The 72,089-nt window shown below is 37.6% G+C and overlaps 3 protein-coding genes across 4 annotated transcripts in view; 1 reads left to right on the plus strand and 2 right to left on the minus strand.

Moving 5' to 3' along the window:
- The first annotated feature begins 29,509 nt into the window (after positions 1-29,509).
- On the plus strand, positions 29,510-36,171 carry LOC133819370 (acyl-CoA-binding domain-containing protein 6). Of its 2 annotated transcripts, XM_062252596.1 has the most exons (17): positions 29,510-29,712; positions 29,843-29,956; positions 30,110-30,194; positions 30,294-30,446; positions 30,533-30,610; positions 30,766-30,870; positions 31,853-31,919; positions 32,008-32,069; positions 32,313-32,452; positions 32,611-32,737; positions 32,857-32,971; positions 33,777-33,865; positions 34,081-34,164; positions 34,395-34,739; positions 35,065-35,574; positions 35,657-35,716; positions 35,812-36,171. In XM_062252596.1, exons 2-17 carry the CDS (start codon positions 29,892-29,894, stop codon positions 35,890-35,892), a joined length of 2,166 nt encoding a protein of 721 aa, XP_062108580.1. In that variant the 5' UTR covers positions 29,510-29,712; positions 29,843-29,891; the 3' UTR covers positions 35,893-36,171. The 2 variants fall into 2 exon arrangements, with proteins under 2 accessions (XP_062108580.1, XP_062108581.1); XM_062252597.1 differs by lacking the exons at positions 29,510-29,712; positions 29,843-29,956; positions 30,110-30,194 and having other exon boundaries at positions 30,376-30,446; positions 30,783-30,870.
- A 173-nt stretch (positions 36,172-36,344) lies between these two features.
- Positions 36,345-47,196, minus strand: LOC133819371 (anaphase-promoting complex subunit 7). Its single transcript, XM_062252598.1, has 18 exons — positions 46,989-47,196; positions 46,804-46,872; positions 46,579-46,629; positions 46,138-46,269; positions 45,954-46,016; positions 45,580-45,692; positions 40,290-40,374; positions 40,108-40,167; positions 39,785-39,830; positions 39,370-39,443; positions 39,015-39,065; positions 38,705-38,905; positions 38,584-38,628; positions 38,379-38,472; positions 38,126-38,271; positions 37,811-38,040; positions 37,045-37,105; positions 36,345-36,906 (listed from the first exon to the last, which is right to left on the minus strand). The coding sequence occupies exons 1-18, from the start codon at positions 47,055-47,057 to the stop codon at positions 36,820-36,822; spliced, it is 1,677 nt and encodes a 558-aa protein (XP_062108582.1). The 5' UTR covers positions 47,058-47,196; the 3' UTR covers positions 36,345-36,819.
- A 24,003-nt stretch (positions 47,197-71,199) lies between these two features.
- The window catches only part of LOC133819372 (probable serine/threonine-protein phosphatase 2A regulatory subunit B'' subunit TON2), a 5,187-nt gene continuing 4,297 nt past the window's right edge, over positions 71,200-72,089 (minus strand). The window contains exon 12 of the mRNA XM_062252599.1: positions 71,200-71,697. Coding sequence (XP_062108583.1) covers positions 71,460-71,697 — 238 coding nt within the window. The 3' untranslated portion in view covers positions 71,200-71,459. The remainder of the gene's footprint in view (positions 71,698-72,089) is intronic.

Below are 72,089 nucleotides of genomic sequence, written 5' to 3' on the forward strand. Positions count from 1 at the left end.
TCGTAAACACTTAACAAGTTTACTTGTGGCTATAAAGTGGGTAATTTCCAAGGATATCATAATAAGTCCACCTGATTTTGGGCCAAACATAAGCAACAGTGATGGTCCTACAGTCATAGATGTTATTGATATGATGTTTATTTCAAACCAACTTAGGAAACTTATATTTTGTGATAAGATTGATCATGGCTATGCTAACACCAAATAAGGTTAAATTTGTGTGTTTTTTGATGGAAGAGAAGGAGTAAGACAATACTAAGTTGATCCTATCATATGGTAATTTTGAGGATGCATCAACTTACGGTTCTCATTTTCGAGATCGTATCATATGTTAAGGATGCATCATCTCAGGCATGTATTATGAATGCATCACTATAAGAGATGGGGTGAGTGAATTGTCAAGTTAATTACCATTTGTTAGGTATTTGAGGCCTTTATAATTAATTTTTCTAAAAAAAGACAGATACATATACTAAGAAGATACGTAACAAGTTAAGAGCTGATAAACAATTTGAAGGTTGTGGTGCGTAACTCATAACTAGTAGCACGTAATAAAAACTGCTACTTTATGATTTTTCACTATGACTTTTCTATTTAATTTACCTACCAAGGTTTTATTTCTGTGATTTGGGATGATTGAATCACCAACTATATTAGGTACGGAATTGTAGTTTATAGATTGTGGTTTGATTATAAGTCGTTATTTGTTAGATTTCCCTGTGATTGATATCTGAAAGCGATTTAATTAATTTATGTATTTATTTGGCTAAGATTTACTACAGAGGATCGAAAGCTTTAGAAATGAATTTTTCGATGAAACAAAAAAAAAGTCCCAAAAGAGACAGTGAGATATACAACTAGTAAGAGGTTATGAAGAGATTTATAAACAACATGCTTTCAAATTTGAGGATTTTATAAGCAAATGATTTACGAGTAAAAAATGTAAGTTAAACCATGTCATCAAATTCATTAAAGCACAACATAGTAACTAACATTCATAAAAGCCGAATTGGCCACATTTTAACAAGTTGATTGTCTACATGCTTATAAAACAACTTCAAAATAGGCCATTCAAGAATAAGTACCAATCTAACTGTTTGGTTCCTTATCCAACAAAATTATAATAATAGAACACCACAGTAAAAAAAATACAACCTTCCAATCATTCATGCCTTTCTAGTTAAGACTGGAGGGATGGGTGGAGAAGAAGACTTGCCCTCGACTAGGTTAGGACTTTCCTATTGCTCCCCGAGACAACATTGGAAACACCTTCGGTTCTTAATTTCGTCAACGTCACTTCATAGATTGAACAACATGCTAAATGTCAGATTTTGGAAGGTGTTCCTGCTCATGTACATCTCTTGGTCGAACACTTCAAATTCTAAAGACGAAAGGACTAATGCTTTCCCATGTTGTTTGGACCTTGGAGCAGACGGTCCTTCAAGCACAACAACATGATTCTGTGAGGTCAGGCTTCATTACACTGAAAAACCAAAATTGATAGTTAGCATGTGTATATACAAATCTATATACTTCTTCAGGTAATGTAAAAAACATATTACATCTAGTAATGAAAATAATCATGAATTTGAGTGCACGAAGGTTGAAAAAAAAAACTTATATAACCTCGCCTCCAGTGCTGCTGAGTTTTCAAAGCATCTCATTCGATAAGGTCACCTTGTAAACTTTGTGGAGGAGGCATTTCTTAGTCTGGCCTCTGATTTTATTTGTTCTTTTTTTTGGGTGGACGGCCGACCCTTCTCGGCGGAGATGGCTCCCTAGATCCATCAGATGTGTCCTGCCTCGTTGATGGGGGGTGACCAGCCAAGCCTATGAACCTCATTTTTTTTCAAATGGAAGCAGTTATTTTTATGATGGGGGATATGGAAATTGGTAGGGTTTACATATTATTTACTCAACTAAAGAGATGGTGTTTGGATAGAGAAACTGAATAGTCACCTCACCAAACACACCATAGGCTAATCATGGCTACTATGTGGACCTGGTTGGATACTAAAAGAAGCAATATACCATGAATCTCAATTTCATTGAGTAAAATCTTTTTTTTTTTTGCACCAAATTTGAACCTCTAATGGCACCAGGTGTATTGTTTAGGTTAAATGGGCCTAGCTTACTTTGAATGTACCCATACAAGTGTTTTAGGTAATTTTCGTACCTAATACTCGTACGTACTTAATATAAATAAAACAATGCATTGGTGGCATACTTGTTGTAACGCCCTACTACCTTAGAGTCATTACCATGTGATTTATAAATGTATCATTAGCTTGCTAATCGAGGTTTTAGGTTGAAAAGTGTGATTAAGTTGGAATAAAGAATTATTTGACAACATTAATTATAAAATATTTGGACATACATTAAAATCATAAAGGTTATACATTGGGATCCCAAAATACTATTTCAAAAATGTTTTACAATTCAAAAGTGTAGATACAGTCGACCTAAGCAACAAAACCAACTATTACAGCATATCCCGCAAAATAACATTGGCCGTGGCAACCAGGTAGACTGAACATGTACACGCCGCTCCACGCTCTCCAACTCATGGTTGATCGACCTTTCCCTTGCCCTTATCTGCACCATAGAGAACCCATGAGCCAAGGCCCAGCAAGAAAACTCAACGCATAACATATCACAATTCAATCCAATAATATACAACTTAAACAAACAGCAGATTAAACACATAGCGGCCTATGTCGACCCAGGTGCTTTACCAAGCATTGGGTTCACGGTCTTCACCGAGAGGGTGAATATTGCACCCTTAGAGGGTCTCGCCCTAGCGGCTTGCATTTAGCATGCTTTCATCATTCCTGGCCTTTGTCGTTCTCGGCCTTCACTGTTCTTGGCCTTTGTCGTTCATTCATAATCATGCACAACATAGCATAGCATTTACAAGTATTCACACACATATTAAACACAAATAATAGAGCAATGCCTTGCTCTACAGGCAAAAATAATTTTCTTACATGTGTCCTAAGCTGATTGATTACTGTGATCCCGAGCACAATCCTCTAAACCCGAGCCTTGACGTAAAACCTAGTCACAATGCATTAATAAATAGACATCCATCATGTCCTAACCAATTAAAGACTTCAGATTAAAATACTAGCCTTTGGGACCTCAAATTCTACTAAATCGGGTAGTAAAGTCCTTCCCGAGTCCTAACATTTGGGTCCCGAGCTTAAAACCCAACATAGGCCATTTCCCCTAATTTGAGCCACGGCCCGCCCCCTAGGGTCGCGGCGCGAGCCCCAAAACCCATAAATCCATGCATTTTTACTACATTTTCCCTCAGCCAAACTTACCAATTCTCAACCAAATCAACCCATATACCCATAATTCAGTTTACAATTCATATCCAAGCAGCATAACTAACATAAATACCCCTAAACTTACCCCTCAAACTCATCAAAACCCAAAGATCACATCCTAAGGTTCAACCCCATAAAACCTCCAAACCACAACTAAAAACTTAGTAAAATCAGCAGAATTCCTTACCTCAGTTGTGTCCCAATCACTTCTAGCTTCAACCCTTTTTTAATTCAAAGCCTTCTCCCTTGAATCCAACAGAAAATTTCCTTTGTCCTTGAGAGAGTGTCGAGAGAGAGAGAGAAATGAGTTGAGGGTGTGTCTTTTGTTCTTCAGCTAGTTCTAGAGTTTTGTTTTGGCTTGAGTCTATCCTCAGCTACCTAAGTTCAAAAATGCCCCTAAGTATATCCTTAATCCTTTAATGCCACCAAGGGAAAAATTGTCATTTGCCACATCCCGATAATTCCTCGAGTGTTCCTATAGTTCCCCATTTAATCCTCGAGATACCCAAATAATCACTAAATCACTACCCATTACCCGGCAAATCCCAAACAAGTGCTATGTTCCCATAATACCCCTACGCTCACCTTGAGTCGGGCACTCAACCTCGTTGTGCCTATTTCGTTGTTCTGCTCCCTAAGACCGTCTCGGATCACACATCATAAATATATCACCACAATCTTGTGGTATCAAGCACAACACACATATTATTTGCATTTGTGCCCTCAATGGGCCAAAATTACAAGTATGCCCTACTAACCAAAATGGGCCCACGTGCATATTTAATTCACCTAAACATGCATTTCTAATCACATAATCATTTAATCCACGTATTAATATAATTAAATCTGTTATTGCCCTCCCGGCAGGCTAATCAAGGCACTAAGATTTCATCCTCAAAATTTACCTAAATAACTCGGGATATCGATCCCACGCCTCAGTCTCAAGCTCCCAAGTTGCCTCTTCCACTTTGTTGTTCCTCCACAGTACTTTTACTAAGGCAATGGTCTTGTTTCACATGACTTTATCTTTTCTGTTTAAAATCTGAACTGGCTTCTCTTCATAAGACAAATCTTGATCCAGCTCTAGGTTTTCATAACTCATCACATGCATAGAATCTGATACGTACTTCTAGAGCATGGATACGAGAAATACATTGTGAACCCCTGATAAGGCTGGAGGCATAGCCAATCTGTAAGCTACCTCCCCAACTCGTTCCAGAATCTCAAAGGGGCCAACAAACCTCGGGCTTAACTTGTTTTTCACTCCAAATTGCTTTACTCCTCTCAAAGGAGCAACTCTAAGGAACACATGGTCACCAATTTGAAACTCTACATTCATGTGTCTTAAGTTTGAGTAACTCTTTTGTCGAATCTGGGAGGTGAGCATCTAAGCTTTAATCTTTTCAATCACCTCATTGGTCCTCTGAATAGCCTCAGGACCTAAGTAATTTCTCTCACCTGTCTCATCCCAATGGATGGGTGATCTACAGTTTCTTCCATATAAAATTTCATATGGAGCCACTCTGATAGTCGCCTAATAGTTGTTACTAAACGAAAACTCAATCAAAGGGAGATACTTGCTCCAAGATCCCCCAAAATCCAACACATAGGCCTGCAACATATACTCCAGTATCTGAATTGTCCTCTCAGACTATCCATCCATCTTAGGATGATAAGCAGTACTAAACCGCAACTGTGTGCCCATAGCCTTCTGCAGGCTCTCCCAAAACTTAGAGGTGAAGGTGGGGTCCCTGTCAGATACTATCGATCTCGGAGCCTCATGAAGTCGTACAATTTCCTTCACATGAAACTCAGCATACTGTTCCACCGTATGAGTTGTTTTGATGGGCAAAAAGTGGGCTGATTTGGTGTACTTATCTACAATCATCCACACAAAATCATACTGTCCTACTATCTTCAGTAATCCAACCACGAAGTCCATGGTGATATTCTCCCATTTCCATTTTAGAATAACTAAAGGTTGCAGCAACCCTACTGGCCTTTGATGTTCAGCCTTCACCTGCTGACAGGTCAAACACTTAGCTACATAATCCACCACATCCCTCTTCATCCCTAGCCACCAATACAAAGTTCTCAAGTCTTAGTACATCTTCGTCGTACTCGGATGTAAAGTGTAGGGAGTGGTATGAGACTCATCTAAAATCTCTCGCCTGATACCAAAATCCATCAGAACGCAAATCTGACCCTTGTACCTCAATAGACCCATCTTTGAAATAGAATAGTCCTTAGCCACTCCAGCCAAGACATCTTCTTTGTGTTTCCTTATTTGGGGATCCTCCCTCTGCGCTTCCTTGATCCTCTCAAGGAGCATGGACTGAAGAGTGATATTGGCTAGCTGACCAACTACCAATTCAATTCATGCTCTGATCATCTCTTCAGCTAACCTCTCTGATATCTGCCTCGAACTAAATAATTTCCCTAGGCCCTTCCGACTCAATGCGTCAGCCACCACATTGGCCTTTAGCGCATATTCAGATCCTTCTGGGTAAAGAAATATTTTAAACTTTTATGGTCAGTGTATATTTCGCACTTCTCTCCATACAGATAATGCCTCCAAACCTTTAATACAAATACAACCACCGCCAATTCTAGATCATGTGTGGGATACCTCTGCTCATACTCCCTCAGCTATCTCAACATGTAGGCTATCACATTTCCAGCTTGCATCAATACACACCCCCAAACCCTGCCTCGAAGCATCACAGTTAACTACAAACTTCTCATTGTCTGATGGAAGACTCAATACCGAAGCGGTGATCAGTCGCCGCTTCAACTCCTTGAATCTATTTTTACATCTATCTATCCAGACATACTTGGTCTTCTTACGCGTCAACTCAGTCAACGGTGTAGTTATTCTAGAGAATCCCCCAACAAATCACTGATAGTACCTTGCTAATCCTAAGAAACTCCTAACCTCTGGTACACTGCTCGGCCTGGGCCAATCTCTCACTGCCTCAATCTTGCTTGGGTCCACCAGGATCCCCTCCTTATTCAAAATGTGGCCCATAAATGTTACTTGGGGTAACCAAAAATCACACTTGCTGAAGTTAGTATATAGCCTATGCTCTCTCAACCGCTGGAGTACCAAACGAAGATGTCGATCGTGCTTTGTCTCTGACTGGGAGTACACCAGTATATCATCGATGAATATGATCACAAACTTATACAAATAATCTCTGAAGACCCTATTCATCAAGTCCATAAAGGTTGTTGGGGAATTGGTTAATCCAAAGGACATGACTAGGAATTCATAATGCCCATACCTCATACAGAATGCGGTCTTTGGTTTGTCATCCTCTTTAAGCCTTAACTGATGGTAGTCAAACCGAAGGTCAATCTTAGACAACATCATCTTCCCTTGTAGCTGGTCAAACAACGCCCTACTACCTTAGAGCTGTTACTTTGTGATTGATAAATGTTCCATTAGCTCGCTACTCGAGGTTTTAGGTTGAAAAGTGTGATTAAATTGGAATAAAGACTTATTTGACAACATTAATTATAAAATATTTGGACATACATTAAAATCATAAAGGTTATACATTAAGATCCCAAAATACTATTTCAAAAATGTTTTACAATTCAAAAGTGTAGATACAGTCGACCTAAGCGACAAAAGCAACTATTACAATATATCCCACAAAATAACCCCAACCGTGGGAGCCAGGTAGGCCGAACATGTACACGTCGCTCCACCCTTTCCAACTCATGGTTGATCGACCTTTCCCTTGCCCTTACCTGCACCATAGAGCACCCGTGAGTCAAGGCCCAGCAAGAAAACTCAATGCATAACATATAACAATTCAATCCAATAATATACATCTTACACAAACAGCAGATTAAACATATAGCGGCCTATGCCGACCCAGGTGCTTTACCAAGCACTAGGTTCACGGTCTTCACTGAGTAGGTGAATATTGCACCCTTAGAGGGTCTCTCCCTAGCGGCCTGCATCAGCATGCTTTCGCCATTCTCGGCCTTCGCCATTCTCGACCTTTGCCCTTCATTCATAACCATGCACAACATAGCATAGTATTTACAAGTATTCACACATATATTAAACACAAATAATAGGGCCATGCCCTACTCTACGGGTGATTAGAGGTGAAAAGTGCACCTTTATTGATCTTAAATGTCAAAATAAATTAAGTTTTGATTATTATTTTTATTTAATTAATATGATACATTTTATGGATGAAAATATTTGATCATGATTTAATTTATTGTTATTTTGTAGGAATTAATTGATATTCTGGCATAAAGAATAAAGAAATAGTTAAATCTAAAAAACAAAAGGAAAAAATGGCATTTTGTTGAGGAGAAGCCCAGCCCGTCTCCTCCCCAAGCTCCCATCACCCCCTGCACGCCACCTGGCGCACTCCACACCTGCCACGTGTCCCAGGCAGCTGCTTCACCCCAGCTTCTTGCCCCGCATAGCTCCAGCAGTCACGCCCAAAGCCATCCTTCAACCTTTTTCCTTTAACACAGCTAAAGGAAACACATGACCAGCCGAAAGCCCAATAGAAGCTTCCTCCGCAAGCCCAGTTCTTCCAGCCCAACGGCCCAAGCAGTCTCCCAGCCAGCGCCACGTGGCGCGATCCCATTGGCTGGGAGTGGGTCAAAACCCTCATCAGCCACAGCCACCTTTCAGCCCATGTTTTGTGCACTTTGGGCCTTGCAAAATTGTCATTTTTAGCTTTAAAGCTCATCTTTTTTGGTGCTTTAGAAAAATGGTATTTTGACCATACACCAAAATAACTAGGTTAATATTTATAATAAGATTTGATTTTTCAAAATCATATTTTATTATTAATATTTCAAATTTATTTTGTAAACCTCATTTTGTTGTTTAATTTCTTTTTAGTCATTTTCTCCCTCTATAAATAGGGACTCTTTCTTCACATTTTCTATGTAATTTTTAGGTAGCAAAACTCTACCAAATTTTAGTCTCATCTCTCATATTTTCTCTCTAGAATTTCATGAGGATGTCTAGCATAATAGGCTAACATTCTTAGGAAGGTTGGGGTGATCCTATATGCCATATGACTTTGTTTGGTATTTTTTATTCACTATGTGCTTAAAGTTTATATATTTGAGTGATTTATTTTCTTTCATCTCTACTTCTTCATCTCTATTTCTTCATCTTATTATCTTTATTTATGTTTACTAATAGTATATAGATTTTGTCAAGCACTTTCTATGTATTATCAAATTTGTAAAAAAATAATATAGATAATATCTTTATCATTTTCTCCATCTCATTCATATATATTTACTTTTACTAAATCTATATAGAATTAGTCATGCTCTTTCTATGTATTTTATAAATGGTTAAAGTAATATTTGTGTTAGGTTTTATGTCCAATCTTTTATTGCATTATTGACAATGGTATAATGTCATTTTTAGATTTCTCATAAGATTTATCTCATCCTTCCATGGTAAAGAATAATAATCACTTGAATACATTTTTGTAAAATATATTTGTGCATCAATGTTAAATCTTCCAAATGAATAGTTGGGATGTAAACTATCCATTTGTGTAATTTTTGTGAATCAAAGATCCAAATAAATAAGTATGCATATTGGTGACTCTTGATCCTTCCTACTTGTTACCTATTGTTACATCACACTTTAATCTATCTTTATTTCTAATCTTTAAATCTCAAAAACTACAAAAATATCACTTGTTCTATTTTCCTCATATTATTTATCTCTTAAACTTTATTTATTAATTAACTTTATTTCTTTGCCTCCTTGTGGAATCGACCGTCCGATCTATACTACAACTACCGCTAAGTGGGAGTCATGTTTGGGCGTTAAACAAATTTTGGTGCCGTTGCCGGGGAGGTAATAGTGAAAAAAAAAGTTTTCAATAAATTTTGGGAAAAGGTAAGTAATTCTATCATTTTTTTTGTGTATATTTCTCTAGGATTTTTTTTTTAGATTTTTCTTATTTACTCAAAAAAAAAAAGAAAAAAAATCAATATCATTTTTTTTAATTGTTCCTTTTTAGTTAGTTTTTTCATTTTTTTTACATTGTTGTACTATAAGAAAAAAAAATTGTCATCATTTCTTTTCTAGGATTTGTTAGTTTTATTCTTATTTTATTTTGATGTTATTTTTCTTTTGTTACTTTTCTTTCTTTTTTTTTAATTTATTTTGGGTATCTTGTTTTATTCTATTTTTCTCCTTTTTTTATTGTAGTAGAAAAAAAAAACTTGAAAAAAAATGTATATAAATTGGTTGCTTAACTATTTGTTAGTTTAGTTTTAATTTATTTCTTTTTTTAGTTTAATTATTGGTTCCTTAGTTTATTGGTTGCTTATATTTGGTTAGTATATTTGGTTAGTTTAGTTTTGTTGGAAAACTATTTCTTTTGTTTAATTTTTTTTTTTTTTTGTGTTATTTTCTATTGTTAGATTTGTATCTTTATTTTTTTTTATTTTATTTTTTTATTTTCTATTTTTTTGTTGTTGTTATTAGTATTTTTTTCTTATTTTGTTAGTTTTCTTTTTCTCTCTTTTTATTTATTATTGTTGTAAGAAAAAAAATTATTAAAAATAAAAAGCTTATTGTTGGTGAGTATTTAGTTTTTTTTTTAATTTATTTTTGATAGCTTACTTTATTTTATTTCTTTTTTTTAATTATTAAAAAAAACTAAAAAAAATAATAAATTGGTTGTTTATCTTTTACTAGTTTAGTTTTCTTTTTTTTTTTAATTATTTGTGTTTAGGATTTGTTATATTTTTTTTTCTCTTACTTTTGTGCTTTTTTTATGTGGTTGTATGATTAATTTAGTTTTGTTGTTTACTTAGTTAGATTTTCTTCTATCTTTGAAAAAAAATATATTACTATCTTATTTCTTGTGTTTATATAATTTTTTTTATTATTTCTAGGTTTTTCTCTTTATTTATTTATTTTTGTTATTAGTTTTTTTTATTTTATTTTTAGGTTTTAAATCTTTTAAAAAAAACCATAAAATACAAAAAAAAGAAAAATAATAAAAATAATAAAAACAAAGCTTGTTTTGTCAACATAAGCAATTTTTGCTTAAAGGCCAATTTGAGTAAAGTTTCAGCCATGCTTACTTAGTAACCTCAGGGAGTTCTAGTAAGTGTTGGTTGTAAGAGGACCGTTTTTATGAATTATGACCCCTCCACAATTACCTAGCAACCTTGGGGAGTTCTAGATAAAGTGTGGGTTTTAAGTGGGACCGTTCTAAAAACCTCAAATCGACCTGGAAACAAGTAAAAAAATCAAAAAATAACAAAAATCTCAAAAGCAAAATAAAAAAAAATGAATGAAGAAGAAAAGAAACGTTTCGAGATGTATTTTCCAATGTATTATTCTTCATTCGGAAATAACCATAATTCTAGTGCTACTGAGGGTACTAGCCGTTTTAGGAGTGCATGCAAACTTAGTGTAAGAGATTACCGAGAACTTGAGGCCTTAGAAACTAAGTTTGAAAGAGAAAGTTATGAGGTTCCCGAGCTAGATTATGATGAACGTTATTGTAACTTTACAAGAGTCAACCATAGGAATCATAATTCTAGTTGGACCAACCTCGTAGATTTTAGTTGGAAGACTGAGTACAACTACCATGCACCGCCTCACATGAATTTTGAGCAAAATTTTCCTAACTTCCCACATGAACCTCCATATAATGTCTGCACTAATGCGAATTCCTTAGAGGACACTTTACACACATTTATAGAGGAGCAAAGAGAATTAATAAACAATTTGTGGAAGATTTTAGGGAAACTAGTACTCAAATTTCAGAATTGACCAACGCTATTATTTTACATAATTCAAGTCAATTCTCATCCCAACCTGAGGCCATAACACCATCCCCTACTCCTAGTTCTAAACACGATGAGGATGGTGTTGTTACCATTTGGAGTGAAACTCTTTCCCATACCGAAATTCTTCCAACCACTCCAAAGAAAAATGGACGCTATCATACTGATGTGATAGACTTAATCGTTGAGGAAGTCATAAACATATTTGCAATGTAACTTTCACCCAATTTCCTTCACGGATTTGCACCCAAACATTTTCTTTATCTTGAAAATGTTACTAACGCTTCTATTTTTTAGACGCAGGATAAAAGAAAATTCATTTTTGATACAGGATAGTATGAACACATGCAATTGGTAGACTTACCTGAGAGTGATGCTTTTGTCTACCAAAGACTGATAAGGTTTTATCTTTCTTTTTCGTGTGTTTTATTTTAATTTGTGTCTTCATTTTATGTTGCGAATTTTACCTTTTGGCGTTTTGTTTTTTGTTGGTGATCAGCGCTTAACGCTAGACATTGAGGACAATGTCTCATTTAAAGTTTGGGGTAGTAGGCATATTCATGCGTTGAAATATATTTTGATTACCATTTTGAAATTTTGAGTTAATTTTTTGCAAAATTCATGACAACAAAATCTTGGTGAGATAGTTTTTGCTATTTTTACTATTAGGAAGTAATTTTTTTTAGAGTAATTTCATGCACAACCAAACATTGAAAAAAAAATCACACATTCAATTGAGAAAAATCCTAAAGTTTAAAGCTTTTAATTTTTGTGAGAAGTGAGAATTAGGGGTGAGCATTGGGCGGGTTGGTCGGGTTACAAGGCATTTTTACCCGTCCAATGTCATAATCGGGTTAGCAAAAGTGACCCGTAACTTGCCCAATTAAGAAAAAAAAAAAAATTTAACCCGTCTAATAATTTGGGCGGGTTGGTCGGGTTAACTCGCCCAAACCGAAATTGTATTTTTTTTTTTGACGGGTTGGGCGGGTTGGTCGGGTCAACCCGCCCAATCAAAAGTGGTAATTTTTTTTTTAACATTTTTGTAATTTTTTTCTTTTAAATACTAGTACTAATAGTGTGAAGTTTATATTTTTAAGCTTAAAACAATATTTTAAATTTATAGTAAAAAAATTAAAATAAAATTTAATTAATTTATATATTTATTTGAATATATTAAAAATAATAAATTCTTAATTGGGCGGGTTGGGTTATATTGGGCGGGTTGATAATTATTTTCAACCCGCCCAATGTAACAATTGGGCAGTTTAAATTTTGGTCGGTTTATTCGGGTTGCGTTTTTTTGCGGTTTTTTCGGGTTGGTTTGGGCGGTTTATTCGGGTTGGGCGGGTTGTAAAAATTTTTGCACAGCCCTAGTGAGAATGATAGTGCAGCCAGAAAGGATTTCAGGAGGACAGGTCCTCCATTTGTGGGTTCAGGTAGGGGTGTTGGCCCCAGTGATCAGAAGAGGAAGGTTCCTGACACCTTCCCAGTTCCAGATCCTGATAGGCGGCCCCATGGTATTTCTATGGGTCGTCCAGGTGGTAGTGAAGCCTGGAAGTCTTATCCTGAGTGCCCAAGAAGTAAGAGGCATCACTTGGGAGAGTGTAGGGCAAAGGCATGCTTCTTATGTGGAGCAGTGGGTCATCTTAAAAAGGATTGTCCTAAGGCAAGAAAAGAAGAACCCAGAAAGGCGGACAGCTCGGCCCCAGCTCAAGTGTTCGCATTGACACAAGCAGAAGCTGAGGCTTCTCCCTCAGTTGTTACAGGTCAACTTCTTAGTGCTGGAACCCCTTATAATGTTTTGATTGATTCTAGTGCTACACACTCTTTTGTTGCTGGTAGTGTTATTGATAGACTGTGTAGACCCTGTGATTTTTATGTTGTGGGGTTTGGTACTTTGCTACCCACTGGAGAGTTAGTGGTATCCAGGAGATGGGTCAGATCTTTGCCAGTGATAGTGGAGGGTAGAGAGTTGTCAGTGGACTTGATAGAGTTGGTTATGACTGACTTCGATATGATATTGGGTATGGACTGGTTGGCAAAGTATGGGGCAACCATTGATTGCAGAAGGAAGATGGTCACCTTAGAGCCTGAAGGTGAGGATCCTTTTGTGTTTGTTGGTGTTGTGCATGGACCTCGTATTCCTATGATTTCTGCATTGAGGGCTAGGGATCTATTGCAAGAAGATTGTGTTGGATTCTTAGCCAGTGTGGTTGATACCACTCAAGTCATGCCAGTGAGACTAGAGGATACTAGACTTGTATGTGAGTTTCTGGATGTGTTTCCAGAAGATTTACCAGGGTTGCCACCACACAGAGATATTGAGTTCATGATAGAACTGGCACCAGGGACGGAGCCAGTGTCTAGAGCGCCTTACAGAATGGCCCCAGCTGAGTTGAAAGAATTAAAAGTGCAGTTGCAAGAACTGTTAGATTTGGGTTTTATCAGACCTAGTTTCTCACCTTGGGGTGCGCCAGTTCTGTTTGTGAAAAAGAATGATGGTTCTCTGAGAATGTGTATTGATTACAGAGAACTGAATAAGCTGACAATTAAGAACAAGTATCCTTTGCCAAGGATAAATGATCTGTTTGATCAGTTGCAAGGTAAGAAGGTATTCTCTAAGATCGACATTTGTTCTGGTTATCATCAGTTGAAGGTCAAGGAGGGAGACATACCGAAGACTGCTTTTCGTACCAAGTATGGGCATTATGAGTTTTTAGTCATGTCATTTGGATTGACTAATGCCCCTGCTGCTTTTATGGATCTGATGAACAGAGTGTTCAAGGATTATTTAGACCAGTTTGTGATCGTCTTCATCGATGATATTCTGGTATATTCTCAGACTGAGTCAGAGCATGAGCAGCATCTGAGGTTGGTTCTACAGAGACTGAGAGAACACAGATTGTTTGCTAAATTCAAGAAGTGTGAGTTCTGGTTGTCTCAGGTATCCTTTCTTTGGCATATTTTCAGTAAGGAGGGGATTAAGGTAGATCCAGTGAAGATTGAAGTGGTCAGAGATTGGCCAAGGCCAAAGAATGCTTCTGAGGTTAGAAGTTTCCTTGGATTGGCAGGTTATTATAGGTGTTTCATGGAAGGGTTCTCAAAGATAGCTAGTGCTTTGACTAAGCTGACACGCAAGAGCCAGAAATTTGTGTGGTCGGATAAATGTGAGAACAGCTTCCAGGAACTGAAGCAGAGATTGATTACAGCTCCGATTCTGAGTCTTCCGACAGATCAGGAGAAGTTTGTGATTTACTATGATGCTTCTCATTAGGGTTTGGGTTGTGTTTTGATGCAGTCAAAGAAGGTAATTGCTTATGCTTCTCGTCAGTTGAAGGAGTATGAAAAGAGATATCCTACTCATGATTTAGAATTGGCGGCTGTGGTTTTTGCTTTAAAGATATGGAGGCACTATCTTTATGGAGAGAAGTGTGAGATTTATACAAACCACAAGAGCCTGAAGTACTTCTTCACCCAGAAAGATCTTAATATGAGGCAAAGGCATTGGCTGGAGTTAGTAAAAGATTATGACTGTGAGATTCTGTATCATCCAGGAAAAGCCAACGTGGTAGCTGATGCTTTAAGCCGGAAGGGTCCGGGACAGATTCATGGTATGAGGCTGATAGCCAAAGAGTTAGCAGATGATATGACCAGAGCTGGTATAGAGTTGCCGGTGGGCCAGTTGGCTAACATTACACTACAGTCTACGCTGTTGGAGAGAATCAAGGAGGGTCAGCTGAGTGATCCACAGCTGATCAAGATCAGAGAGGATGTTCTGACTGGAGCATCCAGAGATTATACAGTGTCTGAGTTAGGCTTGCTGAGATACAAGGGGCGGATGTGTGTTCCGCTAGACACTGCTTTGAGACGAGAGATTTTGGATGAATCTCATACTACACCTTACTCTTTGCATCCAGGAACCACGAAGATATATCAGGATGTGAGATCACTGTATTGGTGGCCAGGGATGAAGAGAGATGTAGTGGAGTATGTGGCTAAGTGCTTGACATGCCAACAAGTCAAGGCTGAGCATCAGAGGCCGGCAGGGTTATTGCAGCCTCTGGATATCCCAGAGTGGAAATGGGAAGACATCACAATGGACTTTGTGGTGGGATTACCCAAGACCGTTGGTCAGCATGATTCTATTTGGGTGATAGTGGATCGCTACACCAAGTCAGCTCATTTTCTGCCAGTGAGGACTACTTATACAGTTGACCAGTATGCAGATCTCTATGTGAGAGAGATCGTACACCTCCATGGAGCGCCTAGGTCGATCGTATCAGATCGGGACCCTACTTTTACTTCCAATTTTTTGGGGAGTTTGCATAAAGCCATGGGGACACAGTTGAAGTTCAGTACTGCTTATCACTCTCAGACAGATGGGCAATTTGAGAGGAAGATCCAGATTTTGGAGGACATACTGCGAGCATGTGTGCTGGACTTTGGTGGATCTTGGAGTAAGTATCTGCCTTTGATAGAGTTCTCCTACAATAACAGTTATCAGTCTACCATTGGAGTTGCACCTTATGAGATGTTGTATGGTAGGAAGTGCAGATCTCCCATTCATTGGGATGAGACAGGTGAAAGGAGATACTTAGGTCCTGAAGTAGTTCAGAGGACCAGTGAGGCCATTGAAAAGATTAGAGCTCGGATGCTTACTTCTCAGAGTAGACAAAAGAGCTATGCAGATCCCAAGCGCAGGGAAGTGGAGTTCCAAGTGGGAAACTATGTTTTCCTTAGAGTCTCGCCATGGAAAGGGGTGAGAAGGTTTGGGAAGAAAGGCAAGCTGAGTCCTAGATTTGTAGGTCCATTTGAGATCCTGGAGAGGGTTGGTCAGGTGGCTTACAGATTGGCTTTGCCTCCGGCGTTGTCAGCCGTGCATAATGTATTTCATGTTTCAGCTCTTCGGAGGTATGTATCTAATGTGAGCCATATCTTGAGTTATGAGGATCTGGAGCTTGAGCCAGATCTCTCCTTTGAGGAGCAGCCAGTTCGGATACTTGACAGAAAGGATAAAGTCCTCAGGAATAAGACGATACCTTTGGTTAAGGTATTGTGGAGGAACAGCAATGTCGAGGAAGCGACCTGGGAGCTGGAGTCAGATATGCAGAGTCAGTATCCCGAGCTGTTCAGGTAAATTTCGAGGACGATAATTTCTGTAAGGAGGGGATAGATGTAATGCCCCAAATTCTCCGATGTGTTTTAATGGCGGGAATAGTAGGCCGGGAGGGTCATACTTGCTTAATTATGCCATTAATTGATAGAATGCATGTATATGTGAATTATATTATAATATGATGTTAAATGCATGCATGTGGGTCCACATTTTAATTACAGGGGTGTGATGGTAATTTGGCCCGTTGAGGGCATAATTGAATATTTGTATGCATGTCGGTGGTATATTGTTGAGACCACATTATAATGTGGGTTTTTTTGAGCTATTCGGCATGAGACGATCTTGGATTATTAGTTAGCGATCTAGTCATAACAGGTTTAAGTTCGGGGCTCAGGATGAGTCTCGGGGTGATTTTAATGATTAGAGTGTTACCGGGAATTAAAGGGTAACAAGGTATGAATTATTGGTGTTTGTGATTATCGAGAATAGCAGGAATTGGAGAGCGTTAATTATGATTAACGAGATAGGTTGGAAAGGACAAATTTGCCCTTGGGAGCCTTTAGACACCCTTAATTGACCTAGGGGTATAATAGTCTTTTTACCCCTAGGATAGATATAAACCCTTTAGGCTATGAAACAGAGGGAAAACAGAGCAAGTCTTGAAGCTTACTCGTACCTTCCTCCTCCTTCATCTTCTTTGTGATTTTTGTGACCTTGTTGAGGATTCTAGCTTGGGAAGTAGACCTTGGGAGTTTGGGAGAGTGTTCCACCATTGAAGAGCATCACTACCTGAGTTTGAGGTAAGTTTTTAGCCATTAGTTTTCTGGTAGCTCTATTTTTGTTATAGTTTTCAGCTTGTGATTTTGTTGTGGATAGTTGGAATCAATGGAAGTTTTGGTTGGGGTTTAACTTGGGTTTTGATAAGGGTGTGGTTTAGGGGTTGTATTGGATATTTGAGTGGTGTTTGAGCTTGGTTTGAAATGTTGGTTCCAAGGGAAATCGCAAGGGAAGAAAAACCAAGGTATTGGCTGAACAAGGGGTTAGGCCGCGGCATGGCCAAGGAGGATCGCGGCATGGCCAAGGAGGGTCGCGGCCGTTAGTGGCATTTTGGCCAGAAATGGGTTTTTGGCTTGGGGATGCTAGCTTTAGGTCTCGGGGTCGATCCTACTACCCGGTTTAGTAGTATTCGATGTCTCGGAGGCTAGTTTTTGGTTTGGGAACCCTTTGTTATTTATTTTATTGATGGAATCCCATAATTGGTTATGACCAGGTAACCACTAAGGAACCAAAAGGTTGATCGTTCTCAGGGGTTATTCTTATTATTATCTTTCGCTCGAACAGGAGGTAAGAAAATTGCACCGTGTGTATATATGACATGCGTGATTGTTATTGAGGCATGTTGATTGATAAATGTGGACATGGATTGCCTATTAAATTCTGGCGAATGTTGTATACTTGTATATGTACTGACTAGTCAGGGACACTGACCTAAGAGTCAGAAATGGCATAGCGTCATGAACGTCGGGCCAAATGAAGATTAGATCTAATCGATATCAGCATTGAATGGCTCTAAGGCATTAACGCTGGACCGACCCTAAGGTCGACGAACTTATAAGCGCTTGTCTAGTCTAAGACTAGTTACTAGAGCCAGGGCTTAAGGCCCCGGTGACTGCTTGTCACATGGCTAGGGAACGATGTTCCAGGGCTATGACTCTATGGTCAAGAGGAAGGTTATGTTGGTGACTAGTCATCATGCACCTATCATGTTCGAACTAATAAAAGTTCACTTATCTAATAAGCCCCGGTGACCCTATCGTCACAAGGCTAAAGGGAGCTAGACCTAATTTAGTGACTTTTGCGACTGTCACCTATTTGTTTAGACTGATAGTCCTGAATGGTTATTATGATCATTGGTGATATTATATCATGCTTTATTGTGTTTTCTTGCTGGGCCTTGGCTCATGGGTGCTATGTGGTGCAGGTAAAGGGAAAGAAAAGCTCACCCAACCTTGAGTGGAGAGCTTAGGTGGCGATGTGTACATATGTGGCCGCTTGACCACCACGGCCAAGGAGTTCTCAAAGGAACTAGGGGGTTTACCCTATTTTTTCCGCTTAGGTCGGCGGGTTTGTAATTTTGAAACAGTAATGACATTTTTGAGTTGTAAATGTTCTTGTGGGCCCATGAACAGTTTTATGTATTTAATAAAATATATCATTTCTTTTTTATTGATTTTCCACCTTAACCTGTTAATAACACTTAGATACACATTTTTAATCAAAGGACTCGGGTAACGGGTCAAATTTCCAGTTCACCGTAACTGTTCTAGGGTAACCAGGGCGTTACAATAACACTCAACCATACAAGCTTCAGGGTGATGGTGATTACGTACATATCCTTTCAACACCTTCATATTCCTTTCAAATTGATACATCCAACTCACCCAAACTGGCCCACACAACTTCACTTTTCTTACTAAATGGACCATCAAATGTATCATGATGTCAAAAAAAGATGGTGAAAAATATTTTTCAAGCTTGCATAAAGTTTTAACTATTTCATCATGCAATGCATTCAACTTCTTCATTTCCAATTCTTTTCTGCATAGTTGATTAAAGAAGATGCACACACTTGTCACACTATCTCGAACTCTTTTTGGTTTTACCTGGGATATCAAGTAATATACCAATTATACTTTCACATACATTTTTTTCTATGTGCATGACATCCAAGCAATGTCTAACGAGTAAATCTTTCCAGTAAGGAAGTTGAAAGAAAATTGATTTTCTTTGAAAACATCCATTGACTTTTTTGTTTTTATTCTTCTTCCCATACCTAAAGTCAACTTTTTCTACTTCCTTAAGAATTTGCTCACCTGACAATGGCAAAGGAGCAAGGTATCGTTCCACAGTACCGTCAAATGCTTTTTCTTTATTTCTGTCAGGATGGCTTAAATGCAAATATCGTCTATGACCCATATAACACATTTTGCGTCCATTTGACAAGCGATGAGCCCTTGTGTTGGTGCAACATATTGGACAAGCTTGGTAACCTTTTGTGCCCAAACCTGATAGGTTACCATATGCTGGAAAATCATTAACAATCCATAACAACACCGCTTTCAAATTAAACTTCTTTTTTAAAACCATCACATGTCTCAACACCATTTTCATACAACTCTTTCAAATCATCAATTAATGGTGCCAAATAAACATCGATATCGTGTCCTGGTTGTTTTGGGCCTGAAATCATTAATGAAAGCATCATAAACTTCCTTTTCATGACCAACCAAGGAGGAAGATTGTACATAACCAGGAAGACAGGCCATGAACTATGCCTACTACTAAGAGATCTTTGCAGGTTTACTCTATTAGCAGCTAAACTGAGACGAAGATGTCTTCGTTCATTTTTGAATTCTGGATTGATATAATCTACCTTCTTCCAGGCCTATGAATTTGCAGGATGCCGAAGTTTACCATCTTTCACCCATCCAATCTCGTGCCATATTAAGTTCTTAGAGTGTTCTACACTTCGATATAATCGCTTCAGCCGCAAAATAAAAGGTAAGTACCATAGCACTTTCTGAGGAATAAGTTTCCTAATCTCCTTACTTTTGCTAGGTTTGTACCGTAATAAACTACATTCTGGGCAAGTGTCCATGTCTGCATACTCCTTACGATATAAAATACAATCATTTGGACATGCATGAATCTTCTCATACTTCAACCCTATCAAACTTAATGTTTTCTTTACTTCATATGTAGACTCCGGAAAACAATTTTATAGCGGCAAAATCTCCTTGAAAGCAGCTAAAAATTGACTAAAACACTTATCACTAACTCCATTTTCTGCTTTTATGTTATAAAATTTAACCATTGTTGGCAATCTTAGTTTATTGCAACCACTGAACAATTATCTATTTGCATCTCTAACCATACTATCAAATTTTTCTGGATTATGAAAAAACTCTTCTTGTGCTTCATCAAGCAATTCTATAGGATGATCATCAAAATCATTACTCTCAAAATCATCTACACCTTGCCTACCTAATGGATATGGGTCGTCATTTAATAATTCTCCATGCCAATACCATTTACTATAACTTATATCAAATCCCTGACAAAATACATGATCCTTTATCATGGTAATATTCCCTTTTACTCCATTACCACAATCAATACAAGGACAATGAATTTTTTGTGGATCACTACAATTCTTTAGGCAAAACTCTAAAAATTTGTTGAATCCATCTTGAAATTGTGATGTTTCTCTCCTCTCAAGCATCCATGATTTATCCATACTAATAACAATATTAAATTCCTAATAAGTTAGAAAAAAACTTATATTAGGTTCTAGTCTTATAAAAATTTTAAAAAAATCGACAGAGTTTCCTCTGTTTCTATAGCATACCGTAATTTCATAATTACCTATAAAACCAATACAAACAAACACAATAATCAAGCATAGATGAATCAATCATTATTAGGTTCTAGTCTTATAAAATTTTTAAAAAATTCGGCAGAGTATCCTCTGTTTCTATAGCATACCGCAATTTCATAATTTCCTATAAAAACAACATAAACAAACACAATAATCAAGCATAAATGAATCAATCATTATTAGGTTCTAGTCTTATAATTTTTTTTAAAAATTCGGCAGAGTATCCTCTGTTTCTATAGCATACCGCAATTTCATAATTTCCTATAAAAACAACACAAACAAACACAATAATCAAGCATAAATGAATCCATCCTTAAATCACCACAGCACGCAAATTTCCCAGAGCCTACTTCACTAATTTTCAAACATAACTTTCACTAAATCCAATATGCATGATTTAATTAGCCTTACCTTTATACATAAATCTTGTAGTAATATAAATAAAATAAAAAAATAACTAACCTTCAATATTACTCTTCAATTTACCTGAAATGAACAACAAAGTTCACCACTCAATCGACGACCCTACTAAAACATTACTTACATAATTAGTAAACTACATAATTAATTATCAAACCAATAAATAAATAAAAAATCAAACTAGTTATAGAAACTAATGAACAACACTTTGATCATCTTCAAGCTATTTATTTTTTTCAAATATTTAAAAAGCAAATTCATCTCTTGTCACAATTTCTAAAATTTACTAATATACATATATATTTATAATAAACCAATTTTTTATCACATTATTTAACCTAACAAAATAAACAAATAATTATAAAAGTTAACAAAATATTAATAATTTTAATTATAAAATTTGGAATAATAAAAAAAACATAGAAAAATAAAAAATTATCATCAAAACCATATTTTAGTAATCCATACCTGTTTTGAAGCTCAAAAATACCTTGCAATGACAAAACTCCAGTCAAAATCCAGTAAGAAACACCAAGAAACCATGAGAACTAATACCCACAGCCAAATGTATTTTTTTTCTCTAAAAAAACAAAAAAAAAGGATTTTGGGGCTATATTTCGGTTTATAATGAAGAAAAGTGGTAAGAAATAAAGAAAAAAAAAAGAATTTGAGAATGAAAATGGGTGTTGGCTCACGGTTGTTAATGGAGGTTTTGGGGTTTTTTTTACAAAGGAGAGAGAGGGATATGACCGTTCGGGTAGGGGAAGAGTGTTATATAACCATTTTACTTCGGTTTTTAGGTAAAAACCGAAGTAAAAGGTGCACAAGGGACGCGTTTGGCTTGACCATTTTTCACATCTTTATTATCTCTAAACAGAAGTCACGGGCATGAGCAACCAAACATGGCCCTCTTTACTTTGAATATTTAACTTCGTTTTTTTTAAAAAGCGAAGTAGTATGTAATTTTTTTCAAAGTGCCAAATTCAAAAGCAAAGTAAAAGAGTTTAAAAATGTTTTTACTTCCGTTTTTTTGTATGCTCAATATAAAAACCGAAGTAAAAGCCTATATTTCTAGTAGTGGTCATACGCTACGTAACAATAGTGAAAGGCTACGTAAAATAAGAAATATAATGAGAAAATGACTTATTTAAGTACACCATCATTTTTTGCATGTTTTAAGACTCCTTATAATGTAGGTCGAGTATTTACTAATAAGATGGATGAATTTAGCAATACTTACTAATAACACATGTCGGGTATTGCGAAATGGTTTAGCAATTCACTGAAATTGGTGAAAGAGTGTAATTCAATTTACTAGTATCATAATAAGTCTTTGCACTAACGTAATACATGGCATATGCTACATAACAGTACTAGAAGGCAATGTAAAACAAAAATATAGTGTGAAAATTACCTATTTAAGTACATGATCATCTTTCCAGCAAAAAAAAGTACACGATATCTTTTGCATCTTTGAAGAGTCCATATAACACAAGTTATGTATTTACTAATAAGATGGATGGATACTCTAATGATATGGCCAAATAATGACTTCCTATTTAAGAGTCAAGAATCTCAAAAATAACATAAAAGACATTAATGTGAAACACATGCATGGCCAACTATTGTTTAGTCACAAATAAATTAACAGTATAATAGTTAACTAGCCTAAAGATGGTATGCTCTAATAAGTTTGAAGACAAAAGTTATGAAGAGATCTTTAGTTCACTAACTTCCTCTTTTTTCTTCTTCCACGCTTGGACCAGTGTTGGTCTCTATCCTTTTTTGTTGAAAGCATAGGATGTGAAGCATCACTTCTTGGGCGAAAGACAATTACCTTCTTTTAAGGTTGTTGATTCGCCACCTTTACTTGAACAAACTCCATAATAAGTGGTTGCATCATGCATGACCTTCCAAAATAGGGTATTGGATTTAGAAAAAACACTATCAATTGCAAATCAGAATTTTTCATTATGGTCGACTCTCTGCAAAATACAATCAGGCAAGTAAACATTTAAGAAATAAGGTGGCATTCTAAACATGGTGCATAGGTTGTTTAACTAAAATAAACTAATAAAAAAAAAGGTGAAGACACCTATATAGGACGAATGAGGAAATCCTCTAAATGCAATGTACTCCATAAACCTCATGACAAAAACACCACAATCATGTCTATTATCCTATTGCAAAAGTTTTTCAACAGGCACTATACCAAAAACTTCAAAAATAGGTCAGCCAGTATGCACGTCATCCATCGTCGTCAATAACAACTTATCAACTTTCTTCAACTGTAACAAGAATTAAATAGTACATAATGTAAAGCGTTATTTAACATCAATTATATTAAATTCACAACACACACATACCATGTGCTAAGCATATGTATCATGTGCCTTTTGCAGCGTGCGCTGGCCATTGAGTCTCAATACGTTGCAGAGCCGCTCTTCACAACAGCCAGTATCTAGTGACTGTATTTGATGTCTTTCATAGGCACTAAGATCTAAGTTAATGCATAGCCAACAACAAATGATTAGCTAAGTGGATTTTGCAAAGAAAATAAATAAGTTTTTTTTTAAAAAGGCTTAGAGTACCTTTTATGCATTCTTTAGTAGCAAAGTCACATCGACAGGTACACTAAGAAAGCCAAAATTCACTGTCTCCCAAAAGTTCCAAGCATGATCACATTGCTATTATTATAGTAAAGAAAATGAGCAACTACTAACTACATAATCAATGTTCAACCAAGCCAATCAGACATTATAACTTACCAAATCGGGATGAAAGGTGGGCAAAACTAGAGTTTTCATATCTTCTATTTTGGCACAATCCTCTTTATGTCTAAATCGTAGTACATGGGCAAAAGCATCAATAATCTGCAAAACAGAATAAAGTGTCCAACCATTTATCCAAACCGATCATATTCAACAAATCTAAGACTTAACGCTTCATATGATTCTTCTGCCATCCTAATAAAAGTGAACTGTGTAATGCACAATACTTACCTTCATGTCCACATGAGTTTCAGGTCTAAGGCTCCTAATGTACCAACGTCGTTACTTTCCCATTGGATTTACTACCAATACCTCACTGGAAATTATGGGGTTGAAAAATATAACAAAGTAAACCTAACAACATAAATATTTTCAATGTAGAAAATGTGGCAAACAAAAAACATTTATATTTAAGATGAGAAAGTATCACATACCTCAAAGAAAAACTGAAGTAAAAAATAAAAAGTGTGATTTCGAACTTAGCCAGCGGTAGAGGTCTCCGCAATTCGAAAGCTCCAACTTGGTAGTAATTGCTTTGATTATATGTATGAATCATATTCTGAAATAAGCTGTCCAATTTGCATAGCTCCTTATCTCTCCTTAGAAGGCAGGATCGATCTTTTCATTATCATCTTCCTCTATTTCATGCACAACATGATCAACTGTGATACCTTGGATACTAGGTTCATAACTTATGACTTCCTCCACAATATCCTTCCATTTTCATATTCTCATCCTCTTTTTTTTCCTTCTCAGGAGGTCTAAGTTTAGCACCAGATCGTTCACATCTTTCTCCATTTTGACCCCAGTCTTCTCATTCTCTTAGTGAGATGGTTTACATGGAAAAGAATTTGGATCAGTGTTTACTGCCATCTCATTCAAGAAGTCTTCAGGTGGTGAAAATGTTGGTTCAAAATTAATGAAATCATTATGCACTTCCCCTTTGCTTGCTTTCATTGAAGGAAGGTGAATATTTTCCATAAGAAGCTTTATTCTAAAAACCTATACCACACTCCAACAACATTGGGTCATTCCTAATTGAAAGCTTCCCCCATTTCCTCTTCTCATCGAAATGTATGTTTTCCGGAATAGGGTCATTAATTAACATGCCTGAATCCCCTAATTAAGCCTCATTTTCCTTACTACACTGGGGAAAACCACCACCACGCACCCATGAATTGATTCCACCACTCAAACTCCTATGTAATTGCTCAAATTCCATGGCCAGCTGCAACTTAAGATCCTCCTGAATTTTTAACATTTCAAGTTCCTTTTCGATCAATTTGTTCTCCAGCGATTCAACCTTATCACACAAAGAGGTGAGTGTGGCGAGCATCTTCGATGCTTCAACACTGTCTTGCAACTTTAACATTGGAATCTAAAAACACGGGAAAATATTATTAATTCAACCAAAAAAAATATTGTGCAAAGGAGAAATAATTATTTAGGTAATCATCTACTTACTGTATTTGACTTAAACCCCCCATGCTCCTCTACCCAATCTAGTATAGCCTTGAATCATCTTCAGACCACACATTTAAAGGCATAGGCATCTATCAACATATTCTTCTTTCCAAACAATGTGATGGCAATAAAATAACTACAAGATGCATAAAGATAAATTGTTATACATCATTCACTGATACAACAATTAGATCAATTGAGTAATAAGAACAAGTACTTGTAAAAAAATATATGCATCCTCCTACAAACATGGTTGGTTGTTTCCGATGTCGTCGAATGGCCTTCCATAGATACTTATATGACAATGATGCTCAGTTAACATGACAAATGCTACAATGTCATATATGGCCTTTATAGGACCCTCGAATTTGTGGGCAACATTTATAGACGTATTAGGCATCAAGAATACAACAATAAGAAGTCTCAAACAAACGACATGTCCGTTGATTGACCTGTTATCAATTTCTCCTCCAAAACTTGCACAACAGTCCTTTTACCCTTCTTATAGGAATGATTGTCACTCCTGACATCAACTAAATCTTCCACACCGTTCTTAACATCCATCGTAGCACCAAATATTTTACTGTCCAATTTAAATTATTTTCCATGAACCTCCAAAGACACATCCTCGTTGTTGAACCTAGACAACAATCATGTTATCAGATTTCTTCGCACGACACAATCTCTCATTCCCAAAAGCATCCAAAATCCCAATTGTTTCACTACCTCCTTTTGATCCCCATTCATTTTGGAAATAATAGAAAATACCCTACGAGGTGAGCATCTATAATCTAATTTCTTTGGTTCAACCATTTTTGAATCCTTTTTATCAGTCCAAACTTACCTGCCAAATAAAAAAGGGAAAAATTATTCACACACGGGTTAAAATTTACAAAATCATACCAATAACTACACCATTTCGGTAATAAAAAAATTATTGATCACAAAGAAAACAAATATTTTTTGCGTCCTTGCAACATTCACTTAACATTGTTCATAGCAATGTTGTTTCAATCACATAATAATTATAAGAATTTAAAGCGAAAAGTGTAGGTTGAACGAAACTCATGCTAACTAAATTAGTATGAATATTTTGCAGGTTGCATCTACATTCCTATCCACTTACGTAAACAACCTACAGCCATACGTAACTAGAATGAAACAACTCTTAGGAGGTTCCAAGTCCCCTCAAGCACGTGAGTTATATTTTCTTGTGTGTATTTTGCTCGACATTCACGATAAATAGAAAAATATAACTCTGATCATAATCTGTATTTGTATTTTAGGACAATGGTTTAGTTGGAAAAAACTTTAGAATGAGCTCTGATCATACTTTGTATTTCCCCAAAAAGCTAAACCAAAACGGAAGAAATATATAACATACAACATATGCAAAGATCATCAAACATATATTATAACTCACACACTCACTATATATAAAATTAGACACTAGTGACAGTAAACTAGATATAATTGGTTAATTGCATAAAAGAAAAAGAGAAAGCACTTAGTAGTAGAATAATTGTTGCCATGCTTTAACATTTAAAAATGGTATAGCCTTTCGACTTTTCTTGGTACTTTAGATCATTTTCAATTCAATGAATTGTATTGCTTTTCTAAGAAATTCATAATTTTTCATATAGCTAATATCTACATAGAGACATTTTATCAAATAATATCAAGCATTTTTAAAACTATTACAAATACACACAAAATGCTTAGAATTGGATGAAACAAATGAAGTAAAAAACTTGTATAACATAAATTTGATTACCCAATGTTATATTTCAACATCATATGATCGCTATAATAATTTATTTGATCATCACAAAGAACTACAGGTCAAACAAGCAAGCAATTTGTAAAAGACCCTAGTTTTCCCTCCCCCTTCTTCACAACCAATTTTTAGACAATAAATCAATTACTATTACAACTTAAGGTATGCCTCACACTCCTTGAAGGTCATAAGTTAAACTATGCCACTCAAACAACATTTCAAATATGAATTGTCACTATTCCAACTCATGGGGTACTGAGTACTAGAGTACACCCTTAAAAATTAAAAAGGAGTCAAATAAAATTTAGGAGTAAATCTCTAATGCCCAAAACATATTGACTAAATGTGGTAGAAGAACTTACCCGAAGAACTCGACACAAAGTCGAATTGATGCATTACATCATAAACGTTCGTCGATGGTCCTTTCAACTCACGACAAAGAACAACTACTATTGAACGTGTATCTCCAACCCACGACACCAGAAATGACCTAGCTCTATGCGCTCGACCACTACTCCCAACCAAAAAATCCCAGATGACCCAATTGTGCAAGATTTTTTTTTTATTTTACTCCTCCATAATGTGATCCTCAAATCGACCCCAACCCAATCAACCCACTCTAAAAAAGAATTTCTCATTTCTTCCCTTCCAAACGGTTATTGTTTGGGTTCGAAGGGATGGTCGTTTTGTAAGGAGTTTTCAAATAATGAAAAATGACCTAAATGAGCAAAAAATAAACTCAAACAATACTTCCCCTCCAAAAAAGTTTGTTAGTTACTAAAGGGTAACAAGGGGCATATGGGTATTTTGATACCCAATAATCTCAACAACTAATTCTAAGAGCACTCCTAATGGGTGCTCTACTCCATCATTTAAAATATATCATCAAAACACACATTTTTCTATTTTACCTCTAAGTTTTACATTATACCATACATCAGTTTCTCTATATATTTATCTATATCATTTAAATATTATATCTTTAAATATATTTTATTACTTAAAGTAAAATAAAATAATTAAAAAAGAAATAATAAATATATACTAAATGGAGAGAGAACGCTTATAAAAAAAAATATTAAAATATTATATAAATGATATGTAAATGTAAATATGTATTAATTGGAGTTTGTGCATATCTATTATAAATATATGTATAAAGGAGCTAATGAAAGATATTTTTATGAGTTTTAGCTAAATATTATAGAGAAAGCGTATTACAAAGTATATCACCAAAATATACATTTTTATAATTTACCTCAAATTTTTACATTATACCATACATCTGCTTCTCTATTTTTTCTCTACATCATTTATATATTATATTTTTTAAAAAAATTTATTCATTTTAAGAAATAAAATAATTAAATATAATAGTATGACAATCATATATATATATATATAAGTTTATAAAAAAATAATAAAATATTTATAGCTTGATGAATAGTGTTTCACTACATTTAGAAAAATACTATTCATTTATGTAAAAAATATAATTTTACATCATCTATTAGAAGACTACTTAACTATTTTTTCTCTATAATATAAAAAATAACACATTTTAATTCATCTATTAGGAGTGCTTTACCCATTACTTTTAAAAATAATGGATTCAATGACTCAAAATCCAAAATAATGGATTCAATGACTCAAAATCCACACAGGGCTAAATCCTTCGTACTGAAAAAAGAGAAAAAAGTGTTGACATGGGTTCGCCTAGCTGTAGGAGCCTTTTGCTCTATACAAGAGGTTGAGGTTCAAGAGAACAAAATTTTGTAAATATGTATATATGTGCAATTATTTGTCCCAAGAGTGGTAGTACCATGTTTAATTTAATTTACTACCATGTATGTTTGCTACATGAGCTGTGTGTTCGTGTGTTAGAGAGGTATGTGATTTTGGACAATGTCTTTCTCTTTCTCTCAGCAGCTTTTCAAAGAAACCCAATTCCCAAGGGCGCCTGGTGCTCAGGTGGGTCCCACTGTCCGCCACGAAATAAATGCCTCCGCCTCGACCACTTCACCTAAACTCTCTCTCTCACTCTCTCACTGTCACTTCTATCAACTAGTCCAGTTTTCCATGTGGGTTTTAGGGGTGGGAGCCTAACGTTACCCTCGGCGCATTTTAGCTTCTTTCCCAACCAACTAACAAAAATATTTTAATATTCCAATTATTTTAAAAAACGACAAGTTTATCAAAATATTTGAAAATCTCTTACCAAAAATATTCTTTCAAAACTTGCGATCAGATTTTATAAAATTTCATATTCTCAATAATAATATTAATTCAATGTTAAATAAAACAATAATTAAGCTGAAATTATTTGCCCCCAAATCTGAAAAGAATATCAATAACACCCAACTATATCGCTAAATACGGACAAAACGACAACGTTATTCTAACGTACGCACCTTCCTCTATCTCCCTATCTTTCTCGCGCTACCTTCGTTCCAGCTCAGTTTGTCTCAGAAGAGAGAGAGAGAGAGAGAGTTAGCTCAACGAGCCACAACTCTTTCGACTGGTCTCTTTCTCGTTTGGTCGCTTGACTTTCTCAGGAACCAAACAAAAGCAAAAAGGTGATTTGCTTCTGGCCTTACTGATTATCAGTTTTTAACGTCAAACTTATGTGGTCCTGTTCATGTCTTCCAGAGCTCTCTTTTAGGGCTTTTTGATGATAATGCAGCTTCCTTTTCCCAAAATCTACAGGGTTTTCTTGTGAAGCTTTTGCTGTTCATGGTTGTTTGTGTGATGTAGAATGCTTTTCTTTCAGAAGAAGAAAAAGATGCTCGGTTTTTCTCGAAGACGCATGAAGTTTGGACGGTGAGATTTTTTTTTCTTCTTAATTTATTTATATTAAGTTAATCATGCAAATTTCGATGATTGAAGTAGTTCAAGCAATGCAGAACTCTAGATTGAAAGGAAAAAAAAAGTTGACTTTTTTCTTAGAACTAATCAGTCAAATGGTGGACTCAGATTGAAGGTTCAACAATCTGACTCTACTCAGGGGACTAGAAGTCCTATAAGGCCACAATCAAAACGAAATGGCAGCTCTAATAATGTAAGGCTTCTGAGCTTAAATGTTTCTGCTTGTGGGTTTTGCATTTTCAATGGTGGCCGTGGGTTTTTTCTTGAGCTAAAGTTCATTTGAGTTTTGCAGACTGAATGTGCTGCCAAAGTTAGTGGTCACTCTGATGAACATGATGATCGGTATTTGCCTGCTGCTTCGGACACTGGTAGCTCTACAATGGCGAACTCTGAGAGTTGGATGGTGTTGTCAGTTTCTGGGGATAAACCCACTCCCCGCTTTAATGTAAGGATATTGTTGGTAGTGTTTTCTAAGGTTTTGCATTGAGTTTGTTAAAATAAAAACCAAAGCTTTACTTCTCTTTTCAATAGCATGCAGCAGCTGTGATTGGGAACAAGATGATGGTAGTGGGTGGTGAATCTGGAAATGGATTGCTAGATGATGTGCAGGTAGATCAGGTTTCTTTGTTGAATTATGTTCTTAGGTGGAACGAGTAGGAACTTAGGTTTAGGGAAAAATAATCAAATATAGCATTGTAAGAGCTATACTCATGTTCAATAGAATTTTCATTTTAAACGGTTATAGTGTTCGACTCCATTGTCAGGTGCTTAATTTTGATAGGTTTACCTGGACCAAAGCTTCTTCAAAACTTTATTTGTCATCGAGCAGTCTGCCATTAAAGATCCCTTCTTGCAAGGGCCATTGTCTGGTAATAACACAAATATTTTTTTAGCTTTCTTGCGTGATTGTAATCATTTGATTTTTTTGGAGTATACTTGGATGTTTTATAATTTTAGAATTCATATTTGCGTGCTTGGTAGAATGATTGATGTTATCAGCTGTACAATAGGCTTAGGACTTCTGGTTGATAAGGCTTAGGCATGATGAAAATACTATGATCACGGGTGTTGATTCAAAAGTTCACTTTCAGAAGAGAGTTAAACGGTTCACACAGATATAAAAGTAAAAAAGATGATTGTCTAAGTATGGAAGAAGCCATGAATCAGGAAAATAATAAAAAAAAATTTACATTTTATATTGATCTGTCAATCTACGAAACTAAGTATCAGAAGAAACTGACAGAATAACTATATTTAAAGAAGCACATAAGTGCAGTATTTCCTAAATTGAAAACGGCTTCTTTCAGGAGTAGAAAATTAAGTATCAGCCTTTATGTTATCGATAGGGTGATATATTGACTGTTAACTGACATGTGTTTGTTACTCTTTATTCCTATTGGCTATTAGTTGTATTAGTCAATATATGACCGTTGAGTTCAGTAGCAATCTCTGTTCACCGCCTAGCTCTATAAATAGGCATTTGGTACAGTGTAGAACTTGACTTAATGTAACATTTTATTCACTGAGAATAAAGATTGAGAGAGCTGGCTTCCACGTGGATGTAGGTTGATAAACTCAACTGAACCACGTAGCTTTGTGTGTGTTCGAGTGAGTGTGTTGTTGAGCTGTTCTTGGAGTGTCTTCTGGGTGTGTGAGATCAGGATAGTTGGCTCAACAGATAGTTTGAGAATGCCAAAGACGTTACAATGCTCTGACTATGTAATTGATGTGCATGTATTATCTTCTTTTTTTCCTTATATCTAATTATGTGAGCTACAGATTCTGTTGGACATCTTATTTAATAGTAATCGAATCTCACTATTGTTGCTGAAAAACATTCTGTGTGTCTAGATTTCATGGGGGAAAAAAGTACTCCTTGTCGGCGGAAAAACTGAACCATGGAGTGAGAAAGTAAAAGGTTAAATATCCCATATGTCTTGTTCGTTCAATTAATCACCAATATTTTGTGATTTGAAATATGGATGTTTTTTCTTTGGTTTCTGCAGTGTGGGTATTTGACACAGAGACAGAGTGCTGGTCGCTTCTGGAAGCAAAAGGAGACATACCGGTAAGCTTATTGTGTTGATAATAGTGAAACTGTATCTGGGTTAACAGTACACAACCAAAGATATGGTGTAGAAACTATAAATTCTATGCTTACAAAGAACTTGTTTTGATGGATTATTTTACAAAACCCTTTTATGTTGGGCATGTCGTATACTTTTACCTGGATTTTTGTATTTGGTATGATTTGTGCATTTAGTTATACTGGATAATAAGAAGCCCCTTCCACAAATTTTATTAATTGCAGGTTGCTCGCAGTGGTCATACTGTAGTAAGGGCGAACTCTATTCTGTTCCTATTTGGCGGTGAAGATGCTAAGAGGAAAAAACTAAACGATCTGCATAGGTTTGATCTCAAATCGTTGACTTGGCTTCCACTTCATTTCAAGTGAGTGGACTCTGGTGCTCTGACATTTATTGATATGTTCTCTTTTGGAAGCCTTGTTTGGCGGCGTCCATTTTGTTTAGTTATGGGATGATTTGGAATTGTACCCAGCGTCCTTTTGTTGTAAGCTTGATCATCTACCTTCCATATTTTACCTGCAGAGGACCTGGACCTCCTCCTAGATCCAACCACACAGCAGCTCTTTATGATGACAAAATGCTTTATATTTTTGGAGGGGCATCAAAGTCAAGGACCTTGAATGATTTGTATTCACTTAATTTTGAAACAGTATGTAATTTCCTTCTTCTCATTCTTGTTATTTTTATGTGATCAACTATTTTCTCTTTTCATAGACACTTGAATAATTTATTATACTTTGACATCTAATGGATAGATATTTCCCTCAGATGATATGGTCTAGAATTAAGGTGCGAGGATACCATCCATCACCTAGAGCTGGTTCTTGTGGAGTTCTATGTGGAACAAAATGGTATATTGTAGGGGGTGGAAGCAGAAAAAAACGTATGCTCCATAACCTGTGATGATAAATGGATCATGTTATGTTATTATATTGTTCTTAACCTATGATCATATGAAGATTTTCTTTATTGACCCAATCTTGTGATTCTTGTGACATTTGAATTGGTTGAAATTCTGTTTTCTCACTATATGTTTATGTGTGTGTTGTGTTATGTTATTATATTGTTCTTAACTTGTGATCATATGAAGATTTTCTTTATTGACCCAATCTTGTGATTCTTGTGACATTTGAATTGGTTGAAATTCTGTTTTCTCACTATATGTTTATGTGTGTTGGGTTGGCAGATAATAATTGATGTCACAAAAAAAATGATTTTTAACCAAAACTCTGTTTCCATATGTTATTGCTCGTGGAACTTTTTTTAAAATAAAAAAATAAAAAAGCCTTGAAGCTTTTTGATTCTTATAGGTCATTACTTTCATATTATTAACGTGTAATCTGACATTTCTTGTACTTTACTATTTTCTTCCACACAACAAATTATTAGTTTCTACTCTCAAGTCTTGGTCGGATATCCCTGGTTGCAGAACCAAAAGTATTTCTTACTTTTAGGTCATTTGTGCTGTTGAAAGAAATTTCAGATTCAGATATTTTGTAAAAGTTTCCTGTCATAAAATTTGTTTGCTTGTTATATATTTATTATGCATTCTACATTTGTTGTGTTTTTCACTTTCATTTCATTTGTGTTTGTTAATAGATACATAAATTTTTTATGCATTCTACATTTGTTGTGTTTTTCACTTTCATTTCATTAGTGTTTGTTAATAGATATATAAATTTTTACAGGACGTGGTGAGACTCTTGTCTTTGACATTACAAAAGTTGAGTGGTCAGTAGCAAGTACTTCGTTCCCATCTTCCATCACCACCAATAAGGTACCTGCTGTTAAATTTTGTTGAATAGAAATGTTCTGATTTGTTGAGTTGGCCCCTCTGCATATGTCATATTTTAATTTTTTAAATCTAACATCATGCTGTATGATGTGGTTTTCATTACGTGATATCAATTTAAGAGATTAAGCAATATTAATAGCATTTTCTTTTGGCAACTGAATGCACTAACGTGACACCTGCTGTTATTTTTTTCTCAGGGTTTCAGTTTAGTATTGGTGCAGCACAAGGAGAAAGATTTTCTAGTTGCTTTTGGGGGATCCAAGAAAGAGGCATCAGATCAGGTTAAGAAAGGAAGACACATTTCATTTCAGATTCTGTTGCATAAATCCTTTTAATTTTAAATTTAATTTGGCAACCTGTGATGTGCTCCGGGTTGCTTGAAACATCCTGATTTCTCATGGCTTATGTCATAGTTATCTATTTATTTATTAATCACTGTTAGGTGGTTTTCATTTGTCAGTATTGTTTGGTACTTTTTTTTTTGCTGTCTGCTTAATTCTTCATGTTTCAGGTTGAAATACTGGCCATGGAGAAGAATGAATCATCTATTAGTCGCCGTCATACTCCCAGTAATGTCCCAGGGAGTTTGCTCTTAGAAAAATACTCATCATCCACAGATTTGGCCAGTCAACTAAGTCTTGGATCTTCCCAGCGCACAGTCGATTCAGTTGCCAGACAAAATTTAGCATCAGCAATTGAACAACATGGCTCTGGAAGATTATCATTGTCAGAATCTCTAATTGATCCAAATCCTGTTCCTGGCAATGTGTCACTTCGCAAGCAGTTTCATAATGAGGAAGACTACAGCTCGGTTGTTAAGATGGTGAAACCAGCAAGCGAAAGTTCTTTTTCACAGGTAATTTCATCCCTTTTTATTGATAGACCATCTCCTTCAATCTTCAGCGATCATAGTGTTATTATGGGGATGAAATTTTGTGTTCAATTTCTCAACATTTTTAACTATAATAATGTCACTTTTGGCTAATTTCTAAGATTAAAGTATTTATATCTATTGATCCTGTGTCCCATGTAATGCGTGGTCCAATAATTGGTACATAGCGTTTTGATGTCTGGTTTCCATTAGTTACTCATGATTTCACCTTTTGGAATGTTATGCCTGATTGTAAGTTGGCGAGGCTTGTCATTATGCCAGCAAAGATTCATGCATTTGTTTATTTCAGGCAGCAGAACATAAAGTAAGTCAATCGGATACAGCAATTCGTACTAGTTTGACTGGTGGTAAAATCCATATGGAAGATATGCTTGCAGCATATGACACTGAAAGTTCAAACCTCCATAACCAAGGAAGTGGGAGCCTGCAGGTTGATAATTGTGATTCAGTACAACCTGAAAATGATAGTAAAGCTCCTTCAAGTATATCCCAGTTTTATGAAACCAAAATGTCCGCACTGATAAGAAAGAATGCAATTTTAGAAGGACAGTTAGCTGCGGCATTGGCAAGCCGAGAAGCTGTGGAAAAGATTTCATCATCTGCTCTTAAGAGCAAACAGGAGATGGAGAAAAAGTTGGCTGACATGATGAAAAGGATGGAGTTACTGAAGGAGAAGCTAGCTGGTGTGGAACTTGCACAAGAAGAAGCTAACAACCTCTCCAATATAGTCCACTCGGACAATGTAAGGCTTGAGCACGATGTAGCTTTTCTTAAGGCAGTGTTGGATGATACCCAGAAGGTAGATTCTTGGCATTGACTAACTAGCCTGTTCTCATTTATGTTGTCTAGTCTCTGATGAACAAATGCTGGTGAATTTCTAGGAATTGCAATCAACAAGAGGAGTCCTTGCTGGAGAACGAGCTAGGGCGTTTCAATTACAGGTATCATAACTAGTTGTACTCTAGTATTGTCACTAGAATCTGATGCTCATTGTACTCTATTCTTAATTGCATGATTGTCTTGTGTTACCATGTAGGTTGAAGTATTTCATCTCAAACAAAGATTGCAATCCATGGAGAACAGGACACCAACACCTCGGAAACCGTTCCACGTTTAGCATAGAGGAGACCAATGATAACAGTTTTTGCATGTTTTAATGAAGACAAGCTGAATGCAGATCGGAAGAGCCCGCTTAGGTTCTCCACCCTTAAAAAGCTAGTCCACATGATTGACCTCAGAATCAAATATGCTGTATTTCAGTACTGTACATAATGTAACCCTTGATGTAACATTATTTGTCATTTCCACTTTGTTATTGTTTAGCTGATAATTACAGTGTCAACGTTTGATTAATGATTGCCCAAAGGGGATCTAATTTTGTCTTCTTGTGTGCTCATTTTGCTACCGTTCCATTACCACGTTTCTTTTGTAAAGTGAACATCTTATTTATGAAATTCTCCCCTGTAATTGTTCTACTACTAAATATGGTTAAAAAGTTCCAAACTTTTTTTTATTTCACAGAGCAATTTCACAAACTCAAAATTTTTAAACATCTTATAACTAAAAGACTAGAATCAGAATACAGATGGCTTTTTTATTACCACAATGAAATAACCGGGTAATCAAGAATGACCACTCACCTCACTTTATACAAGTCATGACTAATTGAGACACATTTTGAAAAGAAAAAAAAGAGCACCAAAAGAAAAAAGTTACCCAGCATGAGATGTATCAACATTGTTGTGAAGATGAACAGCTCTGCAATAGCCAGGCACTGGTCAATATTCTTTCCTGCTTTCTGTCATCTGGCACTTCAAGTCAGGCAATTCATGGTTTCAAGACATTTGTGTGCGTATCCAACTCAGTAGATAGATATGAAAAACAAATTCTGTTCTCTAATCCTTCTCTAAAGAAAACTCTGAAATAACAGCTCAAATGCTCAGCACACTCCATGGCAGTTCCCATGGTTGTGCTCCGCTTGATCTGCAAAGTGTCATCTTCTCATTTCAGCAAACTTTGCAATTATATGTAAGAGGATAAATCCTCATAAAAGGTCAGTCTCTTCTTGGTCCGCATCAACATCCTCAACCTCGTTTTCTTCATCTTCTTCGGGTGCATCTGGATCCACCCCCTATGAGAAATATCACAAATATCAAATCAGTTCAAGTAGTTTTAGGATCAAGTTATTGCTATAAAACAACACTAAAGTCATCCTGAAGTACTATGTATCATAAAAGGAAATGAGAGAGAAGCATAAAACTTGAAAAACCTTCATTTGTTTCTCTAATCGATCTAAGCCCTTCTTCGCAGCTTCGTTCTGAGAGTTTATCCTGCAGTGTGTGAAAATAAATTTGTGAGCATCCATGAAGGAAATTCTTTTCACTAATTGTATAATCATGATTTAGGATGCCTTGGGATCCCCTGGTAGTAAAAGCCTCATTGTGATATTTATATATGGGGCATTACTTTAGCCCCTACCGTAAGGCCATTTTTTATTTTTGATACTTGGAGAAATTATACCCCAATTTTTTTTATGACAGCATACATGATAGTTATAGTAGGCATTCTGCCAATTTTCAAGAAAGTTTGATGAATTTACAGTGCCAAAATCAGAGTTCAAATAGTCTGATTTCCACGCGTATAAAAAAAGTCAGGCATGCATGCATGCAACTGACTGTTTGAACTCTGATTTTGATATCGTAAATTATTCAGAATTTCTCGAAAATTGGAGATGCTTGTTATGACTATAATGTACGCCATCATACAAAAAAAAAAAGAATGATAATTTCTTCAAGGGCCAAAAATAGAAAATGCTCCTACGATAGGGGCTGCCCTAAGCTAAGAAAAATCCTATTTATATATATATATAGCATTTGATGTGAAAGCAAATATTCGGAGCTATATAAATAATAACTATAATATCAAACCTTTGTCTTGTAAGATTTAGATTTTCAAGGGGTGCTAGTTAAGTGAAATGCAGATTAAGACTCGACAAATAGTAACTTCTGATATAGTTTTATACAGAGTTTGCCTACCTTAATGCAGCTTGATAATGTGACAGTGCCTCCTGCAGCATATTGGTTGCAGCAAATACTTGAGCTAGTTTTACATGAAGGGAGTCATCAGCCCAGTCTTTGAGATATCGCTCGAGCAGAGATACAGCATCTCCATTTCGACCTTCAATAACATGTAGCTCAGCCAGAGCTAATGCTGCTCCGAGGTAACCAGGCTCAAGCCTAAGAGCCGACTCATAGAACTTTTTTGCCTGTTACAAATTCAGCTTCAATATGATGTATCAAATCAAGAATAGGAGATAAGCTCTACTTATGAACTGATGCTGAGATGATTACCTTCTCCCTGCCACCCGAGTTACTAGCATGTACATCACCAACTAGTTTTAGAGCCTTTGCAGATTGGGGCATGGCCTTCATAGCCTCCCTCGCAGCATACAGAGCCTCTTTGATTTTAGAGAGAGCCAAATAAGAATGTACCAAACCTATCACAGATGAATTTAAAAATTACAATCATTTTAAGCTTTATAAAATCCTGGATATGTATTACTTATAAAAAAAATATGTCGAACTTGAGTATGACAGATCAGACCTTGATACGAACGAATATCGGGTCTCAATTCTTGAGCTACTCTGAAAGCAATTACAGCTGTTTCTGCTCGCTTCATTGTTAACAGTAGGTTACCCTGATTAATCAATCATTGCAAGCATTAAATTGAATTTACGAAAAATCTTGATCTGTTGGGATTTTCCTGCATGCATGACTTTCTGAAAGTTTTTACAATCTATGTAAGTACCTTCATTATATAACCTGGTATGTGCCTCTCATCTATTCTTATGCTCTGATTGCAAAGAAAGAGATACTTATCAGATGTGTAATGTAAGAGGAAGTCAATTTAGCTAACTGAACTAACAAACCTTCTCAGCATAAGATAAAGCTCCTCTCTCATCTTTCTTTTCCCACAGCACAGATAAAGCTACAAAAACTTCTGGCCTTGTAGGATCAGTGACCAACAAATCATGGACCAATTTATTTAGCTTTGAAAAATCAGACTTTATCTTTAGAAGCATTGCATACTCATCCATATAAGTCACCAGATACGGATCAATTGATCGAGCCTGCATGGACCAATTTCTTTTTTTTATATTAAGGATGGATTTGTCTTCATTTTTTATGAGGGCGACAGAAGAATGAACAAGCACTCCAGCATAACAAAAACAAGTTTACCTTCTCAAAATTCATAATGGCCTCATCATTTTTTCCAATGATTGCTTCAACCTTCAAAATTTGTGTTACACAGAAAAATAAGTAATCAATGGTAGAATTTAATTGAAGAAACAGAGCAACAAAGAAGGCATATTCTCGTTAATTTTGCATAGAAATAAATCAATTTTTAAATTTTTTTTGCAGTCACTAACTACATCAGACATTTCTCAACAGGCTCTCAATAAAAACCAATTCAAATAAGGTCAATACCCACCTCTCAAAAACGAGGATTTTTTTTTTCAAGTAACAAAATAGGCCACAAAAAGCTATCAAATGTAGAATATGAGCTTCGAAATGCAATTCATTACTAACTAACCTTTGCAATCTCAAGTAATAAGTGTATATTATTAGGGAAACGCTGTGAAAGATCGGTAAATAGTTCCAGACCACCTGCAAACACACATGAAAAACAAGATGATGTGGTTCAAAATTAGACACTGGCACACTTTTTATTTTTTAGAAGTTGCATTTACTTAGACTTGAACCCGGACCACTTACCAGCACAGCCACTTGAGCTTAGCCTCAAGTGGCTGCACTTAGATCTTGGTTAGATGTTAGAATTTCTAAACTTTGCATGGAGTTTGAAGCACATAGGTCATGTTTGAATCTCAACAGAATAGATATATGTTGTACATGAAACTTGACTTTTGGTCATAATTAATGACATATAACTTATCCAAGCAAATATTTTCCCGGTTATCACATATACACATAAAAGGTGGGTTTGTTACCTTTGTAGTCATTTGAAGCAATGCAACACTGGGCCTCAACATACCGCTGCATGGAATATTGTTGTATGAAATGTGTAAGACTATTATAGAGATAACTAGTTCTAGTCTATGCAAAGCTCAAAAGGCAAGTTGTTGGAAGATGAAATGCGTCAGATTAGCAGAAAAAAAAGGCTTATGCCTTTGTTCAAGTAGCAACTTGCAAAATTCTCCAATGTGTTGTACTAAAGAATGCCGATGGTTAAATATATATATATATATATCATATATGTATATATAACTAATGACTATATACATTAGCAAGTAGCAACTTGTACAGTACTTACTTGAAGCCAACGACTTGAGTCAAAACAATCAAAGGGAGCCCTACCACTTCTGTTTGCAGTCTGGATTGAATAATACAAAGATGATAAATGTTTGAGCGGAAGAATCTTGAATTTTCACATTCTAAAACTAATAAATTACTTAATAAGCTGAATATAAATCATTCTCTGATAAAGAAACAAACCTGAGGAGACAGTGAAACAATCTCTTTGGCAGAAACCCCTAGCTCTGCTAAAGCTGTGACAGCCTCAATTACATATGGGCACTGCCTGTCAACAAGGCAGAGAGTTGAAGCAGCAACATCGTCAAAGAAAATTTTAAAATCTATTATTTTAGAGCCAAAGATTAGAAACATAAAAATTACTGCCTAATAAAGTAACAAACTGTAGATTTTTGAATAATGGCTGGAATAATTTTATTCATCAAAGAATTACATATTAATAGGCAGATTACAAAGCTATACAATTAACCTAGGTCAACTAATCTCCTAAAAATCAGGGATATACAATATATTAGGATATAAGATTATTCTGTTTCCCTAAATAATTGATACAAAATAAATATAAAATATTTACATAATTCTACACTCCCCCTCAAGTTGGGTAATGTATATCAAACATTCCCAGCTTGCACACTAATTCATCAAAGACAGTTCTGGGAAGGACTTTGGTAAGAACATCGGCTATTTGAAGTCTTGATGGAGTATAGATAGTTTGAATTGTGGCACTCTCAATCTTCTCAGTGATGAAGTGTCGATCTATCTCAATATGTTTTGTCCTGTCATGATGAACAGGATTTTTAGCGATACTAATAGCAGCCTGATTATCACAAAGCATTTTAATGGACTCTCCTGCAAATAGTAGTAGTTCACTCAGTAATCGTTTTAGCCAAATCCCTTCACAAACACCTAGAGCAAAAGCTCTAAATTCTGCTTCAGCTGAACTTCTGGAAGCCACTGATTGTTTCTTACTTCTCCAAGTCACTAGATTACCCCAAACATAAGAACAATATCTTGAAGTACTCCTCCTATCTGTTACGTCTCCTGCCCAGTCTGCATCAGTGTAGACTTTGATCTCTCTGCTATCACTTTTCTTGAATAGAAGACCTTTCCCAGGATTCATCTTGAGGTATCTTAAGATTCTAGTAACAGCTTCCATGTGTTCTTCAGTAGGATTGTTCATGTATTGACTGACAACACTAACTGAAAAACCAATGTCAGGTCTCGTATGAGATAGGTAGATCAGGCGTCCAACTAACCTTTGATATCTCCCCCTGTCTACTGGTGTCATGTCCTTTCCTGAACCCATTTTCTTGTTGGAATCCATTGGAGTTGGGGCAAGTTTGCATCCAAGCATTCCTGTTTCCTTCAATAAGTCTAGAACGTACTTACGTTGAGAAACAAATATGCCATGTCTTGATCGAGCAATTTCCATGCCAAGAAAATATCTAAGATAACCAAGATCTTTAATCTTGAATTCCTTAGATAAGAACTCTTTCAATCTCTCCATTTCCTCCTTGTAGTCACCTGTAAGTATTATGTCATCCACATAGACAATTAGGATAGCTATCCTTTTATCTGACGAGAATCTAACAAACAAAGTGTGATCTGCTTGACACTGAGTATACCCATTTTGTATGATTGCTTTAGTGAATCTACCAAACCATGCCCTTGGAGATTGTTTAAGACCGTACAAAGATTTCTTGAGTTTGCACACTTTGTTCTGATTTGAGGAGTTCTCGAAGCCTGGCGGAATGTCCATATAAACTTCTTCTTCAAGGTCGCCGTTTAGGAATGCATTTTTCACATCAAGTTGATGGAGGGGCCAATCTTTATTTGCAGCAAGGGATAATAGAACACGTACAGTGTTAAGCTTGGCAACAGGCGCAAACGTTTCTTGATAATCGATTCCGTAAGACTGAGTGAAGCCTTTAGCAACAAGGCGAGCTTTAAACCTCTCAACGCTCCCATCTGCTTTATGTTTAACGGTAAAGACCCACTTGCAACCCACGGATCTCTTCCCAGGTGGTAGACTTGTGATTGTCCAAGTATTGTTTTTCACCAAAGCACTAATCTCATTTGCTACAGCCTCTTTCCATCGAGAATCAGTCAGAGCCTCTTGAATTGTTTGAGGAATCTGTATGTTATCAATAACAGAGACAAATGCCTGATAGGATGGTGATAATGCTTTGTAAGATACAAAATTACCAATTGGATGCTCTGTACATGCGCGAACTCCCTTCCTCAATGCAATCGGCAAATCTAAATCATCATTTATTTGCACAACCTTATCATGGTTAGAGTTACTTAAACCTGAATGAGTTTCTGGAGAATGAGGATCCGGTTCCGATGCATGGCGGTCCTCCAGATGTGTTGTGTGCTCTATATCTTTACCAGAGTTTTTCCTTCTCGTATAGACACGAATTTCTGGTTCTTGACAAGGTGCAAGAGCCATGGGTGGACTTGGACAATTTTCAATGATTTGGGAACCCATGAGTTTAGAGGAAGATGAAACTTGATTTTCTATGACTTGAGAGTCGGAAGAATCCTCATGGTGAACACTAGGAGATGAAGTATTATTAATACTCGGAATAGTGTCCCAAAGATGAGATTCACCTGCATTCTCCCCCTGAATCTCAGATTTGTAGTAAGCATGATTTTCAAAAAAGGTGACATCCATAGTGTTATACATTTTCCGAGTTATAGGTGAATAACATTTATAACCCTTTTGATGAGAGGAATAACCAAGAAAAATGCATTTGATAGATTTAGGGTCTAGCTTACTATGATTTTGAGAATGAAGATGAACGAAGGCGGTGCAGCCAAAGATCTTAGGATCAAGAATACTAATGAATTTTGTATGAGGGAATTCTCTCAAAACCGTGTGACATGGAGTTTGAAAGTTGAGTACTCGAGACGGCATTCGGTTGATTAGATAGGTGGCTGTAAGAACAGCTTCACCCCAGAAATGTTTGGGGACCTGAGTAGAAAACATGAGAGAACGAGCAACTTCTAAAATATGTCTATTTTTCCGTTCAGCAACCCCATTTTGTTGAGAAGTATCAACACAAGAGCTTAAGTGTAGAATGCCTTGTTGTGTGAGATAAGGATCGAGGATAGAATTGAAGAAATCTTTGGCATTGTCGGTCTTGAGAATTTGAATTTTAGTAAGAAACTGAGTTTGAATCATAGAATGAAAAGTTTTAAAAATTTCACTTACTTCTGATTTTGATTTCATGAGAAACGCCCAAGTTAATCTAGTATGATCATCGATAAAAGATACAAACCATCTATGTCCAGTTATGTTGTTTACGCGTGAGGGACCCCACACATCACTATGGATCAATGAAAAAGGTTTGGAAGATTTATATGGTATTCTAGAATAGGTATTTCGAGTGTGTTTTGCAAATTGACAGATTTCACAACAAAAAAGTTTCGGATTTTTATTAGTAAATAAAGATGGAAACATTTTTGACAAATATAGAAAATTTGGATGACCAAGACGATAGTGCCACAACATAATATCACTATCTTTATTTGAAATAGACTGATTATTTAAAGAAAACAAACTGAATTTCGGAGCTATCCTAACGGATGGAGTGTAATCTTGTAGGATATAGAGCCCAGAACACATCTTAGCACTGCCAATCATCTTCCCCGAATCCAATTCCTGAAACACACACAAATTCGAGTAAAACTTAGTCACACAGTTTAGGTCACGAGTAAATTTACTAATAGACAGTAAATTACAATCCAGTTTAGGCACATAGAGAACAGAAGTGAGAGTTAGGTTCTGATTTATGTTGACTGAACCCAAACCCTCAACCTTAGAGAACGTGCCATCTGCAATTTTCATTGTATGATGCTCTGGACTTGTGTGAAATTCAGAAAAAATATTTGCATCTCCTGTCATATGATCTGATGCCCCCGAATCAAGAATCCAAGGGTTAGTAGTTCTTTTATTGACAATAAAAGCTACTGAAAGGTTACCTTTCATGGCCAAATGTCCTGTACCAGGTGTAGTATCAGGCTTTGCAGTGATGTGTGACTGACTTAGGAGTTTCTGAAGTGCCTCTAGCTGCGCTTTAGTGAATGGTGATGAATCAGATGTGTCCCCATTTCCTATAACAGCAGCAGTATTTAGAGTGGCAGCGACGTTCCCGTGACTCTCTGTCTTTCCATGATTTCGGCTTCCAATCGGCAGGCTTTCCATGAAGTTTCCAGCAAGTTTCTCTGAAATGCCTAGGTTTGTGACAGTGATCACACCATGGTCGACCCTTCTGCTGTCCTCTTGCAGCAAGAGCAGAGGACTCTTGAGTAGAAGGAAGAGGAGAAGCGCCCATCATGACCTTCTTTCTGCTTTCTTCATGTCGAACCTCTGAGAATGCTTCTTTGACGGTTGGAAGTGGCTTGATACTCATGATCCTACTCCTGACAGCATCAAGTTCCTTGTTGAAACCATGAAGAAATTTGAAAGTTCTCCTTTTCTCTACAATACTCCTGTATAGAGCAGTATCATCTGCACACTTCCAATAATAAGTTTCAAATAAATCTAATTGATGCCAAAAACGAGTAAGAGTGTTAAAATATTGTGTGACTGTAGTATCTTCTTGGCGGAGATCATAAAGAGCAGCTTCAATCTCAAATAATTCTGATGTATTATCAGAACTAGAATAAGAGTCTTTGACAGCATCCCAAAGTTCCTTGGCTGTCGAATATAAAAGAAAATTTTCTCCTATATCATTATTCATTGAACTAACCAGCCAAGATTTGATCATGTGGTTATCTGTTTTCCAATTTTTATACTTTGGATCGTCTGGTTTTGGAGTCTCAATCTCCCCTGTGAGATATTCTTCCTTCCCCTTTCGACCGATATACATCATTACTGACTGTGACCACTGAAGATAATTATGGCCATTGAACTTGTGGCTGGTGACCAGAGAAACAGCATCATTACTGTGAGATGAAGAACCTATTGATGCATGTGGATTAGAGAGGGTTGATGGATAGGAGGATGCGTCTGAGTTTAAGCTTTCTTTTCCAGTAGCCATGAAGAATGTGATGCGTTGAAAAGATGAGAAGGGCTGGTACGATTTTAGGGGCTGGTGCATTTAGGGCAGAGAAGAAAAGAAGAAGAAAAAAAAAATTCGATTAGGGCATAGAATTTTCAACGTGCTCTGATACCATGTAGATTTTTGAATAATGGCTGGAATAATTTTATTCATCAAAGAATTACATATTAATAGGCAGATTACAAAGCTATACAATTAACCTCGGTCAACTAATCTCCTAAAAATCAGGGATATACAATATATTAGGATATAAGATTATTCTGTTTCCCTAAATAATTGATACAAAATAAATATAAAATATTTACATAATTCTACACAAACAAATATAAGTTACCGATTTATAAGATAATAGTATAAGCTTAATTCTCAAAGAATAGTGACATAAAACAACAGCGCTGACAAACCTTAGGCATTCTTTATAACACGTAATAGCAGAACGATTATTTCTGGAATATCTATAAAGCTTTCCCATTAAAAGATTCATCTGCAAGTTTCTTCCTTTGCTAATTTGCTCCATCTGGAGAGTAATAGGATTCAAATAAGTACAACTCATTTAAGGAGTAAAAGAAAGGAAACAGCTACTTACAAGTAAAATTTAATAAATTCCATTACAGTCTAGATATCTAAAGATCGCACTGAATTATCAAAGCTGAAATACTCCATGCAATCCAAAAGAATCAAGTTTTCTTACTTTAAATATACATGTATACCAAAAACAAGTCTCACATTTCTACTTTCTCATATTATTCCCCTAACAAGAATGCATGGGTGTGCATACCTCAGCAAGGGCTTGTCTATTCTCATTTATCGCACAATGGCATGATGCAACTTTGAATTTCACCTGTCCAATAAACGACAGGAAAAGAACACTTCTTCATGAGTAATAATCTTTTGCATCCACATAACAAATAATACCATTATGCTCAAACGGGCAGGAAATATGTTTGAAATAAATAGTCTACCTCATTCTCATTAATAGCTGATACGTTAAAAGAATTGGGAGAAGAGGACCTGTTGGACGATAAAGAACTTCTAGAACTGGTTGAATTTTGTTTGGCAATCTTGTAATATTGCAACGCTTGCTTGTACGTGTGCTATCAACAAACGAAAAACGTAAGGACAATCCATCCATATAACTTGAAGCATCAACCAAATTCATGTAAGTGCCATTCAATTATAGAGATCCCTCTTAAAGCCTACTGCCTAAATCATGTAAATTAGACTGAAGTGGTTGTAGTCTTAACATCTATAAAACTTCATCCGAAAACTCTTTAACACCATATGATATTATAATAGCATGAATGATACATTCAAAAATTGATTGCAGCACTGCATTGTTTTTTAGGATTCACTATGTGTATAATATAAATATTTATTTATACAAATTATGCTGATATTCTTACAATTGCTCGGCGATATTCCCTCTCACGAAACAATGCATCACCAAGCAGCACCTGTGCAATAAAATTTAAAAATAAAAATAAAAAACAATTGAGACCCATATAAAAGCATCACAAATTGAACACAGAAATACCCTCTATAATTTTAAAAAAAATCTAAAACAAATTACTTAAAATGGTTAAAACATACAATACAGAAAAAGGGGAAACGAAGTTAAAGATCCTCACCAAGCTTTCAGCTTTGAGGTGCGGATTGGTTTCAGCATTAGCGGCAGGTGACGAAACAAGAAAACAACTCTATTCAAAAAGAGAAGAAGAAGAAGAAGAAGAAATAGCTTTAGTCCAAAAAAAAATAATAATGATAAAAAAAATCGAAAATAGTATTGAATCCCGGAAGAAAGAGAAAATAATACGAGCATTTGAGCTGAGTTGTAGAGGCCAAGGTCCATAAGGGAAGCAATTTGATCTTTGGGAACCTCCATAGGTGGGAGCTCGAGCTCTGGTAAAGGAAAGCTGAGGTTTGTTGCTGAAGATGAAAGCTTTGAACCTATTTTTGCTGTCACTCACTCAACACAGTGAAAAACCCTCTCTCTCAAACCCAATACCAACAAACCCAAACCGCTCTCGTTTGAAAACCCCTCAAGCCACTTCTCTTTAAAATTTTATATTACACCCTGAATTATGACAAAGTTTCGAAAGTATCACCATAACAAACTAAAATTAGCAAAATAACCCATTCAAATTATTATTATTATTTCAAAAACAATACTTTTTTCTAAATTAAAAATATGTTTTTATACATTAATTTGGATTACTATACAAATTATTTTTATTATATAAAAAATAAAATGCTCATATATATACGAAAAATCTTTTAAAATATGATGTAGGATTAATTTTGATTTATTTTGTAGTGCAAAATATATTTTTTGAAAAAGGCTTAAGGTTAGTATTCAACTCAAATTCAAAGGATGAAAATAATATTTGTTTCTTTAATCAATTGAACCCTTTAAAAAACATATTTTAAAAAACTAGAATTATAGTTAGAACAAAAAATATATATATAATAATCTTTTTATATATAACTTGTGACTGGATTATGAAATTTAGTAAATTTTTAAGAGTCCAAGTCAGAAGTGTGAGATTAGAAAAATAAAACCAATATTTATTATTTATTGAAATTTAGTTAGTATACGTTAGCAAAGCTTTGTCTAATAAATAAGTCATTTTGTAACTTACTTATTTTTTGTTTTAATTATTTACAATTACTACTTGATTCTGTCTCGTTCATATTCGTTCAGTACCAAAAGTTTTGAAACCATTTTGAATAAAAATAGTAAGTAATCAATTATCAAAATTAAATTAAATTGAAAAGTAAGAAATTATTGTCATAATTTTGAACAATAGGGATGTCAACGCAATTTTGACATAATTTAAGGGGTCTCAATCTCAATAGTCAATAATAAAGGAGCATTATCGTTATGAAGTGAAATAATTAAAAATGACGAATGAAAAAAAAGAATGGGCCCAAGCCCACAAGGCCCAAATAAAAAGTCCCGATTGAACTGCCTTATTGGCTCGTTCTTCTTCGTCTTCCTTATTTTGACTCCGAGTTCATGGAACTCTAGTTGTCGTCGTCATCTTCATACCGGGGATCATCATCGTCCAAATCCCGTCGTCGCGAAAAATTTCTCAACAGAGTAATTTTGCGTGCGATTAGAGAGAAATCTTATCTAATATGCTTGGAAAACCTCCATGCCCAAACCTCGGCGGTTCTGACTGTCTGCACCCACGCATACTGCGAGGTATGTATTCGTAGATGGAGTTATCTGAAACAAAAATGCCCTCTCTGTATCGCCGATTTTGATTCTTGGTTCTTACGTATTGATCTCTCTTCTCAAAACTCCCGTAAACACAGTTTACCAGCTCTAAATACAAGTAGTTTTACACAATTCCGCTCACAAGAACAACATCATCCTTTTAGGTTAGAACACTTAATCCTTTTCCTTTCATCAAATTGCAATCCTCACCATACTTTTTTGTTAGAAGTGATTCAAGCCTGTATTTGATTATTTCCAGAAGAAATAATCATAATTTTGCTATCAAGACCGTGTTAAGTTCTATACGATGGCGATCATCGCTGTTGCCGTGGTGGCAGTCGTTTGGAAGGCCGGACTCAGTGGGTGCTGATGTCATTGCTTAGAGAAAACTTCGATGGCGTTCAAGGTGAGTTGCTGAACTTCAATTTTTATTTTCTTTAATTTTGTTTTTTCTAATGTGGCAATTGGGTATTGAAATTCGTGTTTTTCTTTTCCTTTTCCTTTTAAGCATATATGAGAGGCAATTGAAAGTGGTTCCAATAACACTGATGGAGAATGTTGAACAGGTTTTGTTAGGAAAATATGTATTTACCTCAATGGAAATTGATAATAATATTACAACTCTATGCAATATATTACAAATAAATAATTATTGATTTAAAAAAGAGTTACAACTCTATAACTGAAAATTACAAATAAAGGAGAGGGAGATGTAAGATGATAGAAATAGAAAATACAACTCTATTACAAAAGATACAAATAAACTATAAGTGTTTGAACAAAAGGAAATAAAAAGATTACAACTCTTAAACAAAAGGTACAAGTAAATAGAACAAGAAGAAATAGTAGAAAAGCAATGGAAGAAAATAAGAACAAGAATAAAAACAATAAACTCTCACTCACACAACCAAAGTGAAGAGTGTTGGGGATCACCAACTTGAACAAGTTTTGAAACTTTTGTCCAAAAGCTTATTTCCCCCTATCTCAAGCACTAAGAGATCTCTCACAGATTATAGGAAATGCTTTATGGAATTATCAAGCCTCAAGGTGTTTCTAGCCAAGTGCTCTAATGGATAGAAATGTTGTGTCTTACAAGTGAGCTATAGGCTCTGTTTATCCATAAATCAGTTGCTGATGACGTGGCAAGGATTTTTGACACGTGGCGGACACGTAGCAGAGATACGGCTCGCCTATCGACCAACATTATTTTTACACAAAGAGATCAAATTCTATATACGACCAGCCTGGTCGTATGTTCGCTTATTTATGTAAAGATCTGTATAGTTGTGAGGATATCCGAGAATATCTCTTCATTATGACCTGCAGATCCGATCATTAAGGATAAATATTATTTCCTAATTCATGTAACTCTTCCTGAGCCTATAAATATACAAAAGATAGCTCAAGGAAGGGGATCGTTCTTTTTGCTTAAAGAATTACATTACTATTATCCATCATTGTATTGTTTTCTTCTTCTAAGGTCCGTGAAACTCAGGAACCCTCATTCTTTGATCACACCTTGGGAGTTCAATATTAATAATAGTATTAAGTGGACGTAGGTCATTACCAATTACTGGGGCTGAACCACTATAAATCCTTGTGTTCTTTATCTTTCCATTAGATTATTTTCAAGCTCTATATCGTTTTCTTGTCATTTCCTAGACTCTATGTCGTTGACCAAAATCAGGGTCAACATTCTGGTGCTTTCATTGAGAGCTTTGAATCCGAGAAAAACTAATGGCAAAGACTACCAAGAAAACTGGACAGGCTGCTGCCGCTCCATCCCAGCCTCCTCCACCAAACATGGTTGAAGACGAACCTCATTTGGAGTTCGATGAGGAGGAAGTAGACTCTGAGGCCCTAAAGACAACACTGGGGGTGTTGCAAGATGAACTGGCCTTTCTGAGGGCCAATCAAGAGAGTGCCGCCGAGGTAATGGCGTCACAGCAGAGAGAGATAGAGCGCCAGCGCCAAGAGCTGAGCGAGAGACAGACGGAGATGGATTGTCGTCAGAGAGATGCCATGGCAGCCTTCGAAGCAACCCTCCAATTGGCTAGGAATCAGGCTACACCTGCTTCGCAGCCTGATCACCCCCCGAGTGGACCACCTCAAAAAGGTACCAATCCTAGCCCTCTGCTCTAGCCGACAAGCCCTCAAAGGCCGGAGCAGCCACCAATGCCTCAGGATGATGTCCCACCTAGGGACCCTGAGACGCAGCCTCCATCCCAGGCTAATTGAGGCAATCCCCCGTGTCCCAGACAGAATAGGGCCGGGCAACAGCCCCGAAGCCTTAGACGCCCAGGGGGTGAAGAGCCGCACCCACCGAGCAGGGGGCAACGTCCTTCTGCCAACATAAGGAATTTAGAGACAGGCTCTGCGGTCAGGGGCCCTCCACGACATGACAATGCACGGGGACCCACCGACCAGCACAAGCCTCCCCCTAGTGCTCGGGAAGTTCCGGCCCAAGGAGGCAACAGAGGAAACAGTCGGTCCCACCATAGCCAGTCAAGGTTCAGAGATGGCCACGGCTATAATGAGGCCGACTCAGGCAGAGGGAATGCTGGTCGGAGAAACGAAGAGAGAGGTGGAGGCAGAAGCCCACCACCTAGAGAAGACCGACAAGCAGGACGTAATGCTGGGGGCAGCTCAGACAAAACAACGTCTTTAGCCGGCTCGGAGCCAGCGATCAACGGCGGAGAGACGACGACTTGAGGGATGTACTCATCGACCGCCGAGAAAGGCACGATGAGTACATTCCCCCGGCACTGGAGGCCCCAGCAATTCCTGAAGTCGTTCAAGCTCAAATCGATGCCCTGAACTAGGCTGTACAGCAGCTGGTCAGGGGGCGGACATCGCATACTAAGTACGATCGAAGGAGAGGCACTCCTTTCATACAAAGAATTGTTGTGGTAGAAAGCCCCAGTAAGTTCAAGATGCCAACTCTGCCAAACTTTGATGGGTACGGAGACCCGATATCTCATGTAAACAAATTTGAGACACAAATGGACATTCGGAAAGTCTCTGAAGATGCTTGCTGCAGGATCTTCCCAGCGACCCTTTCTGATGTCGCTTAGGAGTGGTTCTTTAAGTTCCCTCCTGCAAGTATAATATCCTGGGAAATGTTCGTGAAGGAGTTTTACGAACAGTTCTATGCGAGTCGTGTGCACCCCACTGAGGCAAACCAACTGGTCGAGATACGCCAGAAAGAAGGAGAGCCTTTGAAGGAATATGTTCAGCGCTTCATGCGAGTCGCAGCAGGAGCCAAGACTGTGGGTGATGAAGGCAAGATGATGGCCCTAACCGCTGGGGTTAGGCGCCATTCTCCTCTCTGGAGTAGCCTCAGGAAGCACGGGGTTAATACTACCCAAGAGTTTTTAGATCGAGCTGATCGGTACATCAAGCTCGAGGACGTGATTGCCAACGAAGGCAAGTCGCCAACAAAGGACAAGGGGCCCAAGGAAGATCCCGCCAAAGCCGCCAATGGGTCTAAGCCCAATGGCAAGGACAAAGGCAACGGGAATGGAAACGGTAAAAATGGTGGAAAGCGGGCGAATGGCGGACCCTCGACCTCCAAGAGTAAACATCCCAAAAATAATCGGTATGAACTGAAATTCACCAATTACACCGCTCTTGTCGAGAGCCGAGCCGAGGTGTTCCAAGAGACCAGCTCGAGCGTGCCCTACAGACGACTCGCGCCTATAAGAAAGGATATCTCCAAGAGAGATTCGACAAAGTCTGTCGTTATCATAACGACTATGGCCACGACACCAATGAGTGTAACCAGCTGAAGGACGAGATTGAGTTCCTGATAAGACAGGGACACTTAAGAAGATATGTACGAGCTGCGGGAGGTTCTCAGCGAGAGGCTCAAGGTGGCAACGAGTCGGCGCCTGCACGCCACCGCTCGCCACCTTTACAACCAGCTCCCGTGGCAGGTACCCTACTCACCATCTGCGGAGGCCCACATCTCACAGGAGATAGTGGAAAAGTGAGGGAACGATACGCTCGAACCCTACGCCACGACCAGGACATCGAGATGATGAGTGTTGAGGTTCATGCACCCAAAAAGGCTCGAACAGAGGAGGAACCGATCACCTTCTCTGATGACGATGCCCAGCATGTGCGATTCCCACACTCCGATCTGCTGGTCGTGGATGTTAAAATCGCAAATAAGATGGTGAAAAGGGTGTTGGTCGATACAGGAAGTTCGGTTAGCATCCTATATAAGTCTTCGCTGGAAAGGATGAAACTGTCCATCAAGGACCTAGAGCCATGCAATCAAACCATTTATGGTTTTTTCGGAGAAGGGCTCGCCCCAGTAGGGTCAATTAGACTCCCAGTCACAGCAGGTACCGCACCTGCTAACAGGACATTACTCACCACTTTTATAGTGGTTGATTGTCCTGCAGCGTATAATGCCGTAATAGGGAGACCTATTCTGGTTGACCTTCGAGCCATCACTTCTGTATGGCACCTTGCCATGAAATTCCCAACAGACGCAGGAGTAGGATGCGTAGTGGGAAACCAGCGAGAGGCGAGAGAATGCTACAACGCCTCGATCACCAAGGCAAAAAATGGTGTATCGAGGGATGCCGCTGGAAAAGAGTTGCAAATGGCATCCGATGTTCAAGCCCGCTCAGGTGAAAATCTCACCAAATAGGGTGTTGCCCAAAGTGAGGATAGAGACTTAGATCCACGCTTTGGGGATTTCGAAGAAGAAGTAGGCCCCATCGAGGACCTTGAAGAAGTCCAACTCGATGAGGAAAATCCGACCAGAGTTGTGAAAGTCGGTAAAAACTTAGAGACAACAACAAAACAAGCACTGGTGGAGTTCTTAAAAAGGAACCAGGGCGTCTTTTCCTGGTCGCATAAAGACATGGTTGGGATAGATCCTCAATCATCAGCCATGTCCTAAACATTGACAAAAGCTTTCCACCTGTGCAACAGAAAAGAAGGTTGCTCGACAAAGACCGATCGAAAGCTTTGAAGGAAGAAGTCGAGAAGCTGAAGGAGAATGGGTTCATCAGGGTGGCGTTTTATCCATCATGGGTCTCCAATCTCGTACTCGTGCCCAAGCCGAATGGCAAGTGGCGTACATGCGTGGATTTTACAGACCTCAATAAAGCCTGCCCTAAAGACTGTTTCCTACTCCCGAGGATCGACCAGCTGGTCAATGCCACTGCAGGACACGAGATCCTCTCATTTATGGATGCATACTCTGGGTATAACCAAATTAGTATGAATCCCCCTGATGAGGATCACACTAGCTTTCGAACTGATACAGGGATCTACTGTTACAAGGTGATGCCCTTTGGTTTGAAAAACGCTGGTGCGACTTACCAGAGACTCGTCAACCACATGTTTAAGGAGCTGATCGGAGCAAACATGGAGGTCTACGTCGACGACATGCTGGTTAAGTCGAAGAAGGCAGAAGGACATGTAAGGGATTTGTAGGAATGCTTCAACGTCCTTAATAAATATAAGATGAATCTAAATCCCCTCAAATGTTTTAGATCAGGGAAGTTCTTGAGATTCATAGTTAACGCAAGAGGAATTGAAGCTAATCCCAAGAAGATAAAAGCTCTGATCAAGATAAAATCGCCAATAAAGATTAATGATGTCCAAAGTCTGACTGGGAGAATTGTCGCCCTTAGTAGATTTATTTCAATATCAACGGACAAGTGTGTCCCATTTTTCAATCTACTCAGAGGCAGCAAGAAATTTGAATGGACAGATGAGTGCGAACAGGCCTTTCAAGCATTAAAAGCGCATATGGCGTAGCCGCCCATCCTGTCGAGGCTAGTAGATAAAGAGACTTTGTTCGTCTACCTGGCAATCACAGATTACGCTGCTAGTGTTGTTCTGGTGAGAGAAGAAGAAGGTGTGCAGAAGGCCGTCTATTACATAAGCAAAAGGCTAATCGGAGCAGAATTAAGATATCCCCCCATTGAAAGGTTAGCCTACTGCTTAGTATTGGCCTCTAGGAAGCTGCGGCCTTATTTCCAAGCCCATCCGATTATGGTATTAACCGACCAGCCTCTTCGGCAAGTTCTGCAAAAGCCAGAGGCTGCCGGAAGATTAGTAAAGTGGGCAATCGAGCTCAGACAGTTCAACATATCTTACCTGCCGCGAGCAGCAATAAAGGGTTAAGCCTTAGCTGACTTCATCGCCGAGTTTACAGAGCCCACGGGTGGTGAGCAGATCGAGGAGCCTAGCGAACCTGAATGTCAAACACAAGCACCCTCGTGGAAATTATTCACCGACGGATCATCTAACGAATCCCACGCAAGAGCAGGAGTGATATTGATAACGTCGGAAGGACATCAATTTCACTGTGCAATAAGATTTGACTTCACTGCCTCTAACAATGAGGCTGAATATGAAGCACTGCTCGCTGGACTGCGATTAGCCAAGGACATGAACATTAAATCACTTAACATTTATAGTGATTCTCAGCTAGCCGTGAATCAGATCTTGGGAGAGTATCAAGCGTGAGGATTAAAAATGGTCGCCTATCTGAACAAAGCAAAAGATCTGTTAGCCCAGTTCGGCCGATACACTCTACAGCAAGTGCCTTGTGATCATAATTCCAATGCAGACGCTTTGGCAAAGTTAGCAAGTGCAAAAGATGCTGATACTCTGAACATAGTGTCAGTCGAGCGACTGCCCGCACCCAACATCCAAGCAACAGAAACCTCTCTAGTCATCCAAATGGCAGATACATGGATGGCGCCATATGTAGAATATCTATCAAGCGGAGTGCTACCAGCGGACAGAAACAAAGCTAGGACCCTTCAGCGGCAGGCTGCTAGGTATATCTTGGTCGATGGAATTTTGAACTGAAGGGGATACTCACTGCCACTTCTCAGGTGTATTACAAAGGAAAAAGCCAAAGAGTTGATGAAGGAGGTACACGAAGGTTTTTGCGGGGACCACGCTGGGGGGCAAAGCTCGTCGAAAAAGATCCTACGGCAAGGATATTTCTGGCCAACAATGAATGAAGACTCCATGGAGTTCGTGCGAAAATGTGATAAGTGTCAAAGGTTTTCTAAGATCCCGCGAGCAGCTCCCAATGAGTTAAAGCAAATGCAGAGTCCATGGCCCTTTGCGGTTTAGGGAATAGATCTCATCGGATCTTTGCCTACAGGAAAAGGTGGTGTAAAGTACGCAGTGGTTGCCGTCGACTACTTCACCAAATGGGCCGAGGCTGAGCCACTCGCGACCATAACAACGAAGAAAGTGCTTGAATTCGTAGTCAAAAACATCATCTGTCGCTATGGATTGCCAAAAAAGATAGTCTCAGATAATGGCACCCAGTTCAACAGTGATCTATTCACAGACTTCTGCAAACGCCACGACATTATTAAAAGCTTTTCTTCAGTTGCTCATCCCCAGGCGAATGGACAAGTCGAGGCAGTCAACAAAACGCTGAAGGATACACTGAAGAAAATACTTGAAGAAGCTAAGGGAGTAGTTGCCTGAAGTCCTCTGGTCGTATAGGACTTCCCACCGAACAGCAACAGGTAATACCCCATTTTCCTTGGCATACGGATATGAAGCCATGTTTCCTGTTGAGTTGGATCTGCCCTCTCATTGTAGATTAACATACGACCAGGATTCTAACAGCCAGCTCCTCATGGAATCCTTGGACTCGATTGATGAAAGACGAGAACAAGCCCAGCTCCGAGTAGCTGCATACCAGCAAAAGGTCGCCCGGTATTTCAACTCCAAAGTTTGAGAAAGAAAGTTCAATGTTGGAGACCTTGTGCTCCGAAGAGTTTTTCTTAGCACCCGCGACCAAGCTGTTGGAGTACTCGGGCCAAATTGGGAAGGGCCTTACCAGATTGATGAAGTCCTTCACACATGCACTTATAAACTTGCCCGCTCAAACGGAGATCTCGTTCCTCGATATTGGAATGGAGAACACCTGCACAAGTATTATCAATGAACAATTCTTCTTAAAGAATTGGCTTGTATAAATTTTATTTTTTACAAGTTTTGTGTAAGATCTTATTGATCACTCGTAAAGACATGTTTAGTCCATTTACTACGAGAATAAAAGAGACTGTGCTCAGCCAGTCATTTCTTGCCAACTATTGTATTTATTACAAGTATTTTCTCATTACGTGTGTTGTTTTGCTGTATTATAATTTTAATCGCATTTCTATGAGCAGTAACATTCGGGCAGGTTCTAGTCAAGGCAAGTGACCAAGGACCTAAAGCTCCCCGATCACTTGGGGGGCATACAAGGTACAAGTAAGCAAAACATATCGTTAAAAGGTATGTAAACACATGAGCAAAATAAGTGAAAGCATGCTATGGCACTTAGAGTATTTTTCAAATTTTGGATATTTTCTTAAATCAAACCAAAGTGCTATGCTAAGTTCGGTCATGCGAACAATTAGATATTATAATAATATGCAAATATATTGTAATATCAAAGCGATCCTTTTACACCGCAAGCAGCAACTGCTTTGATGTAATTGTTTAAAATAAAAGTAAAAGCTGCCTGTGAAGCAAACCAAAGAATTATATTGTCTTTACATCACGACCCGTAGGTCGTGTAATAAAAAATATATATATAAAAGGAAAAAATTAAGGAGCTTGAGGAGCTGGAGGATCCTGGGGAGGGTTCTGGTCGACGGCTTCATTATCCGCACCCTCCATCCCGGTGCCCAGCGAGATTTCGGGGAAAGGAGGGACCCTCGACCCTTCTTCTTCAGCAAGTTGAGCTGCGCAACGAGCCAACTCAGCTTCCCTCTTGTTCTCAGGAAGATAATCAAAATTGGCACCCTGATTGTGCTTCCAGAAGTCATAGAAGCACCTCAGGGTGGCATTTTTGTACCCCTCTAAGTTGGTAGCATTGGTCTTCTCCAAGTCCTTAACTCGGTCCTCCATGTCTCTGGTTTCTAGCCTTCTTGCGATCAAGTCCAGCTCGAGCTACTTAGCCACCTTATAATTAGAGTGGTTGGACTCCTTGTATTGGTCCCTCAGCTCGCGGGCTTTTTCCAGAGACTTTCACTTCTCCTACAACTCCTTGGCCAGTTGGGCCTTTTCCGCAGTCACCACCACCAGCTGATCAGCGTGCCTGGCCTCGACAGCTTTGAGTTCGTCCTCGTGCCGTTGATCCGAGGTCCTGGCCTCCTCGGTGACGGCACCCAGGCGGATGCGACCAGCAGTAACAGTCAGCATGGCCTGCATTCAGAACAAAAATTAGACAAACAGTAAAATTACCAAAAGCCTAATGTCACAAAGGAGACAACTTACACTGGTGAACTCATTCAGGGCTCGGTTCAGAATTGGGTCGATGCCCATCGTCTCCGTAGCCACCATTGCCGCTCGGCAGTTGTCGTGTTTGGCGATTTTGGTAAGCCTCTCCTTGATTAGTTTAAAGGAGCGGCCAACCATCAGATTCTTGGTTGAGGCAGGAGCTTCATGCTGGGTTTGGTCAGATGGGGTAGCAGGAGAAGGAGTCGACCCGGCCACAACAGATGGAGACTGCTGCTCGCAGGGGGAAGGCGGAGTCGCGGTGGCCGAGGGCCCGGCTTCCGAAGGGCCTGCATTCCGGACTTTCTTCGGCTGAGGCTCTTTGTTGCTCTCCCCAGCATGTCTCTTGCTGGCTTTCTTTTTTCTCTGAGGGGCAGCAGCAGCCTCTGGGGTGCTGCAAAGGTCGAATACATTGGTGGAGTCCATACCTGAAAAGCAAGAACAAAGTCAAATCATGAGATAGCATGAATAGCCAAACACATTACATCAGAAAAACAAACAAAAAAGGATTGCAAAGTCCAATACCCGAGCTATTATTACTGGTCGCTACACTACAAACTCTACTAGTCTTACACTCATTCTTTGACACGAAGAAGTTTGGCCCTAAGTGTGGAGCATATTTAAAATTTTCGTCCCCATCGAATAGATGACAGGGAATTGGCAAATCGTTTAAAAGCAAAATTACTATACCGTTGTCATCCGACAAGTCGTCAGAGAATTCGGCAGGCTCGGTGGCCTTCTGCTTTCCTTTCCCCGAGGGGGCCGAGGGCCTCTCTGCTCGAGGAGTGCTAGCAGGTTCCCTGATCGTGACCCCAATTGTAATGCCCCAAATTTCCTAATAAGGTTTAGGACCTTGATTAGGAGGCCGGGAGGGCCATAATTGATTTGTTATAGTATTTAATGATTATATGCATGTTTACGTGAATTATATTATTATATGATGGTGGATGCATGCATATGGGAGAATTTATTATTGTGAGGGTATCTTGGTAATTTGGCCACTGTGGGCGTAATTGTATATTTTGGGTGCATGATTGTGATTAATTAATTTAGCCATACTATAAGGTGGATTGGTTCGAGCTATCGACATGAGACGATCATGAGATGTAAGTGTTCGGTCTAGTCATAACGGGTTTAAGTTCGGGGCTCTGGGTGAGTCTCGGGGTGAATTTAATGATTAGAGCATTACCGGGAATTAAAGGGTAATGAGATATGATTTAATGGAATTTGGGAATATTGAGGATAGCGGGAATTGGAGAGCGTTAATTATAATTAACGAGATAGGCGGGAAAGGACGATTTTACCCTTGGAAGCTTTTAAAGGGGTTTATTTGGCTTAGGGGCATTATGGTCTTTTGACCCTAAGGATTTATATCAGCTTTTAAGTGTTGGAAGGCTGTGGAAATATAGGGGAAAAACAGAGTCTCTCCTTCTTCTCTCCCGATAGATTCTCTTACTCTTTTCTCTTTGGATTTTCGAGCTCAGTTTGAGGAATCGAGCCAAGGAACCAAGCTTAGCCAAGCTAGGGTTGTGCTCCACCATTGAAGAGGGTGTGTTGCCAAGATTAAGGTGAGTTTCTAGCCACTAGAACTCTTGGTTTTACTCTGTTTTATAAGTTAAGTTTCAGCTGGTTTTTGGGTTGGAAACTTGGGAATTGGTTGGAGTTTTGGCTAGGGTTCTTGGGGTTGTGGTCCTTAGGACATGTGGAGATGGTATTTGGGTTCATTTGGGAGTTAATTTGACGTTTGGAAGCTTTTGGTTTGGGTTAGAAATGGTAAAATCGAAGGAAGGAAAAACTGGGATTTGGCTGGCTGAAGGTAGCGCTACAGCGCCCAGTGTAGGGCGCTATAGCGCTACCTGCAGGGAGGTTGGGCGGTTTGTGTTTCTTCCTTGAGCGCTGGGGCGCTAGAAGGGCAGCGCTGTAGCGCTCCCCTGTTTCCTCTTAACCCTGTTTTGGGTGTTTTTAAGGGCTTTTGGCTTGGGGTTTCAATCCTTAAGGCCCGGGATCGAATCTACTCACCGTATGGGCATGTTTTGAGGTCCCGAGAGTGGGGTTTAGGTTAAGACCCTATCTTTGGTAATTTTCATTAATTGGAGATTGTTTTGGTTATGACTAGGTGACCGCTAAAGGATTAAGGATCGATCATTCTCAAGGGTCGTTCTTGTTTTAACCTCTACTCGAACCGGAGGTAAGAAAACTGCACCCTGTGTATATGTGACATGCATGGTTATTATGATGCATGTTAGTTGATTATTATGTATGACATGCATGGCTATTCTTGATGCATGTTGGTTGACTATTAAACGTGACATGCATGGCTGTTATTGGTGCATGTTGGATGGCTGGATATTGCATATGATGCATGAGAAACATGTGATTAGGACATGCTTTGTATATTGAGTATGATATCGTCCAGAGCTTGAGCCTCTGTGTTTATGCATGGTCCTAATTGTACTAATACCTGTTTAATAAGCATGCTGAATACCTTGTTTATGGATATGGAACATGTGATATATGATTGGCGGCATGACTTATTTGTGAATGACAATGACTAGTCAGGGACCGACTCTAAAGTCGAGAATCACGCATTGAATGGCTCTATGGCATTAATGCTAGACCGACCCTAAGGTCGATGAATCAAGCATTGAATGGCTCCATGGCATTAATGCTGGACCGACTCTAAAGTCGAGAATCGTGAATTGAGTGGTTCTAAGGCACTAATGCCAGACCGACCCTAAGGTCGATGATCACGCATTGAATAGCTCCATGGCGTTAATGCGGGACCGACCCTAAGGTCGAAGAACTTATAAGCGCTTGCCTGGTCTACGACCAGATGACTATAGCCAAGGTATATGACCCCGGTGACTGTTTGTCACATGGCTAAGGGACGTTGTCCATAGTTTCGACTCTAGGGTCGTGAGGAAGGTTATGTTGGTGACTAATCACCTTGCACCTGTCCTAACCAAGCATATGAAAGAATCCCTTATCAGTTGAGCCCTGGTGACCCTATCGTCACATGGCTAGAGGGAGCAATGTTCATTATTGTGACTTTTGGCTATTGTCACCCATCTGTATGGACTGTTGGTTCTGATTGGTTATTTTGGTTATTGTTGATATTATATCATGATATATTATGTTTTCTTGCTGGGCTTCGGCTCACGGGTGCTACGTGGTGCAGGTAAAGGCAAGAGGAAGTTGGACCATCCTTGAGTTGGAGAGCTTAGGTGATGACGTGTACATATGCAGCTGCTCGTCCGCCACGGCCGAGGTTTAAAGTGGAACTAGGGTTGAACCCTGTTTTGCCGCTTAGAACGGCTTGTTGTAAATATTTTCTGTAATAAACTCTGAAATTATATTTTCGGGATCCCAAAGTTTAAATTAAACGTTCTAGTGAAACGTTACATCCTAACCAAAGTTTTTAATCCCTAAACCGCTAATTACACTTAGTTCACGATTTTGGCCAAATGGCTCGATTAGCGAGTTTAGCACTGTTTACAAGGCACACTGTAACGGTCCCTGGAGTTTAGGGCGTTACACCAGTCGGTCTCCTCCGTGGAGGAGACGCTCGAGGTTGCTGCTCGGGTTCCTCTTCGGCGCGAACACTCCCTGCGGAAGGCCCCCTCGTATTTGATTAAGGGGCCTAGAGTCCAACCAACCTAAGGTTAGCCTCTGTAACTAGATTCTTGATACTCTTCTCAACATCTAACATGCTGGCTAAGAGTGCCGATCTTGACACTCTTCTCAGCACGGGCCATTTTTTCTGGCTGTACATGATATAGAGTGCAGCGAGCATCCTATATCCGTTTGGGGTAATTTGGAAGGGGGCAACTCCAAAATAGTTGGCCACCCCCTGAAAGAATGGATGAAGAGGCAAGGTGGCCCCTGCCTCAACATGAAACCGCGACCAGGCATTGTAGGCGCCTCCAGGCAGATTAGCCCTTTGGTCTGGGTTGGGCTTGACTAGGGTCACCCCTGTCAGACTATATTTTCTTAAGTAGTTGGCGATCATTCTGACCGTCACCCTACTTTCAGAGACTACATGCCACTCGACATCCGGCTGAGTAGCGTGTCGAGGGCGGGCGTGTCTTTGGATGTTTGGATCAGGGACATTTTCCTCTCGACCACTGGTCGAGGGAGCATCAGCAGCAGGCTGATGAGAAGTGTTGGAGGTTTTTCTTTTCTGGGCCTTAGTTTTGGTGCGAGCCATGTTTCGGGTCAAAACTGGGGAAGTGTTTGGAATAATACGAGAAAAAGGAATATCAGGTATCAATGTCGAGAGTTGTTCTTCGTCCTCAAGCAGTTGAGCCAGCAGATCGTCGTCGATGGGTCTTTCTCCTCCCCACGGGTCTTGCATATAAACTGCAAACAGACAAAGGGGGAGATAAGACGCACAGCTTGGGAGCTTATGTTGAAAGTTGGAATAACGTTGCTCGCATCTATCGACTAGCAACATTCTAACCGAAACACTAAGTTTTATGCGATCAATTTGAAAAACGGATCAAAAAGTGAAAGTAAAAAGTTTTTTCTAAAAAAAGCTTTTTCAACTCCAAAGGGGCGGGAAAAACTCAGTTTTTCAACTAGCCTAAAAATCAAATTTTTACTTCGATTTTACGCCCTAAATCCATGATCCTGACTATCAAACTGATTCCTAACTTATATAAAGCAAAAGTACACTACCCTATCAAGCATCAAACGGTATATGCAAAATCTTCACAAATTTCTACCCAAGAACACAAAAAGTGTCAAAGCACAGAAGCATCATGCATGGCATCTCAAAGGGTTAAACGTCGAAGAAAGTTTACCTGAGTGGAGATTGGAGATTCTGAGAAGGAAGAACTTTGAGTTTGCAGGCGAGAGATCCTCGGCAAAGCGTCTGAAAACCTTAAAGTCCGGGGCTCTGAAATATATTTCTTGAGAGTTCTTGGCAAAAAGATGGCGTGTAAAGAGTTAAAAGAAGATTGTGGGGATTATTTATAGAGCTGATGTGTGCCGAAAAGGGGTAATCATGGGTTACCCTTTTCAAGGCATGGGGGTGTAACAGCCGTCAGAATGATTTCTTGAAAACTGAAAAGGCATGATTGGACGTGATTATGTCACTATTTTCAAGAACGCACGAGAGTTCTAACAGATTTCCTGGGGTATACGAAAAGTTATTTTCCTAAGTTTACTTATTGCTGGTCGCAATAAATAAACTTGGGGGCAAATGTTTATCCATAAATCAGTTGCTGATGACATGACAATGATTTTTGACACATGGCGGACACATAGCAGAGATACGGCTCGCCTATCGACCAGCATTATTTTTACACAAAGAGATCAAATTCTATATACGACTAGCCTGGTCGTATGTTCACTTATTTATGTAAAGATCTGTACATTTGTGAGGATATCCAAGAATATCTCTTCATTATGACCTGCAGATCTGATCATTAAGAATAGATATTATTTCCTAATTCATGTAACTCTTCCTGAGCCTATAAATATACAAGAGATAGCTCAAGGAAGGGGATCAATCTTTTTGCTTAAAGAATTACATGACTATTATCCATCATTGTATTGTTTTCTTCTTCTAAGGTCCGTGAAACTCAGGAACCCTCGTTCTTTGATCACACCTTGGGAGTTCAATATTAATAATAGTATCAAGTGGACGTAGGTCATTACCAATTACTGGGGTCGAACCACTATAAATCTCTGTGTTCTTTATCTTTCCATTAGATTATTTTCAAGCTCTATATCGTTTTCTTGTCGTTTCCTAGACTCCGTGTCGTTGACCAAAATCAGGGTCAACAGGCTCCTATTTATAGAGTTTAGAGACACCCTTTGAATTTCAAATTCCATCAACCCCCATGGCTGTTACCAATGTTTAATTGGATTAATATGGAATTAAAAAAGAGATTTGGGAGTTTTTTGAGTTTTTTGAGCCGTTCAACAAAGATTGAAAAAACTGAAAAATTGGTTAGTTTTTGGCCTGTGGCCACGGCCAGAGACATTAGTGGCCGCGGCCACTAGTCTCTGTCCCACAGGCCGTGGCCACCGACCAATTTCAACACAAAAAATGTGCTATTTTTCCAAACGGTTCCAAACCCTCCCAAATGATTTTGTAACTCCCAAAACACATTATTGGGGTTAAAATCATATCTCTAACAGCCATATCACATATGACTTTATGAAATTCATCTCAATATTGTTTAACAACAAATTTACATAATAAAGGGTAATATTTGGAAGTTACAAATTTGTAACACCAAATATGTTACATTATTTGGATATATCTCATATATCTAAATATTGTAACTCTCTATTATATGTTACAATATGTGACACTCTTTGTCACATTTATTTAATCTAAAACATTATATTATAATATAATATAATATTACATTATATTATAAAATAATATAACATTCCCCCACTAGATTAAATAGTTATCTATTGTAACACTTATTTAATCAATCATTATATTTTAAAATATAACATATCTCCCACTTGATTAAATAAGAACTCTCTCTTATAGGAGTCATTGCATTAGTGCATAAAGCAAAGTGTTTTTCAACTTGAACTTTACTATAGTGTAATTATCACAAAATTTGTCGAAAATTTGGTTACACTAGGCATTGAACCATCTTTTCATGATAACAAATCGGTGATAACACACACACCTTTGCGATGTTCACTTGAGACCTCTATGTCTCGCTTTGCACCGTTAATGGCCATGTGCACTTTCCATTCATGGACGTTCTTGAGAATACTCCCAATTCTCATGAGAGGCAGCACCACCCCTAGGTCCATATAGGTAGAATTCTTACAGTATTTTGTTACCAAAAATACTTGTCTTTACAAGACTGAATTCTATTAAAAAACCTTTTGGTTTTAACCCCCCGCCTGGTAACACACAAGTACTCAATATCTCAGATGGGACTTGTTTTGGGTACAACTAATATTCACTTGATTAACTTGTTATTACCTAATGAACCTAACACTAGTTGAATAACTAGTGTTAAGATAGGTTACCATCAATCGTGAATCTCTTTAGGGAGTTTAAGTCCCATCCCTCGAGATGATGCGGCCACTAAATCCCTCGTTAGTGGCTCAGTGAAAGGATCCGCCAGATTTTCACTTGTTCTCACATAGGATATTGAGATGACTCCTCTTTGAATCAATTCTATTACATATCCATGTCTTAGACTAATGTGTCTAGACTTCCCATTATACACTTCGCTATATGCTCTAGCCAATGTCGCTTGGCTATCACAATGTATCGATATAGTAGATACATTCTCTTTGATTAGGGGAATCTCTATCAACAGATCCCTTAACCATTCGGCCTCTTTGCCGGTCGCAGCTAGAGCTATGAACTTTGCTTCCATAGTGGAATGAGATATACAGGTTTGTTTCTTGGAACCCCAAGAAATTGCACCTCCACCAAGTGTAAATACCCAATCAGTTGTGTACAAGTTGTCCCCAAGATTGGATATCCAACTTGCATCTATATATCCTTCTAATATCGAAGGAAATTTGGAGTAGTGAAGGGTTAGTCCTTTGGTTTTCTTGAGATAACCTAGGACTCTTCCAATTTCCTTTCAATGATCCACACTTGGATTACTTGTAAACCTACTAAGTTTACTTACCACAAATGTTATATCAGGTCTAGTACACTGGACAACGTACTTTAGACTCCCTATAGCACTAGCATACTCCAATTGATCCACCGCTCTTCCTTCATTCTTCTCTAGTTTTACACTATGATCGAATGGAGTATTGGCATCTTTAACCTTAAGATGGTTAAATTTGTTCAATACTTTCTCAACATAGTGGGCTTGCCCTAACGCAAAACCCCCACTGTGTTTCTTTACTTTGATACCGAGTATGGTATCAACTTCTCCAAGATCTTTCATCTTGAAGGTTGATGATAGAAACCTCTTCGTTTCATCTATCCCTTTCATGTTATTACTTAGAATAAGCATGTCATCCACATATAAGCAAACAATGATCACATATCCCTTACAAGTTTTGGAATACAAACACTTATCTCCATTGTTATGTCTAAACCCATTAGACATGATGGCTTGATCAAATTTCTCATGCCATTGCTTAGGAGCTTGTTTCAATCCATATAAGGATTTTACAAGTCTACAAACTTTATGTTCATATTTTGGTAGGACAAACCCTTCGGGTTGTTCCATATAGACCTCCTCATTGAGGTCACCATTAAGGAATGCCATTTTGACATCCATTTGATGAACATACAAGTTGTGTATAGAAGCTAAAGCGAACAAAATTCTTATAGAAGTTGTTCTTGCAACAGGCGCATAGGTATCGAAATAATCGATACCCTCTTTTAGCCTAAATCCTTTAGCTACTAATCTGGCTTTAAAGGTTTGGATAGTGCCGTCAGTGTGGTATTTTCTCTTAAATACCCACTTACACCCAATTGGCTTAGACCCTGGTGGGAGGTCTACCAATTTCCAAGTGTTATTGGAAAGAATGGAATCCATCTCATCATTGATGGCTTCTTTCGAAAATGCACTATCTCTCGATTGCATAGCTTCTCTATAAGTCTTAGGATCATCCTCAACGAGAAGTACAATAGGAATTTTCCTAATGACTTCCTCTCTATTTCCTTCTACCATGTAGAATGATATTTGTTGAGAATCTATCACATCCACTACTAGACTTTTATGATTTTTAAGCCTTTGACTTCTTCTTGGTTCAAATGGTTGCTTTACATCCTTTTGAAAATTCTCCTCTCGAGAATCAACTTTGGATGTAGAAGCTTGAGAATTGTTCTCATATAATAAATTCTCCTTTAGAGATGTTGAAGCTTAAGAATTGTTGTCACATAACATATTCTCAAAAAAATCAACTTCTCTAGATTCAATTACAACATTAGACTCTAAGTCTAATAGCCTATAAGCTTTACTATTGTTGGCATAACCAACAAAAGCACACTTTATGGCTCTTGAACCTAACTTTGTTCTATTAGGTTCATTTTTCTTGCAATATGCAAGACACCCCCACACTTTGAAGTACGCTATGTTGGGTTTTCTTCCTTTCCATAACTCAAATGGAGATATCTCATCTTTCTTCATCGGTATTCGATTAAGAATGTTACAAGCGGTTAAAAGCGCTTCACCCCATAAGTTGAAGTTCAACTTAGAAAACACCAACATAGAATTTATCATCTCTAGATAAGTCCTATTTTTCCTTTCGGCAACACCATTGTGTTGTGGTGTATAAGGTGCAGTGCACTCATGAATTATACCATTTTCTTCACAAAATATATTGAATTCATTAGAGAAGTACTCTCATCCTCTATCACTTCTTAGCACCTTAGTATTTTTATTTAGTTGATTTTCAACTTCTAATTTATACAATTTAAAAGCATCAAAAGTTTCATCTTTATGCTTTAAAAGGAACACATAGGTATATCTACTAAAATTATCTATAAAAGTAAGAAAATACCTTTTACCACCTCTAGTTAAAACACCAATTGATTCACAAAGATCACTATGGATTAAATCTAGTAAATTAGATGATCTTTCTACACTAGGAAATTGTTTCTTAATCATTTTTGCCTTAACACATGTTTTACATTTACCATAGTTTTTAATATTGCATGCAATCATACCACATTTTACTACTCTTTTCATGGTAGAAAAACCTATATACGATAGTCTAAGATGCCACAAAAATAAAGAATCATACTCAATAATATAGGCGGAATTAGCATTTTTATTGATAACATTGAAAGTTACATCATTGGTGCACAATTTAACCATTCCCTCACAAGAGTACCATTTTCCCAAGAATACATTTGATTTGGTAAGTATAAGTTTATCGGACTCAAAAACGGTTTTAATGCCGGGCTTGCCAAGCAAATCACCACTTACTAAGTTTCTACTCATTTCAGGAACATAAAGTACATTTACTAATGTAACTTTCTTGCCGGAGGTGAGGTAGACTTCAATAGTACCTTTGCCAAGTACTTTGGATTTGCCCTCATTGCCCATTTGTATCTCATGGTTGCCCTTTGACTCTTCAAAGGTCTTGAACAATGATTTTTCATAGGTGACATAGATGGTGGCACATGTATCATACCACCATCCTTTCACCTTGCCTTGGACCGCATTCACCTCACTAAGGGTAGCAACTATGTTTTCCTCTTGAGTTGCGTTCACCTTAGGTCCTTGTTGGTCTTTTCTATGCCTACACTCTCTAGCATAGTGACCATTTTTCCCACACACAAAGCAAGGGCCTTTCTCGCCCTTAAACTTGTTTGGGTTGGTTTTTGGACCCAAAGGTTTCTCATTACCCTTTTTCCCTTTGTTTTTGGAATGTTTTGGTTGTGACCCCGCATTTGCTTTGGAAGTCTCTGCATTAGACCCCTCCACAAGTTTATCTCTACATATCGATTCCTCTTCGATTCGAATATGCTTTTGGATCTCCTCTAAAGAATAATCCTCATTTTTATGAAGGATTCTTTTCCTATAGCTCTTCCAAGTTGGTGGCAATTTAGCCACTATAACACCAACTTGAAAGGCATCGGGAAGCTCAATCTTTAACACTTTCAATTTGTTAACAATTATTTGCAATTCATGAATTTGAGGAAGAATAGGTTTATCACCAAAAAATTTGAAATCGAAGTATTGAGATATCAAAAAAATTTTGGTACCTTCCTCTTCCGCCTTAAACTTTTTCTCAAGTGCATCCCATATCTCCTTGGCCAATTTGGTCTCGGTGTAGAGGTCATAGAGCCTATCGGATAAGGCGTTGAGGATATGACCCCTACAAAGGAGATTGTCCTCCTCCCTCTTCCTTCTTTTCTCCACCTCCTCGGGAGTGTCTTTGTCGGATGGCTCGGCTAGAGGTGCCAAGGATGACTCAAGGATGTAGGCGATTTTGAGGGTGGTTAAAAGAAATCTCACCTTGTCTTGCCACCTAGTGAAATTGGACCCATCAAACCTATCCAACCTCACTAGGTCTTGGTTCATGATCTTGATTGTCTCCCCTTCCATTGAAACAAAAAAGGATAAGCTTTTGAATATTAGGAAAATATGTATTTGCCTCAATGGAAATTGATAATAATATTACAACTCTATGCAATATATTACAAATAATGAATGATTGATTTAAAAAGAGTTACAACTCTATAACTGAAAATTACAAATAAAGGAGAGGGAGATGTAAGATGATAGAAATAGAAAATACAACTCTATTACAAAAGATACAAATAAACTATAAGTGTTTGAACAAAAGGAAATAAAAAGATTACAACTCTTAAACAAAAGGTACAAGTAAATAGAACAAGAAGAAATAGTAGAAAAGCAAATGGAAGAAAATAAGAACAAGAATAAAAACAATAAACTCTCACTCACACAACCAAAATGAAGAGTGTTGGGGATCACCAACTTGAACAAGGTTTGAAACCTTTGTCCAAAAGCTTATTTCCCCCTAACTCAAGCACTAAGGGATCTCTCACAGATTATAGCAAATGCTTTCTGGAATTATCAAGCCTCAAGATGTTTCTAGCCAAGTGCTCTAATGGATAGAAATGTTGTGTCTTATAAGTGAGTTATAGGCTCCTATTTATAGAGTTTAGAGACACCATTTGAATTTCAAATTCCATCAACCCCCATGGCTGTTACCAATGTTTAATTGGATTAATATAGAATTAAAAAAGAGATTTGTGAGTTATTTGAATTTTTTTAGCCGTTCAACAAAGATTGAAAAAACTGAAAAATTGGTTAGTTTTTGGCCTGTGGCCGCGGTCAGAGACATTAGTGGCCGCGGCCACTAGTCTCTGTCCCACAGGTCGCAGCCACCAACATTCAGTGGTTGCAGCCACCGACCAATTTCAGCACAAAAAATGTGCTGTTTTTCCAAATGGTTCCAAACCCTCCCAAATGATTTTGTAACTCCCAAAACACATTATTGGGATTAAAATCATATCTCTAACAACCATATCACATATGGCTTTATGAAATTCATCTCAATATTGTGTAACAACAAATTTACACAATAAAGGGTAATATTTGGAAGTTACAAATTTGTAACACCAAATATGTTACATTATTTGGATATATCTCATATATCTAAATATTGTAACTCTCTATTATATGTTACAATATGTGACACTCTTTGTCACATTTATTTAATCTAAAACATTATATTATAATATAATATAATATTACATTATATTATAAAATAATATAACAGATTTTGCACAAAGAGATTTTAAATTCACTTAATAGATATAAATATTCAATATTTAATATTTTTTTTTCTATATACAATTAATCTTGAGATAGCCTATAAAATCACAAAATATATCATTGATTAATGGTGTAAAAGAAAGAATAAAACCGTGGATAAGAAGAGAGCTACAAGCAATCCTTAGAGACCCAGATCTATCTGGGATTGTTCATGTGGCCTCCTCACTTTACATTGCGGTCCTTGAAAAGATGATTCATTTTTCTACAAGACAGCTTGATATGGGAGACAATTTTTTGGATGAATTGCGGTAATTCCTGCTCGATAAAACTGACATGTTTTGGCGTGAATTAAGGTAACTAATGGCTATAAACTTATTGGCCTTGATAGTTTCATCATTGAGCACAATTTTGTTGCAAGGGCTTAGGTATGCTTATATCAATGACCTCTAAATACACAGTTATTGAATCTAATTGTGTGCTTTGTGGCATCAGTTCGTTTTGTCGGAGTTTTTTTTATTGCCTCAAATTGAAATACTAAAGGTTTGCATGTCATGATAGGCTCATAGTTGTAGCGGGGAAGAAGAAAAAAATAGTAAGAAATACTTTGATTACATTGGTTTGAAGAGTAGAGATCATACTAAGCATTTTACTAACATCAATGGGGATAATCTAGGAGGCGCATTCTGATGTTGCTTAATTCTAGTGTGAATTTTTTTGGCTATAACTCATTTATCAAATATTTAGGAATCATCTCTTACTAAAAAATATCTATTTTCTTCAGGTGTTTTGTAGAGAGTTTATTTATAATTGAAACATACGATGATATGATTGAATATACACAGTAGTTGGGTTTACCAAAAACGTACATTATATATAAAACCAAAAATGTTTTGGCAGAATCCTGGTGATGAAGTCCGTCACTCCTTCCTTCCTCATAGGTGTTCTGGTGGGTTGTGCTGATTGAGAATTGTAAATAAAATTAAAGGTTATTATATGTTGTGCTACAATGTATACATGTAATGAATTAAAAAAAAAAACAAAATGTATTCCCAAGGGCCAAAGCCTCCAAAAGGGGTGAATAAACTTCTCATTGCAATGCACATCCACGAACATCACTAAATAGAAATACATCAGCATGAGCTGTTTTTATTGAAATTTCAAACTGGAAATTCGTACAGTGGATGATTTCCTCCTTAAAAGAGGAGCTCGACATGTTTTGTTAAACGCGAAATTAGTTTTTATATTACTCATTCTCGGTTCATTTTTTGGGTGTCTTGTCGTTTTCCTATAACATTCACGTATAAGCATACACAAAAATGGCCGGCTTCTTCGTAAAATTTCTTTGAAATCTTCGAATTCAGTCAGAAGTACATTCACTTGCTGAACGTAACTAATTAATTATATATTAAGTAAAAAATTATTGTCCAAAAACGTTGTCCTATATTACAAGCCACATCAACAACACACACAAATTCAATGAAAATGGCAGTTAACAATGAGATTCTTCACTTGAATTGCAGTCCCACGATCAGTGATGTTAGCTTCAGTATGGAGATTAAACATGATAGTGATGTGCTGATCATCATCACTCCTCTTCTGGCTCTTCCTCCTCTTGAAGAAGAGTTTCTCTGTTGTCATGTGCCCAAAAACCACGCACATCTATAAGCATGCTGGCCACTGTCCCACCCTGTTTGCAAGATAATAAATCTGCCAATGTTATCTTCAGTGGATCAGCTGACTTCACCATATCCCATATTTCATCTCTTACATCCTCAATGCATAACTCGTAGTTACCACCCTCAATCCATTTCTGATGCACGTCTCTGTTTCACAAGGCAGAGTAAAAGCTTTCAGCACAAGAGATTTATGATATAAATATATGGAATATATGTAAAATTATTAGGTATTCATTGTTTTTCATTAGGTACTTTTAGTATTTTCGGTACATTAATAAGTTGCAATCCTATTTTTGTTACATGACGGTGTATAATTCAGTTACAAGTGACCTCCCACAAATTTTCAAAAAATTCTAAATAATTTAAAAAACAGAAATCATGATTCTAATAGCCTACTATACTTGTGTATAAATTTTGAAATAAGCACGCGTGCAACTAGCTGATTGAATCCTGATTTCGACATCATAAATTATTCGGAATTTTATGAAAATTTATGAGAGATCTCCTATCAGTACATTATACACAGTCGTGTAATAAAT

The sequence above is a fragment of the Humulus lupulus genome, chromosome 2 (genome assembly GCF_963169125.1).
Source record: "Humulus lupulus chromosome 2, drHumLupu1.1, whole genome shotgun sequence".
NCBI lineage: Eukaryota > Viridiplantae > Streptophyta > Magnoliopsida > Rosales > Cannabaceae > Humulus > Humulus lupulus.

Coding starts and splice junctions, on each gene's coding strand:
- LOC133819370 (XM_062252596.1), top strand. CDS start 29,892: ATGCTTTTCTTTCAGAAGAAGAAAAAGATGCTCGGTTTTTCTCGAAGA. Junction 32,453..32,610: donor TGGCTTCCACTTCATTTCAA/GTGAGTGGACTC, acceptor TTTTACCTGCAG/AGGACCTGGACCTCCTCCTA. Junction 34,165..34,394: donor AGAAAGAGGCATCAGATCAG/GTTAAGAAAGGA, acceptor TTCATGTTTCAG/GTTGAAATACTGGCCATGGA.
- LOC133819371 (XM_062252598.1), bottom strand. CDS start 47,057: ATGGAGGTTCCCAAAGATCAAATTGCTTCCCTTATGGACCTTGGCCTC. Junction 45,693..45,953: donor ATAGACAAGCCCTTGCTGAG/GTATGCACACCC, acceptor ATTACTCTCCAG/ATGGAGCAAATTAGCAAAGG. Junction 39,066..39,369: donor TATTACTTGAGATTGCAAAG/GTTAGTTAGTAA, acceptor CAAATTTTGAAG/GTTGAAGCAATCATTGGAAA.